Below are 71,919 nucleotides of genomic sequence, written 5' to 3'. Positions count from 1 at the left end.
CAGTATCATGCAATTGAAAGTTATATCACGAACTAAGGTCAAGAAAAAAGAGCGAACCTTCGCTGGCGTAGTGCAGAGGACCTTTTTCTGGCAGTCCAATTCAAATAGCAAGCGCGAATCCTCAGCCCCGTGGACAGTCACCTTCTCCTCCATGGCCATAAAGAACCTGTCTCCGGCCAAGTCATACCTCACTATACTTGCCTCCTTTCCAAGGCGGCAACAGAAGCTCCTTCGGCCACGTACAAGGTTGACCATGGCGAGGCATTCATCACGGCCAACAGAGAGTGCGAGCTTGCCGGAGGGGTGAAGTGCGAGGTCGTTGACGGCGCGGCGGTGGACGCGGGGGAGCGTCTTCAGGTGGACGAAGCCATCGGCGTCAAAGAGCGACAGTGAGCCTTCGGCGTCGGCGGAGAGGAGGTTGCGGGGAAAGGGAAGGGAGGGAGGGGCGTAGAAAGCAAGGGCGGTGACCGTGGCAGAGTGTTGGTGGAGGGAGCCGAGGGAGGCAGCGGTGGCGAGGTCGTAGAGGTGGATTGTGTCGTCAGCACCGCCGGAGGCCACGACGGAGCCGGAGACAGCGACGCACTTGATGAGAGAGAGGTGGGAAGGGTAAGAGAAGAGAGGGGTTAGGGTTAGGGTTTCGTTTTTGGGATTTAGGGAGAAGCCCCAAATGAACCTCTCGTACGATCCTGCTACCAGACTCATTCTTGGGTGCATATCGGTGGTGAAAGATATGCTGCTGCTAATGCTTAGTTTCTCGTATTACCACCTTCACTCTCCATAAACCCTACACTCTCAGCGCCACCAAGAAGGGGGTTTACGTTTTTGGTGTCCTTTTTTTAAAGAAAAAAATTAATAGATTCTTATTTTTGGTGGTAGACATTTAAATTTTTTATAATTTAACATTTATTTAAGTTTATTTTAAAAAAACTCGTACATGTTCCATCTTAAATTTTGGTAGTATTATTTGAATTATTCTGAGACTTTGTTGCTTTTATTTAGTAATTCATGGTTGATTGAAATGATATGCATCTGTGATGTGATTATATGGGGGTGAAAACTCAGCTGCAGTCGACTTTACATAAAGTTATTTTTGGATGGATGACACGTACTACCATTTAATTTTAAAAAAAATTGGTTTATTTTATACAAATTATTTAATTAAAAAATCAATTAATATAGTTATGATATTATATTTTTTACTGTATTTTATTTTAAAAATAAATTGACTAATTTAAATTGAGAAATTATAGTTAATTGTTTATTATATAATTTTGTTAACTAAAATTATAATTAAAAATTATTAAAAAAATAAAATTATCTAGTATATTAGACTAGTTTAATGTTAATCAAATTTTTTATTTTTATTATAAAATAGAAAAAAATTTAATTCTCAAAAAAAAATCATGTTATTTTTTAGAATTTAATTTTTTTTATTGTGTTTTCATAAAGTTTGCACAAAATTCACCTATCACATCCACTAAACTTTTTTATTTACGTAAAGTTTGTTTATGAACTCAGCAAACTTGTTTACGTTTTAATAGGATTCGAATTGTATTAATATATTTTTATTTTTTAATCAATTTAATTTTATTTAAATAATTAAAATTTTAAATTATAAAATTTGTATTAATTTGTAATTTAAAATTTAAATAAATATAATTTAAATTAATGATTTATAAAATTGTATATATTCGTATTATTGTACTCATATAATTAATTATATTTATTCAATTTAAAAAAAATAAACGGTGGTTAATTTTTAACTAACAAATAAATACACTTATATTATTTTTAAATTAAAATTTTTTAAATAAATGAACTCTTATTATTTTAATTTTTTAATTTAAATAAACATATTCGTATTATTTTAAATAAAATTTAAAATTAATATAAGTAGGTTTATTAAAAATTTTAAATTTAAATATTTTAAATAAACATACTCTTATTATTTTAAAATTTTTTAAATTTAAATAAATGTTCTCATATTATTTTAAATAAGTATATTCTTTTAATTTAAAAATAATATGAATGTATTTAAATAAAAAAATTAATAAACATTATTTTTTTATAAATCGAATAAATATAATTAATCATATGGATATAATAATACGAATACATATAATTTTATAAATTATTAATTTAAATTATATCTATTTAAATTTTAAATTACAAACTAATACAAATTTTATAATTTAAAATTCTAATTATTTAAATAAAATTAAATTGATTAAAAAATAAAAAATACTAATATAATTCAAATCGTATTAAAATGTAAACAAGTTTACTGTGTCCATAAACAAATTTTATGTAAATAAATAAGTTTAATCGATGTGATAGGTGAATTTTGTGCAAACTTTTTAAAAATAAATTAAAAAATTAAAAAATCCCAAAAAATAACATGATTTTTTTTAGAATTAAATTTTTTTGTATTTTATAATAAAAAAATCTAATTAACATTGAGCTGGTCCAATATATTAGATAATTTTTTTAATAATTTTTAATTATAATTTTAGTTAAAAAATTATATAATAAACAATTAACTACAATTTCTCAATTTAAATTAGTTAATTTATTTTTAAAATAAAATACGGTGAAAAATCTAATATCATATTTATAGTTATATCAATTGGTTTTTTAATTAAATCATTTATATAAAATAAATTGATTTTTTTTAAATCAAATGGTGACACGTGTCATCCATCCAAAAATAATTTTATGTGAAGTTGACTGCAGGTGAATTTCTGTCTTATATGTTATGAAAAATGTTATTTGTACAACAAAATTCAGCCTTTGATGAGCCTTTAATATTATTTAATTAATTTTTAATTAAAACATATTTCTATTTTTTAGGATACACATTTATAATTAAGATTAATTTAAATTTTAAAAACTAAAATTTCTATAACTTCCTACACACTTCATAGTTAGTTATTATTTCCTTCTTTTAAGTTTCTTTTCTCTCTATAACACGGTTTTCTTCTTTAATATTTCAATTTGTATCTGCAGAAAAAAATTTCAAAATCAGTGCATTTAGAAAAAAATTAATCCATTACTTATTGTACCTTTGATAAAATGCAGGATTTGTTTTACGAATGGTCGAATATAATTATATACACAAACTAAAATATTTTCAATTGTAGTTTTTTTTTCAATTGTAACACATCTAAAATTATTAAGTTATACAAAAAATATTTTTAAAATACATCTAAAATCATAAATCTAAAATTTAAATTTAAACATTAAAAAAAATTGCAATACATCTAAAATTATGAAGTTATACGGAAAATATTTTTAAAACACATCTAAAATCATAAATCTAAAATCTAAATTTAAACATTAAAAAATAATTGTAACACATCTAAAATTATGAAGTTATACAGAAAAATATTTTTAAAACACTTCCAAAATACAAAATTGCACGTGCAAAAATAATTTAACATTGCCATATATATGAAAATCTCTTCAGGCCATTTTATTCGATTTTTTATTTCAAAAAAATCAAAATTTATTGAGAATAATAAAAAAAGTAATGGTGTCAGAGACCCGTCCAAACCTTAGGTAAGTTTTCAGCGTGGACGAATGGCGACGTTGTTGCAAACAAACGTTTACGAGGAGGAGGAAGGCGGCGACGAAAATGAGTGTTGATAAAGAAAAATGTAGCGATGTGAATGAGCGTCGAAAAGAAGAAAGGCAGCGTTGAGGATGAGCGCGGGAGGTGGCGCGGATGAACGACGATGGAGGATGACTTCTCGATGTGCACTTCTGAGTTCTTCTTTGAGTGTTTTGTACGAGTTTAGTTAATAATTTAATGGTTTAAGGTTTATTTTATAATTTTAAAATCAAAATTTTAAATTTTGAATAATTTGATTTTTAGATGTGTATTTAAATTATAATATATTAATAATTAAATATATTAAATCTGAAACAGAAATTTAAAATTTAAATTTTAAATTTCAGTTTTTTTAGATTGTATTTTCAATGTGTATTTAATTTTAAAAAGACAATAAATCTATTCATAATTTTTAGATGTGTTTGTTTTAATTTTTTTTTAAATTATTGTAATAAAAAGTTGAATATTGTACTATTTTTAAAGAATACCTAGTTGAATTGATATGTTATATTGGTGTTGCATATAAAAGCTGTTAATGGAAATGTGTCAAATATAATTATGCATTCTTTGTTGTGAAATATATGGGATGGAATTTTTGGCATATGATTAGGTATCTTAACTCCCCTGTTAGTCTAAGAAGAGAGTAGTAGACATTCTTTAATTTTTTGGGGGAGGATGAATGAGATTGGAAACACCAGAGATGCTTTTAATATTGCATTTCACATTGTATTTGTGTTTGGGAGGGGGGAGGGGGGAGGTGGGATGTGTGTGAGGGAGAGAAGGTGGCTTGTTTGCATAAGAAAAGCATGACATCAAAAACGTTCCATTCCCAAACTTCTCAACCCCTTTCTTTTTCCCAGCAAAACAGCCATCCTTTCCTCGTTGCAATCGTGGTCCCCACATCCACGTGTCAAAATCTCATCCCTTTACCGCATGTGTTATATATATATATATATATATATATAAATAGATTCCTAAAAAATTTTGCATAAAAAAATTGATTTTCAACAAAATTTTATTGCATTAAGATTCTGAATTTTATAAAGTTAAAGTATATTATTTTTTAGTCAAATTTATTATTTTTATTTAAATAAATAAATTATTAAAAGTGTGACAAAAAAATATATATTTACTTTTATAAAATTAAAAAATCTCAATATAAATAAAAAATTATTTAGAGATTAAAACGTTCAACGTAAAATTCTTTTTAGACCTATTTAGATATATAATTAAAAAAAATTATATGCATAATTTTGTATTCTCTTTTGTATATGTCTTTTTATTTTTTTACTAAAATAATTGATAAGAAATATTTTGTTATACTATAAAAATATACAAACAAAAATTAGTACAAATATTATTTCTTGTTACAAAAACTCAGATTTCGTCTCCTAATATCAAAATCAGCAAATTAAATAAATAAAGTGTTCACATACTCACATAGGATATATTCATCTCCTTTAAAATTAGGTAACATATATATATATATATATAACACTAAAAATATTGTTTTTCTAATGTTTTTCATTTGTTTTAACGTTTTATAAAACATTTCAGTAAAATCTATTTATCAAAATATAATGAATAATACTAATTTAATTTAGTTTATTTTTATTCAATTTTTGTAATTGTAACTAAACTAAACTGCTCGATAATAATAAATAATAATAATAATAATTTTTTTTGTCACAACTTACAAAACAATAACAATGGCCAATTTAAAATAATTTTTTATTTGGACGATATTGATGAATTTTGAAATTTTGAGTGAATTTTTTTAATTGAATTTGAATTAATTTTTAACCTCCCTAATAATTCTCCCCGTTATCTACCTCGATGTCACTATCTGAGCGCTACTTTTTTCCCAAAATTCAGTGAAGAAATAAAATGAAATGGAAAAAAACAAAATAGCTATTAAAAAAGTTGTATTGTTGTATGTATATACTAAGGTGTATAAAGACTATATATGCATGAGATATAAATAGACAAGAGAATAATAATAATACTGAAAAATATTCATTCACTGATCCATGATCATGGTGGATAATAGCACAGATTCATCATCAGGAGCGGGTGAACAGCATCATCACCCTCAGCTTCCTCCAGGCTTTCGATTCCACCCCACAGACGAAGAACTCGTCGTTCACTACCTTAAAAAGAAAGCTTCTTCTTCACCACTCCCTGTCGCCATCATCGCCGACGTTGATCTCTATAAGTTCGATCCATGGGAGCTCCCAAGTACCCAACTTTTCCACACCCACATGCCCAATTCGTCTATCGGTTTCGTATTAGTAGCATGTGAATTAAAGTGATTATTTTTAATGTTGATTTTGTGAATATATAGGTAAGGCAGCGTTTGGGGATCAAGAGTGGTACTTTTTCAGTCCTCGGGATAGGAAGTACCCGAATGGAGCTCGGCCAAACAGGGCGGCTACTTCTGGGTATTGGAAAGCCACCGGAACGGATAAGCCTATTCTGTCTTCTGATGGGAACAAGCAGAAAGTTGGAGTCAAGAAAGCGCTTGTTTTTTATGGTGGCAAGCCTCCCAAAGGCGTCAAAACCAATTGGATTATGCATGAGTATAGGCTCACCGATAACAATAACAATGCTTCTTCTTCTAATTCATCTAAGCCTCCTTCTATCCCTCTTGATCCACTCAAGAAGACTTCTCTCAGGGTATCTATATTATTATTATTATTATTAGACAAAATGGATGTTAAATATTAAGATTCTATCAGAATTTATTGTTTTTAGTCGTCACTTAATTATCAATTTATTTTTTTTAGAGAAATGCTATGAGTCAGTAATTTTTGTGATTTGTAACCATTAAATAGCCATCAATGATGGTTTTAATGGTGTGAGATTGGTATAAGATTTCATCCAATGGCTCACTTTTCTTTGTTGGTTATATGCTGGCCAAAATTTAACAAAATTGCTAGTCCCTAAACTTTTCCTTTTTTTTAATCTGCTGCTTTTAGTTAATAATTCAACAACATACTTTATCTGTTAAATAAATAATTAAGGTTGTTATGGGGTGTGTGTGGTTTTGTAGCTTGATGATTGGGTTTTGTGCCGAATATACAAGAAGAGCAACAGCAGTAGTAGCAGCCTTCCAATTCCAAGGCCAGCGTTTTTAATGGATGAAGAGAAGGATCTAATTTCCATGGAGAGCAGCATGGTGCCAACTATGTCAATGTCAAAACCAAGAAGCACTTCAACAACAGGTTGTTATGGACCCATGGCACTTGAAAACGATGACAACTTCTTCGATGGTATATTGGCAGCATCAACCGATCATCACACCATGCAAAATGGTAATTAATTATTACCTTCCTTAATTACTTAATTCAAACAAATTAAACTTACTAGTTAATAATAATCCACAGGGTCTCCAGGGTCCTCATCTTCAAGCAAGAGATTCCATGGTGATCTTAATAATGGAGACAACACCTCCTTCGTTTCTCTTCTTAACCAGCTTCCTCACAACACACCCTTTCACCCAAACTCCATTCTTGGCTCCGTTGGAGACGCCGTCTTGAGGCAACAATTTCAACTTCCAGGCTTAAATTGGAACTAATTAATTAATTAATAATAATATTTTGCGTTGCTTTGGTGGGGGGTATTATAATTATATTATATTAATAGGTCTCTTGATCCATATTGTGTAGCTTAGTATATATATAGTTATTCACTTTTGAATGTAATAACCATAGCATACACAAATTAAAGAACAAGAGTTTTCATGATCATAACTATAGGCCTATATTTTGAAACTGAAGCAAGCTTACCCTAGATGAAATTTCATAAATGAATTCGGTTACACATGTTCATGGAGCATCTAATTTCTCTTCTGTGTTTTCTATATGTATATATAATCAAAGCCACACGTGAAAAACCTATGAATAGTATTATAATATATATATTATTGTTTTTGCCTTTAATTTGTTTCAATTATTGGGGATAGATGCAACAATGGTAATGGTGATTTACCACCATTCTTTAGGATGAAAATTCTGGTAAGGTCGTAACCACCTTCCTCTTTTTGGCATTTATGACTTGAAGAAAAAGTGTGTACTGGGAAACAAAAAATAACGAAACACCGCCGATAAAGTTAGGCAGAAAATTTTGGCCTTTTACTTATCTCACTAAAACTAAATGGTGTCATTTAAGCATAACCATAAGGGTGTGTTGACATAGCCATAGTCCATGGAGGTGTGTTTCTATTTAAAAATATTGTAGGTATATTAAAATTAGCTATTATATATTTGTGTATAAAAATATTATTTAAATTATTTTAAATATATATTTTATATTTTAATATGTATTTTATACTAATGACTGATTTTAATATTCATCAGTTACGTTTTAATAATATAAAATTTTGAATTTTATTATTAGAAAATATTTATTAAAAAATATATTTGACTATACTTAAAAAGAAACTAATTTTTTCAATATATAACAGAGAGAAAGAGAATGAAAAAAAAAAGGTTTTTCCCCCTTATATAAAAATTATACTTTTTTGGTAGTTTTTTTTTTTTTATAAAATCTAAAATGCATCCTTGATTATCATGAATTAATTTTTCTCTATTTCATGAACAGAAAAGATTGAAATAGTTTTGTTTCTAACTTTCAAAGTAGTGCTCTTAAAAAGTTTCGATGTAATGTTTTTTTTTTTTAATATAAATTAGCTAGCTTTATAAGAGCGCATAATTTTTTCTTTATTATTTCAACTCTACATATTCATACTTAATTATCATTGCATGGGAAAGCATGACATACCTTATTTTCTAAAGGTCATAGTCTTAAAGTTGTTGAAACTTTGAAAGTATAAATAAATTCCAATGGCTCCACGAACTGGAGATGATCGAGATTACAAGTCTTAAGGAGAAAAGTAGTAAGTTCTAATTTGGTATTGACGTGGATTACTAAGTGAAAGTTATAATAGTATTATCATTTAATTTACAATAAAACTTACTCAAAATGGAAAAACAAGAGCTCAACTACAAGTCACAATGTTTTGAAAACTAATTAAATTAATTAAGGATAAGTGTTTATTTTAAAAGTATTTGTTGAAACAAATAACATTTTTAAATATGTTTTATATATCAATTTTTTGGTTGTTAATAAAATTTTAATATATTAAAGATAAGTATTAATAATACACACCTAAACAAAGATAACTATTTCTTTAGTTATATTTTAAAAGAATAATAATATTTTTAGATAAAAATAAAAAAATATTTTTATATAAAAATAATTATAAAATTTTCAATATAATATCTACCTTAACAAAACAATAACTTTTCTAGAATATTATTTGCGGCAGACTTTTCTCTAATTAAGGAGGTGTAATTTTTAATGAGTGTCATAATGATGTATATATTTTGATTGTATGTAAAGATTAGATAGTAGGATAAGCAGGCGACTTTTCAATATGAAATTTTGTTGTATTATGATTTCAGCTTTAGTCGATATAATGTATCGCCATAGCATTGGCTCCTAAGAAAAGCACCAAACTAAGTTGTCATAATTTCATTTATTCTTTTCCTGAAGCCTTTGATCTCTTTCTAATGTATCGCCAAGTTATTGGTTATATACAAAAGAAACCACTCCAATTGCGCTATGTATAATGCTACGGATTGGATCATCGATATTACACCTTTAATTAAATAATACAATATAACGCAGTATATAAATTGTCATGTTTGATAAAATAATTAAAAAAAAAAAAAGTATATATCACTACTCAAATTTACACCCACATAATTTCTAATAAGCCGAACGTGATGGGGGCCAGCATATCTGTTGATGAAAGGGCAATGAGACATTAACATAATGAATGTCATTATCATTTTTTATCAACATGTTACATCCCCATTTTCTCATTGACCTAGTTAGCTATGTATTATGAAGATTGCCACCAGAGAACCCCATTAAAAAAAAATAAAATCTGAATTTTGATTTTAATATATAAGTTTTCTGATGAATACAGTTACCAATTATGTTATATATATATGCTATTCGATCAGCAAGATATAGTGTATATATGCACTATGCAGGTCATCCATTCATATAGAACTAAACATGCAAAATTGAATCTTTGTTAAAAAAAAATACATGTAAAATATTTTTGAAAAGTAAGAAGTTCATCATAGAAATAACAAAATATAGAGCATATTTAGGATTTTGTAATTTTTTTTTTCACAATATTTCTTAATGCAACAGGATAAAGAGTAATTTCTCGTGAATTCGAGCTCTATTTAAGAGTTTACGGCTAGTCAATAGATTGTTACTTGTACAAGGCGATTAGTGAGCTAATCACTAAACCAATCCGATTTGATTTTTGTAAAACATACTGAGCAGCTAAGTATATGTTTACATAAGCTTAAGATTAATTAAGAAACAACAATAATAATAGTAACTAGCTGGTGGATTTTTCTTTTATTTTTGCTGTGTAACGTCAAGGATGAAATAAAGCAAAGAGAAGAATTTATATATGTAATAGTCGGTGATTATTTAATTTGGTCTCTGGTATAAAAGTCGGTGATGGAAAGGGATTAGGCGATTAGTAATGCATAATCCATGTCCATGATTTAGGCAGAAGAAGAATGGTGATAGTGAGTGCTGCCTCAGAAAGAGGTTGTCATGCTGATTTATGTTACCATCACTTTTAATTTTTCTTTATCATAATACTTCACATTAACTTCCTTGGACCCCTTTAATTACTATCTGCTTTCCATTTTTGAGAACCATTACAATTTTGCTTTCCAAGTGTCCTTTTCATTTCTAACCAGTTTAGGAATTCTTTTTATTTTCAACAATGTGATCATGAATATCATCAATTTGTTATCCTCCTCTCCTGATATTGACCCACTTAATTGATTCCCTCATTTTCACATCAAAATAATATTAATATTTAAAATCAAATGGTGCACAAATTTATGTAAATTCTACTTTATTTAGTGTAATAACACATGCATCTCTTTTACATAAAAAGTGCATTGTTTGGTAACTAACTCTTTTGGACTAATTGGACTGTGAGAAATCATAAGGGAGCAGTGTTCATTGAGCCCAATTTTCAAAAGGCCCATCATACTCATTTTTTTATGACTTTAATTTAAAGAGTGTGATATTGCCAACATGAAATAATTTAATATGTCAAATAACGAGCAAATTAATGAGGGTGTTGTTTAAGGCAATAATAAGTGCGTCTAGTTTTTCAGCTCAATTAAGGGTACTTTTATTTCACGTAACCTTTTAATTATCCCTTCAAAAAAATCTCATGTTTTAAGCTGGTTCAAGCTACAATATCAAAGAAGAAAGAAGAAAGATGAAAAATAAAAGTTGAGAGAGAAATTTAGGTCTTCTTATCTCCGAAAATTAGAGAGTGGTTAATAAGTTAACTAATAATTAATCAACTACAAACTAAATAATTAACAAATTAATTAATTTTTATTTTAATTAATACATGCTGAAATGATTAATTAATTATAATTCAGCCTATACTACTAATAGAAAATAAGTTAGGTGACACCTCTTTCACATGAATTATTTTTCAAAAAATATAATCTTTTTTCATATATTTCTTTTTGTACACTTTAAATTTAAGGGTGTATATAAGTCAGGTTGGATTAGACCTAGTTTAATTAGGTTTAAATTCGACTCAAATATTTTAACAAATTTGTTTTGATTCGATCCTAAATTAATCCAAAATGAATTAAATTAAATCGAGTTGATCCAATATAAAATTAGTACGTATAAATTTATGAATTTTATATAATAAATTAATAAAATTTTATTTTTACTAATTAAATTTAATAAAAATTATATCGTATTTATACTAAAATAAATTATTTTAAATTAAAATATTATATAACATAAAAATATTAATTAAAATAAAAATATAATATTTTATTATTAATTTTACTATAAAATATATATTTTAATTACAAAAGATAATTTCGGACTGAGGCAGTATTATTCGAACCAATAATAATATTGAGTAAAAATGACAAATTTAAATCAGATTAAATAGATGTGCATATTTCGGGTTAGATCAAATCTTGAACATTCCTATTTATTTTGATGGTATAAAAAAGGTAATAACTTCAATAATAATATCTTCACGTGAAGATAATATTATGAATAATGGGATAATTTGACACGTTTTACAATATTAATTTCATATAAAGATATTATTATTAGGTGTTTGTTACGGTATGATGATAAATTCATACGTACCGATACGTTTAAAATATGGACAAATAATAACAATTCACGTGGAATTTATTTTCCACATCAAGATTTAATTTTTATTTTTTTAAATATATATTATATCACCCTTTTAATTAAATAAAAATTAAAAAAATATTTTTTATTTAATTTATAAAAAGTCTTAAACATTTTTTTTATTTGATTAGACAAAAATATCCTTTTAAATTAACAAAATTTTAAAATTCAATTAATCCTAATTTTATAGTTTCAAATAATTTAAACAACAAAATAAAAACATATTAAAAAAATAAAAAATCAAAATTTCTTCATCTTCTCCAATTTCTCTAATCATACGTGCCTCCTCTAAGCAAAACATATCAAAGAAACAAAAAATCAATCGTTCTTCATCTTCTCCAATTACCCCTCTCAAGCAAAGTAGTAAAAATCCCAAACCAAAACCCTAAGTTCTTTGCCGCTGCCTGAATCACAAGCTTTATCATCACCTAAAGTGTTTGATCTAACATAGCCCCTCACATCTTGCATGTTTGATTTAAGAGCTGGTGTGGAGCTCAAATGCGACATGTGCCCAATCTCTTTAGAGGTAGAACCTTTGCTTGTATGGCCAATGTTGAGGCTTAATCGACGAAAAGGTGAAAAATTTCTTGACTTTTCAGGCATTACTTTCGGGTCTGATTCTGGTGAGGCTCATTTGTAAATGAAGTGGTGCCTATGGACGACGGCGGCAAAGAACCTAGGGTTTTGGTTTGGGATTTTTACTGCTTTGTTTTAGATGAGTAATTAGAGAAGATGAAAAACGATCGATTTTTTGTTTTTTTAATATGTTTTGCTTAGAGGGGGCACGAATGATTAGAGAAATTGAAGAAGACGAAGAAATTTTGATTTTTTTTTTAATATGTTTTTGTTTTGTTGTTTAAATTGTTTGAAACTATAAAATTAGGATTAATTGAATTTTAAAATTTTGTTAATTTAAAAAGATATTTTTGTCTAATCAAATAAAAGAAAGATATTTAAGACTTTTTATAAAATTAAATAAAAAATATTTATTTTTATTTTTACTTAATTAAAGGGGTGTATTAGTAAAAGTGGTGATATAATATATATTTAAAAAAACAAAAATTAAATGTTGATGTGAAAAATAAATTTCACGTGGATTGTTATTATTTGTCCATATTTTAAACGTATCGGTACGTATGAATTTATCATCGTACCATAGCAAACACCTATTATTATTATTATTATTATTATTATTATTATTATTATTATTATTATTGAAGTAGTTAGTTCTGATTGATCACTGATAATACTAAAAATAAAAAGTGTGCACTAAAATTTGACATATAATATTTGTGTTATTTTGAACGGATGGAATGTTATTATGTGATATGAGGAGGTAATAGAGGATGAGCGAAACAATAATAAAAGGAAAATGAAGCAATAATAATTGATTTATTTAGTAGAAGGAGGGGATTGTCCACGAAGGAAGGAAGAGAAGAAGGCGAGAGAGCTACTTGGTTTGAAACATGGAACAGCGTGGCCAGCTCCTCTGAAAGTAGCAAATGTTAGCCCTTCGTATTCTTCTACCCACCCACTCACCTCATTCTCATGGTACCATGGTCTCCATGCCTTTCTCACTCTCAATTCAAGAGAACTTAAGCTATACCTTGTTGACAGCACTGGCACTCTTCCATCTGTGTCTCCACTGTAAATCCATATCCTAAGTCCTCCTCCTGATATTAGCTTCCTGTATATTGGCACTACACTTGCCTTTGAATCTCCCCATCCATTGAATATATCATTGCTGCAATGGAATTTTCCACGCATCAAATTATGAGTCTTTTAAGTTAAACAAGTCTCTCTTAATTATATATATTTTAGGCTTTGTTTACAATAACAGAATGAAATATAGGACATAAAATTATGTTTGACAGATGAGATATGGATAAAGACATTGTGTTCATTCTAATAAGAATGACATAGATAGAGACACTAATAAAGAACACAACTTATTTTTTATTTTTTATTTTATTATTCTTGTTAATTTTTTATTATTATATATATATTTTTAATTTTTTTAGATAAAAAATAAAATAATAAATTAGATTTTCATAATTTGCTCTGATTTATCACCAAACAAAATATAAAAACACAAAATTTTATATTTCTATATTTTGTATCTTATTCTTAACGTCTTATCTTATCTGTTTTCAAAAACAAACAAAGCCTTTACTTACTTGCAAATACTCCAATTCTTGAGATTGTGGCCATCACCAGCATGTAGGGCCTTCTGAACATCGGGTCTATTATAATAAGCTCTAGCATAGTCATCCAAGCATGGGTCATAACCACCCATCATTCTAGGCATCTATCCACATAACATAACATATGTGTTACCTAGATCATTTTTCATTAGCAATAGATATAGACTCAATTGTAATTAGTTAGTGATTTGAACATATTCCAATTATATATACCATTGTTGTAGATGATGATGAGCGCGCCATGGAAGAGCGCGCTGTAGAGGCAAAGCAAGTAGAGGTGTAGAGGCTGTATATATCAATTTCTCTGTATTGTTTGAGGACTTCATCTACTGCTTCACTGCAATCTTGGTTACGCCATGGATCGCTGCTGTTGAAGTCACAACTTGTTTTTATTGTTTTGTGAGTCTCGTCTGATATGATTGCATGACTCCAAGCATAGTCTACTAGCCCTATCCAATCCTCAGCATCAGATGTTTCTGGATTTCCTAACTACAATAATAATTCATCATTCAAAACATGATCCATGGATATTTGAAATTAATTAATTAATTATTTATTATACCATAATGCCCTTGAGATTAATATGAAGGGAGGGGTCCTTGTTCCTATCATGGATGAGTTCAGCCAGCTCCGGCACATACTTGCCTGAAATTAGTTTAATTAATTAGTGGAAATGATTAATTAAGATGCAGGAATGAATGAATATATAGAATAAATACCTGCATAACTCTCCCCTGCTATGTAAAAAGTCCTTGTTCTATAGGATGGGAACTTGAGGAACCAGTTGTGGAGAAAAGTGTAAGCATCATTAGCTGTTACAAACAAGTTACAAATCAAAGATATGCATGCATGTTTTTGCATGTAACAAATCAAATAATATTAATTATGTTAAGTTTAAAGTAATAATGGACCTGTCATTTGATCACCCAATTGTTCATAATCACTAGTTGTGTTTGAGTAGGAAAAGCCAACTCCAACAGGAGATTCCAGGAATAACATGTTGGCTTCTTGGTTCCAAGACAAGTTATTAAATTCGAGTCCCTGCCCATCAGAGTCCACTAAAAATGGACCAATCTCTTGTGTTGCTCCATATCCCACAGAAGAACATCCAGGTCCTGCATGCAACAAATTCAATTAATTAAACACATCATTCATGATTCTCAGGTGCAGTCAACTTCACGTGAAGTTGATAGTTGAGAACCATTAGATAAAAATTTAGTCAAATTAATCAAATCATTTAAGGGCTCTCAGTTATCAACTTCACGTGAAGTCGACTGCACATGAGTTTCCAGCTATGATTAATTACCTCCATTAAGCCATAGGACCAAAGGCTTATCATCTGGGTTGGTAATGGCCTCAAAGAACCAGTAAAAGAGTGCTCTTCCATTGGTTTCATTGACAGTAACATAGCCAGCATAGTGCTCAAAATCCACAGCAGGCTGGCCAGGTAAGCCTCTCACAACATCACCATTATTATTATTATTATTGTTATTCATAATCGTTGTCACTTTTCTCTCATTCTCATGATGTCTAGAGGACACAATAACACCCCTTAAGCACAACACATAAAGTAAGAACATTATACTATACAAGCTTCTCAGCTTTAACTTTAACAATAATGTAACAACATTATCCATATTATTGTGTTGTGGTATTTTTTACTTAATTGGAAATTGGGTTGATGTGCAAAGAGAACTCAACATGCCTATTTATAATAATGAGTAGAGGGGGGAGGGTCCTACCTATCATGTACTTCCTTGCTTGTGCTTTCCACTATGCTTCATCATGGGTGGAAATTTCACATAACCAAAAAAAAAAAAAAACAACAGCTACCTAGGGATGACACAGATATCATACAACCCCACCTTTTCTTTTTTTTCTTAAATTTAAATTATTGAACCACTAACGTTTAAACATAATTAGTAAAGTTGAGTAATTCGACTTAACATGACTGTAGTTTAGTTATTATTTATTTTTTACGGTAATTATTAAATAAGACAAATTTGAGTTGAGTTTTTATTATCTCTCTAGCATTATTGTTTTATTCTTGAATTTAAAATATCATTAAGATATCTATCGATCATCTTAATTAATTGAACTTCTCCTTTTCTTGCTTCTTATTGGATGAAGATGGTATGTGACGTTTGTCATGGATTTTTAGGCAGCTTGTTACTAGAGGGAGCATATTGATGCATGGAGGCGAAACATATATGGTGGATGATTATATGGGTGGTTGAACTTGCAACATCATTAAATATGTGTATTCACATCAATGTTAGTAGTTATTTGAATTTCATGATAAATATTCGTGTTGAAACTTTATATTACATTCCAGTTCATGCAAAAATAAAGGTTTTAGAAGGAACACAATGCTTGTCCTTGTCTATCCAAATAGATTCCATAGATGGGAATTATTTCATATTAATTAGACTTTAATATAAGGTTTTATTTTCATACACTAAAAGTGCTACTTAGTGTTTGAGAAAAAGAAAAATTTAAAAGTAAAATAACAAAAATATTGATACTTTATTATTATAATATATATTTTAATTTCTTATTTTAACAAGAAAATGTATAAAAGGTTTGAAGAAAATAAAGTGATGGAATAGAACTTATAATAAGAGAGAATAAAAGGGGAAGAGAATAATCTTGGAGAAAATTTGAAAATCGTACTTCATCAATTGGATAGCATATCCAATATCTTTCTTTCTAGTTAACTTTTTTTATTATTATTATTATTCTGTATACTTTTTAATTTGGCAAACGATTCCATGATGTAAGAACATCAAATTATAATGGACAATTTTGGCCGACATGACTGATGAAGGAATTTTTGACTTAAGAGTTCCTACTAATTTAAGAATAGATTATGTTACACTTATTAGACAGAGGGCAATATTAACGATTAATTTCAAGGGTATACAACAAAATCATGTTTTGAGAGTAGGCGGTTTATTTAGTTTGTTGTTTATGTTTATGTTGAGGTGTTACATGCGGCATAGACAAAAGTTGTACCATACAATTCTATTCGAATTGCATGAATATATCCTAGGAAATTAAAGTGAAGGCATGATGAACAATATCCATAGCAGCCAAAAAGAAGTCTTATTGATTTTAATGAAAAGGTAGTGTTGTGAAGGCTTTATTTTATTCGGTCATTTCGGGAAGTCATATCGAAAAGACTATGTGTCACTATAGAAGATCGATCACATAGATAGCATGCATGATAATCAAACTTTATCTAATTTTTCTAAATATTGACCATATTCTTGCTGGTTGATAAATATCATATCATATAAGAAAAAATGCATTATGGTATATGTTCCAAAATGGTTGTATATTTATATATCTAACAAAATTAAAAGCTTAAATCTCTCAGGAATCTCATCATGACAAAATAGAAAGGTATGCTTTTTGTGGCGAACCTTGTGCGTTATGACTCTTAATTGAAACTTGGCGAACTCTTAAGTAGTAGTGGTGAGTGAGAAATAATATCAACTTGGTTATTGAAGAATGACTTGGATTGCATCATTGTATTATTAAGTAGTGTGTTCAATAATATCTTTTATTTTATTATTCTCTTTATCTGTATTATTTTCACTTTTTTAACTTCAAATAATTGGAATTTTTTTGAGTATCAGAAAATAGTTTCTGAATGAAAAAGAAAGCGAAGTGACTGCAAGAGTGGAAGCTAAGCTACTTTGGTAGTGAGTTATCTGATTTGAGGTATTTAGAACAATCTTACGTCAAGGTATTGATTCTTACTTCCTTATGAAATCAAGTAAGTGGGCAACTTATGACTTTTAGGTCTTCAAATTTAGATATGAGTTATGTTATGTATACACTAAAATCAGCCTATAAAATATGAAAAAGTACAGGGGACTAATATATTATCTATCAATTTATTATCAATAATAATTAATTATTATATTTTAAATACATGTATAAAAAGATACATTCAGAAAATACATCTATAAAGATACTTCTATTAAACACATCTATAAAAAAATATTTTTATTAGACACATCTACAAAGACACTTCCATTAAATACCGTTATAAATTAAAGTTGGCAGAAGTTGGCAAAAATGCTGTTGGTAACATAGCGAATTTTTTTACCAAAGATAGGAGACTCAAACCCGCGACTTTTTAATTGAGTATGGGGAGAGTATGCCATTTGAGCTATACCTCATTCGCTAATATAAATACACATTGAAAATAAATTAAACCACATATATATTTATACATAATATATTAGTAACTGATTTTAGTGTATAAATAGCATTTTTGATAATATATAAACAATAATATATAATACGGTGAATATTAATACAATGCTCTTTGAACTTTAAATCTTAAATCTTATATTTTGAATCTTAAATATTAAACATTAAAATTTAAATTTTAAATTATAAATTTTAATCGAAATAATCGATATAAAATATAATAAATAAAGAGCCAAAATTTATTTAATTAACAAAAAATACAGTTTTTTATTATTTAATAAAGAGTATTTAAAGATGAACTCTCCTATATATAATGAGAGTTACATCAAAATTTAAAAGTGATAAAATAGAATTATATACAATTCAATAATTTAAATGCTAAAAAAATATATTTTTCTTCATATATAAACATGAAAAGGCACCATAAAATTAAAGAAAGGGCACTCAACTAAGCACGCATTTGTTGGCCAATAGATATCCACCTATAGCAACAGTAAATTCATTTATTTCTTTAATTTTAACATTATTTTATATTTTGATCCATTCAGCACCACGCAGGCTCTGAACCTCTCATCTATGTTCTTATTCTTCATTATATTATTATATTTATAGCTCAAAACTTATTTAATTATTATTTCAAATAAAAAAATGCAGTGTCACCATAATTGTGTGCGGGAATAGCCTTATGGCCATTTAATCTGATCTGTTCCAGAAGGTGACACGTCTCAGTGTACCTAATTAATTAGTCACAACTAGATTAGTGGTAATTAAGCAAGGGTGACATTTAAATTTAGTGACAGGATGAAAAAATTTCAAATGTACCAAGAATACTAGTGTTTCAATTATTTTAATTATTGATTTTAATTAATATATATTATATATATTTTTTATAATTCAAATCAGCACTAATACACTTGAAATTCTTCTTTAACATTTTTGTGTCTACTTGGTAAAATTTCAATTTTTTTCAAAAAGGTTAATTTCGTACAAAATGTTTCATCCATTCAATGATCATGATCATCATATATCATGGCTGCACTTTCAGACGTTGGAGTCAAATCAGTGTCATCAAATCAATCAGAAGTTCTTCTCATCACTATATATAGTTATTAACATGTGATGAAGAATGCCGCTTTTTATTTTTGTTATGGGGCTAGGAATGGTGTGAGACATTATTATGGAGTACATGGGTGCAATACTGGTGTATGGTGTCAGGGTAACTAAATCGGACGATCTGAAAATGGGGTGAGTAATCGGATGGTCCGATTTGTATTTGGATCGTTAAAATATTCATATTATACTAAATTCGGACAGTCCGATTTGCATTTTGCAAGATAAAAAAAATTAAAATTTCCTGAAATCGGACGGTCCGATTTCAATGTCCAAAATTCAAAAATTTTTTTTTACAAATCGGACCGTCCGATTTGTAACACCAAAAATTTTTTTCAAAGAAAACGGACGGTACGTTTTCTCTCTTCTAAGATTGAAGTAAAGCTGTCCCACATGGCTGTAATGCACCCCTAGTGTCCATAATAAAGCATAACACACACAGGTTTTCAATATCAAAAAAAATGAGCCGAAGAATGCAACAGCTAGTAATTTTAGAATATATCAAGACATATAAGTCAAACTGCTATCAGTTCAATCTGTCTAGCTTGTGTACTTTTTATATATATGCAAAAGAACTTTTATTTATCACATATTTTTTTGCGAAAAAAATCATTGTATCAACATCTATCTTATCATTCTTATTAAATTTTGATGCGGCTACACACCCCTATTTTTCCTCTTGAAATTGCAAATATCACTACTAAGTGGGGATGATGTTCTTACCTTTTGAAAGCACATAAATTGTGGAAATGGTGGATGTAATTAGAGAGAATATATAGTAGTACAAATTAAACTTATTTTATAGTGTCATTTATGATTGTAGAGTTCATTCTTGCCAATTTATATTATGTAGCTCATAAGTTATAGAGTTTGGTAATTTGTTTCAAATTAATGCAAGCTTCTTAAAAAGGTTACTTATTAGTTAGGAATGATTTTCCAAAATCTAGGTATGAGTCATCCTATGGAAAAAAGACAATATAACATAGTGGGTGCAATATGGAAAAATATATAAAATGAGGAGCTGCTTAAGATCCCACATTTGAAAAACAATAATTGTTAGCTTGTCTCTTTTTGAGTGGTTGTCACACCAATCTGAGACACACAATATATGTGGGAGTTACTGTGTGTGAGGAACACGATTATTGGCCAATACATAGTGGAAATTAAAATTTGATGACCCTCAAAACACTTTTAATTAACACACCCATCAATCTTTTTTCTAGTTAATTAATACTTCTCCTAAGTATATGTTGTAAATGTAGTAGTAGTTGACTAATTGATTGCACAGGAGAATAAGAATGGCAAATCGGAGCACAACACTTGTGACTTGCTCTTATCAATTCCCAGGTCCACTAATAAGAGTACTATATTTATCTGCTACAATTAATTAAAGCCCATATTAGGGTGTGCATGGGTCGGGTGAAACCGGATTTGATGTGACTCAGACTCAACCCGAAATATATACCTGGTCTATTTATTAGACTCGAATCCGGTCCTAGATCCGATGAAACCTATACACTTTCGGGATACGATTATAGCGGGTAAAGATCGGGTGAAAACCGGGCCGTTAACATTACATTACCTTGATACCTTCTTATAAGCTAACATGTGAAAATATTCAAATTTTCAAGACTCCAACCATTATTTGATATGGTAAAATTCACTTAGAAAAATATAACAAGAACCAACTATTCTCTAAAATTAAAGCATAACCATAATCAATACTAATATTGCCTAATAACAACAAATATTTAAATCAATATAAATAACACAATATTATGCATTAGTCTAAAATCTTATGCATTTTAAACATAAAACATTAATTTATAGTCTTATAATAACTAATAACACAAAATATTAAGGTTTACAATACTTAAATTCCACATAAGAATAGCTATCATCCATCACTAATAACACAAAATATTAATTGTGTATGATGACCGGGCCACCGGGCCGACTTCGGGTGACCCGAACCATGACCTGGATCCAACCCGAAATAATAACCGAGTCTATTTTTGAGACCCTTACCCTACCCTAAACCCAATAAAATTACACCAAAATAGCCCCTAAATTATTTGGGGTCAAACTGGGTCTTCGAGCCGGATTGGACCATGCACACCCTTACCCCATATATCTAAGTTATTCACATTGTTGTTCCTGGCAAAGAAACAGAATCAGTTAGAAACCTAACATTTAATCCGTCTTTATACCTGTCTAGACTCTTCCCCCCCACTCCACACAAATTAAAAAACTCCATTGCATTCTTTTTTGACTGCCATGGATGCATCTTTAATCACACTTAATGGATAAGCCTAATTAGTTAAACTAAAGATATAATTTTAAGTTTCTAACTAACCCTTAGTATCTTCTTTAATAGCTTTTAACCTGCATTAATCCGCAACTTTCCTGCCAAGTGTACTTATAGGATTGCACAAAGGAAGATAAGGTGTGATTTTAATTTGTTGGTAAAGCTTGGCAATAAAATAAAAAGTATTGACTATGGTCAAAGAAAGGTAACTTACACCACTATCTAGGTATACCATTTCAAAGTTGATTTATTATACTAATCAAATTTAAATCAAGTTATTAAGAAGTAGGTTTTAATCAGAGTTGTAATTTGTAAATGCCACGTATATCATAGTTCTTGACATTTCAATGGGTAATGGCCAAATAGATAACAATAAAGCACCCCACATAACAAGAAGAGACTTGGATTTAAAGGGTATGATTTATGCTAACTGTTTCCCTTTGCCATATGAATAACTGTTACATGCCATTCAAATTTTTAGCGATTTGTTAGCATCATCTGTATATAGTCATAAAAGAAGTGGCAATGGATAAAGGCTTGGTAAAAGGTAGTTGGGAACTATCAGCGGTTAATGCAAATGGAGCATATCATGGGTAACCATTTTTAGAAGGGTAGTTGGATAAATTGCTAAATCAGAACTATATTTGACAGTTAATTATATTTGACAGAGTTCTTACCTATTCTGCAAATCCCTGAAAAATTTCGGACTTGTTTGGGTGAGCTTATAAGAAAATATATTTTTTCGAGTTATTTTTTTTAAAAGATCTTATGAAAAAGTAAAAGTAATTTTATGTTTTGGTATCTCATGCAAAAAGATATTTTTATCTATTAATTATGTTTGGATATAACAATATAAAAGTACTTTTTTGTTTATTTATTATATGAAAAACATCTTTTTTTAAGAAAAAAAGATCTTTTAAAAAATATGTAAATTACAATTTCTCAAAAAAAATATTTTTCTAATTTTTTAGTGCTTTTATTTTTATTACTCAAAATTTGTCAAACACGCTAAAAAATAAAAAAATATATTTTTTTATTAAAATTTTTTTTATCAAAATAATGACGGTCAAACAAGCATTGATCCTACAAAATGAAAAGCAGAAAACTTTCCTAATTTATTCTATTGTTTCATATAATGATAAATTCGATAATTGGAAATATAAAAGCATAGTCAAACACATTCATGAACTCATGGCTTTGGAATTACATGTTTAAAAGTAAAAAGAGAACATATCTGAACATAAAAATAACATTGATCTTCAAAAATCAAAATTCATCTTAGACACAACAAAAATGGCACTCCTTGGTCTGTGAAAACTGCAGCCACATCATCTCTGATCTCTTTCAGCTTTTTCTTCATTTTTTTTTTCGAAATTCCTAGTAACATAAAACTATAGAATGATAAATTAGTATTCTTAAAATAAATGTAAGATAATTCTAAAATAACAATGAAATTATTAATAAGATATTACTACATATCATATTCTTTTCCCATTAACAAATGTATTTATGTGAGGCCCATTAACAAATATGATGCTACCTATAAAAACTAAAAAGAGAGGAGTAAACAAATGCAATGGAGAAAAAGGACAGCATATTACAATTGAAGGTCAAAATTAAAAGCTAAAGCAAAAAATAAAAACCTCTTTCTACTTTTGTAGGGGGTGTAACATCAATTAGAAGAAACTTGATATCAGGTTGTTCTCTAGCCTCAAACAGAACACACTTTGAAGAAGCAAGCTCAATAAACTTTGTAGCATCATAATTTGCATTGCCCTTTTAGCTAGGGATGATTCCATCATCTTCAATACATTTTCCCCTGTCATTAGGTGCTCTTCAACAGCAAAACCAATTTTACTGAAGAACTTCATACTTTAGAAATTAAATATACATCATCATGTGAAGGATAAAATTAATTAAATTAAATATTAAAAAAATTGGTATATTAAAAAAATATAATTTATATTTTATTGTATATATACTATGCTCTTTATCTACTAACTATTTTACAAGCATTTCATAAAGTCTCTCAAAGTAAATTAAAAAAATAAATTTACTTAGAATAAAAGTAATATGATTAAGAGTAATTTACTTAGATGTGACTAAAAAAATAATTGAATAATTATATATGGTAAAAAATTCGATATTATTGAAGGATAAAATTAAAATTTATTTTAAAGTTAAAAATAAAATTTAATTAAACTAAATATTAAAGAAATTCGATACATTAGAGATTAAAAAAAATCTATTTATACATGCTCTTTATTTTTTTGAAAATTTATCTACTAATCATTCTATAAACATTTTATAATGAATAAAAATCTTATATTTATGATGCCATTCATTTGGTTAAAATTCACTTTTATGTTACTTAATTTAGTAAATTTTCTAAAAATAATATATTATTTTTGTCTTTAATATTTTTATTTTATTTAAAATTTTAGTAATTCTTTGTCTGATATAAGATTCAATGTTGTCTTATAAATAATATTTCTGAGTGTAAAGTATATTTTTTGTCCCTAAAATTTGATAAAAATACCCCTAAATTTTATTGTTTTAAAAAAATTTAAAACCAATTCAACAACAATTTTATAAGAACAACCCTCAACACAAGTAGAGATGACAACACCACCCGAACTCGCGGGTACCCACCCCGCCCCTACCCGCTCGGGCGGGTTCTTGAGAGGGGCGTGACGGGGTCGGGTTTAGGTAATACCCGCTCCTACCCGCCCTACTATATATATAATATATATAATTTATGTAAAATAATTAATAAATGATTAATAATATTGTATCATATTTAAATTTTTACTTTAATTTATGTTATGTATGTGATGATAGTCATACAAATTTTGAAATTTAATTTTATTTATTAAGTTTTAATAATTATAGGAACGGGTAGGGGTGGGTTAGGGTTCAACGTTTTACTACCCGTGGGTAGAAGGGGGCGTGTTCTATGCAAGTTGTTGTACGGCGGGGCAGGGTCGGATAGAGCAAAAACACGCCCCCATTGCCACCCATAAACACAAGCAAATTAAACATAATTTTCATACATTATTGTTAGATTGGTCTTAAATTTTTTAAAAAATTAGCTGTCGAGAATATATTTAATACAAATCGAAAACTTTAGAACAAAATTAAAATAAAATAAAATTTAAAAATATTTTTAAAAAAACTTTAAAAAAAATTAAAATAAAATAAAATTTAAAGATATTTTTAAAACTTTTACTAACTTCGATACAAAAAAAATATTCTTTATCCTAATTTTAAAATCCAACTCGTACTCTTAGAAAATACAAACTCCTTGGTTAGAAAGGTAAGTGAGGTGAATAGTCAAAGCTCAAAGGTTGGAGTTGGGATCGAGCAAGAGTAGTGTGGTGTCGTCTTGTCTCCGCCACCCAATCGTTCAAGTGATTCGATGGAAGACGAGCAAACATCCCTTCTGAAACCCACATACCCTCACTATTGGGGCTACACTGAAGAACAAGACTACTACGTCCAACAAGGAATCTCAGCCGCCGCCTCACACTTCACAACGCCAAGGGGACTCACACTCTTCACACGTTCTTGGCTTCCGCACACTCCCTCCCACCCACGCGCCCTCGTCTTCATGGTCCACGGCTACGGCAACGACATCTCCTGGACCTTCCAAGCCACCCCTATCTTCCTCGCTCAGAACGGTTTCGCTTCCTTCGCAATCGACCTTGAGGGCCATGGCCGCTCCCAGGGACTCAAAGCTTTCGTTCCCAACGTTGACCTTGTTGTTCAGGATTGTCTCTCATTCTTCAATTCCATCAAACAAGATCCAAAGTTTAGAAATTTACCTTGCTTTCTCTATGGGGAGTCCATGGGTGGTGCTATTTGCCTTTTGATCCATTTTGCGGACCCGAAAGGGTTCAAAGGTGCGATCTTGGTGGCACCCATGTGCAGAATTTCTGATAAGGTGAGACCCAAATGGCCAATTCCTCAGATCCTCACTTTTCTCGCGAGATTCTTCCCCACATGGGCCATTGTTCCTGCTCCTGATCTATTGTACAAGTCTGTGAAGGTGGATCACAAGAAGGTGATTGCGGATATGAACCCTTTGAGGTACAGAGGGAAACCGAGGTTGGGGACAGTGGTTGAGCTTCTGAGGGTTACTGATTTTGTGGGGAAGAGGCTTGGTGATGTCGAGCTTCCTTTTGTTGTGTTGCATGGGAGTGCTGATGTTGTAACTGACCCTGCTGTAAGCAGGGAACTCTATGAGGAGGCTAAGAGTGAGGACAAGAGTATCAAGATCTATGATGGCATGATGCATTCTTTGCTCTTTGGCGAGACTGATGAAAATGTGGAGATTGTCAGGAATGATATATTGCAGTGGTTGAATGCTAGGTGTTGAATGGTAGGGGAACAGTAGATTTAGATCGAATCTGATGATAATAATGCTGTTGAAGGTTCCATACAATTGGCATTATCTTTCTATTTCATCATAATTGTAAACATACATGTTCATTTGATAATGGTATTCCTCAATAACAATCACTCGTTTGTAAATTGTTTATCCAAGACTAATTGTGAATGTCATTTTCATGCTTTATTCATGTGCAAACGTATGTGTATAAGTAGTAGTGGGATTGATTTCGTTTTGGGCGAGTGGTTCCCTTCGGATAATTATTTGGAAAATTATAGTACACGTGTGTAATATACACAATTATTTTTTTGTGCGTAGTCGTTACGTGCAAAGATGATAAGCTTTTAATTTAACTGTTGATCAAAAATCCGAAATTAATCTTTTGTACCACTACAGATGCGTATTGGGAATGGAACATTCGTTTACCATCTTACTCTAATGTAGTGATAATATGCAGAACTGTAACCTTTATCCATACTAATCACCATAAATAATTGTAATTGACATTCAATCAAATCAACGTTACAATTGAACAATGCTAAATCACAAGCACGTGCAACTACAACATGATAACGAATTAACGATAAGCCTTTAACCCTTCATGTATATATAGTTGTATAGAACGAAATAAATGTGAAAAAAAAAAAAAAAAAAGACGCAAAGCATCTATATTATTTACAATGATAAGAACAATCCATAAAATCTTCTATGTTGCTATCTTTGCTACTGCCATCTACACCCTATACAAATATGAGAGATTGCACCAAAATCTCCAAGCCGAAGAATGAAATATCTCAGTCTAACTATAAATGTACTATGCATAATCTTCATGTCAAGCATCGTTAGAGGCCTAGTACCTACTTCCAATCCATTGTCAGAAAAAGTCCTAGTCCTGTTGCTGCTGCCACCAAAAAGAATGCTATGACGGCACCTGCCCCCTCCCCAAAAACAAGGGCCAAAGGGGGGAATATCCCCATTCCAAAAATTCAAAATTCTATCCGTATGTATGTATATGTAATCACATCATGAACAGGTATTTTAAATCATCTACTGTAAGGCGACTCTGACGGCCACCAGTTCCATCCTCCCCAAATGCAGATGCAACCATCTTTCGCTTCTTTTGCTGCAGGTGATACATCAAAGATTCTATTGCATAAGCAACCACTACAGTTTATACTTTCTGAAAGCGCAAATTTAAATATTGCATGCAATGAAACTATCAGAAAGACCCTGAGCTAGTAAACAGCGTTTACAGGCTAATAGATACAAACAACACACCAAAATAGATGTAAGATAACACGTAAATTACACAATGTGTTTCCTCTAAAATTCTTCTTATGCATAAAACCCCACACATTATAGAAACCAGGATAGAAACCTTTCAAGATCAGTTACTGCAACTTTTGACAGCATTTCACCATGTTAAGTTCTAACTGGCTCAGTATAATTCATATCAGCTTGACAATATAAAAATCAACTATGTAGAACACAAAATTTACCTGCAAAGCCAAAATACGATCTTCTACGGTATCTTTCACGGTTAAACGCAAAACAGTCACAGGACGGGTCTGCCCAATTCGATGTGCTCTATCAATTGCTTGATCTTCAGTAGTAGGGTTCCACCATAAATCCAGCATAAGAACATGGCAGGCTGCCACCATGTTTAGACCAAGACTCGCAGCCTTCAAAGACATAATCATAACCGAAACCTGCACGACATGTTAAACGCAGTAGTCAAAAACTCAACCGTATTTTAGACCTAATATTGTTGAAAGCTAAATCTAGAAGTTCAATAACAATACCAAACAATCAGCGACTTTACAAACCTCTGGTAGAGTATTAAAATCTTTAACAGCTTTATCTCTTGCAATGACAGACATCGTTCCATCAAGTCTTCTATACTGAATCGAAGATTGCTTAAGACACACTTCAAGCAAATCTAGCATCCTCGTCCACTGAGAAAATACTATTGCTTTCTCTCCTGTGCCATTAGAACTGCTATTCCCAGAGAGATGTTGACTTTCAGGAATATCTTCCAAGCGTTTCCCATTGTTAACATCACAGGATACCCCAGGGCATTCAGTATTTTCTGCAGGAGTACCATGTGCAGATATAACTTTGGGTGTAATGCACTGTACCCTACTCAATGACTTTAAAACCTCAAGTGCAGCCTTAATTTTAGAAGAATCATAAGGCTGACTCCGAGACCAAGGCTCAGATTCATCCACTTCAGAACCAGACGAACCAGGTGAACTATCACAACCCTGGTTAGACATACAACCGTTGAGCATCGCTTTCGCAAAAACAGTAGACATGCTGAGTCGACTTTTGCAATTTGCAGCAGGACACTGATTGTCATCACCGGTAAGATGTTCCGAAATGCACTGGCTACAGAAGACATGACCGCAGACTGAAACAACGGCGTCTTCAGGAGGATCCTGACCATATGCCAATAATAGAGGACTAAGGAAATATATACTTTAGTAATAAACATGGGAAAGGAGAATGATATGTTATTAGAGAATGTGGTTAATAATCAGAACTAAACAAGAATGATAAAAATATTTCTCATTCAATCAACCTTTCCAGGCAGGGAACAAAATCCTTTCAAACTCCTTTCATTTGAACTACACTCGAGTTTACACCTTTGTCAACTCTAACTCCCTCCTCTCCATGATAACAGCAATCACTAAGATGTATTTTGCAAGCAAACAAATAACCATGCACAGACACTCAATATTACAATTATATTAAAAGATGATGAATGTACATACATTACAGATTCCACAGAGAGCCAGGGAAGCCTCCAAACACTTAAGAAGGGATACTTGTTTTTCCTGGGGAAGCTTTTTTGCCATCTCGACAGAAGATCTCCATAGAGTGTTGGAATTGTAACGCTTAACAAGCAAAGGGTGATCACAAGCTTGTCTAAGGCGCAAAAGCATAAGCAAAATGTTGACATAATTTTGTTTTACAGTTCCAGCATCAGCATATTCCTAGCATGACATAAATGACGTATATGTCATCACTGGACTTATGGTTACAACAAAAACATATCATCACGAGAAATATACTGTCAAAAGCCCCAACTTCATTTGGGAGAGAATAAAGAGCACAACTACAACCATACCTGAAACTGCGCACGAGAATCAGCCTCCAGTTTGGAATAGAAATCACGCTCCTCCATTGAAAACTCAACTTTTTTAAGCTCTACAAATTTAGGTGGCAAGGATATAATAGGCTCCCCATCAAGAAATGTTCCTACAAAAATTATCCAAATTGCTCAGTTGCATGAGCTCATGGATAATACAAACACTTGGCAAAACAAGAAAGAAAAAAGTGTACAAAAGAATTTTATCATGTCTAAATTTCTATCATAGTAATAGCCATAGAATACAAAATAGATGTGTTAAGCATGCTGGAAAATCAAATGAATTGTACTCTACATTTCTATAATTTTATTAAACTGAACTCAGGTATAAAATATTAACATAAAGAAAACAGATTAATTTTGATCCATTTTTCAGCTGAAACAATCAAATATAAATTAATACCTACTTAATCGATTTAAATGAAAAAAACAGTTACTAAAGTAAGTTTAATCTTTCAACATTCCAAAACAAGTACAGACAACTAATTTATTGGTGTGAATTCATGAATGCAAATCTTACCTTTGGTCCGACGTAGCATTATTGTCTTTAGGACGGCTTGTATCTTTTTATACCCTTTTGTAGGATTTCTGCTGACCTGATTCTTAATCATAGAACAGAATGATGTATAAATGTCATAAGGGGCATATCTCAGAAATCTAAAGTAACTGTAGAGATCATCAATTGCATTCTGGATTGGGGTCCCTGACAAACACCATCTGCGCTTAGCACGAAGACCCGAACAAGCCCTTGCAACTTGAGTTCTGTGATTCTTTATACTCTGAGCCTCATCCAGGACAACCCTAAACCATGATACCTTTGCAAGAGGGCGAGCAGCAGCCTCAAGCAATGCGTTGTCCAATCGCTTCTTGCCACTTTTACTAGAATTAGAAGGGTTTTTCCTCTTCCTATTTGGTACCCCAGAATCTTCAAATATTCCCTTCTCTTCATCTTCTTTGTCAGCTAGCGGCTGTTTAGGGACCTCCATGCTGACAATGGAATAAGTTGTTAGAACAACATCATACTTGGCCACCTCATGAGGGTCTTTCGTTCGATTGCTTCCATGGTATACTAGCACAGAGAGATTTGCTTGGCTAGTTACCTTATTGTGCAACTCCTCAGCCCATTGACGCAGGACGCTAGTGGGGCAGACAATAAGGGTTCCTGCAGATGGCCTTCCCTTTGTTTGCAAAGATAAACTCTTGCTCTTGATTGGATCTCTAATTGACATGTCTCCGCATGAATCAGATTCCTTCTTTAACAAACTGCTCTGAGGAAGACCATCATCCTCTCCATCCAGATTCAAAGTTTCCAATTCACCATTTTGGGCATTGGGGCATGCAGATAATTTTGGAGGCCTTTCCTTCAATATTAAAGCAATAGTTGACACCGTTTTCCCAAGTCCCTACAAGTGAAATGCTTTTAAATCACCTATGACATGGAAATAATATACTTGTCAACCAGTTATCATCACTCATCAAAATAGCAAGGAACTGACCTGATCATCTGCAAGTATTCCACCTGAGCAATATAAGCTTGATGTTTCCTTCTGAACCATCCACGATAAAGCAATTCTCTGACCAGGAAAACTACAATTAGTTAGAATGACCGATGACCCAATCAAAAAGAGAAAGGAAACACATTATTAGAACATGTCAGGAAAAACTGGGATGACTTCTCAAAGGACCACATCAGGATCAGAATTAGACAAATCAAACTGTAATTTAAAAGAACCCATCTATTTTATGCTTTTCTTTTTGCAAGATATAACTTTAAGTGTTTAACACCAAAGGAGGGAAGCCAGAGGTTACTCAAAATAAGGCATTGAATCAAAATACAATGTTGTCGGGGAAAATGCCACAACAGCACCTTTGAAGTTGCACATTTTGAAAGAAGGCTCCCATAGTTTAAGACAAACAAAGTATGAAACAGTACACTACATCATAATTAATGATGTGAAAGACCGTGTTAATTTAAAACATGCTGAATTAGAGACCAAAATACACATAATATTTTTGAATGAGATGCCAGATCAAAGAAATTAAAATATTGGAAATTAAAACTAACCTGATGTCTCAAAAGAGGAACCGCCAACAATCCAACTGGCAGACTAATTTCTGACTTTGGTTGAGATAGATCCTACAATGAACCAATGAAGAGTTAAGTAGAAAGGGATGTCAAAAATTCCACGAACTGTCAAGCGCTATGAAGGATAAAATCCCCTAATAAACACACCAACCTGCAATGCAACTTGTAATATATTTCGCTCATCACATGCCTTTACCCTTGTGCTTCCAACCGCGTAATGTTGGGAACCAACATATCCGGAAGATTGAAATATACTAAGGGAATTACGAACAGCTTCAGATTGACTTGTAGGCACAGGATGACTGTTGTCTTCAATGATACAAACATCAGTGTCCTCAACACGGAAATTCTCAGCAGTTCGTTTAGAATGATGAGAATCAATGCGGTTATGTTGAATCATTTCGGTCCCTCCTCTCTTAACACAACCAAACTGCTGCTCAACGGCAATGGAAGCATGGGCATGGGGCAAACATTGGTCTACAGTCAAATAGACCATGTTTCTTTGAAGTTTACTAGCAGTTCCATTAATAGTATCTTGATAATGATTGGCTCTATCAGAAGTTATTACTGTATAACTATCCTCACATGGGAAAGATCCATAACTCTTACATTTCACAGAAGGAAAAAGATCTGGTAACTGTTTCACCTCCTGGCCAATATTGAACTGAGCATCATTGTTCTGAAAATTATTTTGGTAACTTGTAACCAGTTTGTCCCCTTCAGCTTTCATACAAAGTGATTGATCTCCATGTGAAGCATAAGTTGAAAGTGCAACTGACACCCCATCTTCAAAAGCACTGTTACCAGAAAAATATGATGAATAGCCACTATCTGCTAGCGTAAATTGACTATCATGAATAGATGATCCCCCAGTATTAACTGAGTGCATGCCACCACTGATTTGGGCCATATCTGTACAGAACTCCATATTTTCAGCCTTCAGGTTAGTCATCATTTCTTTATTTGTCCATGACTTGGAACCGATACCATTAGGGATAAACCTTAAAGTTGGGTCATTGGCAAACGATCTATCATATGTTCCTCCCTGATGATAATTTGGATATGCATAGTCACCACACAAATCGCTAGGAAAATGGGAACCTTGATAAAGAGCAGAATCAATTGAAGTTGAAGCATGCAAAGAATCATCAGCTTCCATATCAGATATTTGAAAAGATGTGCACAAGTCACTTTCTTGTTGCCCATAAGCACCTCGAACAGCATCCTCAACACAATCTTCAAAATTTAAATCACCATTCTCAATGATAGAACTGTGAGAAGCATCTGAAAGTAGCACATAGAATCAGATCATTGCCAAAGTTTCAAAAGCGCAACTAGTCAACAATCTAAAAAATAAATATATAATTAAATAAAACATAGCTCAATAAAAATAACAATAACCTAGTCTAATGATAAATGAGTGAAGACTTTACATACGTTCAGATTCAACATCCTCTCCCACATGCTTGAATTGCCTCTCATTTCCACTCTTCCACATACTCTTATTCAAATAGTCCTGACAGACTGATACATTATTTGAATATGCCTCAGGGAAACTAGTTTCCATACCAAAACTAGATGTCTCAAATTTAGAAAGCCCTGTCTTTTCCGTGGAAGAGCAAGCCTGACTTGGAAGTCCCTGATTTTCATGTTCACGCTCAAGCACAGGATTCGCTGAAAAATGAACTGAATCTTTGGCCCCAGAATCCGACACATCTGAGCAGAAAGGAGAGCAGTCTGTGGCTGAATCCACCTCCAACCTAGAAACATGTGGTTCTTCTTCTAACATTTGACAAACTATAGAATAGGCAAGAGAAACAATCTAATGTAAGATATTGTCAATTAAACATAAGATACATGATTCAGAATGAACTAAACAATATGTCAATTTCTCACTACTCAAAAACCAATTACAACCAACAAGCACAAGAAACAATTATGGCAGAGAGTTGCAGAAGTTTACATACCATTCTGAAGCTGAAAAGAATCATGGACGCCAGATTCACCAGATGAACCATTTTGTAATGAAAAATCTTCAGGACTACTCTGCTATCACATCCAGAAAAATCAGAATGAAGTTAAGATCAACTCATCAAGCATACAAGTCTGTACACTGAAAAGGGGAATATTATCCAAAAATAAACAAACTAAATGCCAAAGAGCTAAAACAAAATAATTGGATATTTTGATTCAAAATTAAACCTAATCCAAACAACCCCTTAGGTTTGCTTTTAATATTTTGAAATACAACACTATTCTAAGGCTGTGTTTTGCATTCAGCATCAATTAGCCATATGGGTGATACAACCCTTGCAATAGTCTAGGGCAATCCCCCTCCCTTGAGCAGGATTTTGCTATGTAGTTAGATCGTGAAATCAAGCCCTTCACATTTACAGATAGAACTACCCGAACTAGTACTGAAACATCACTGACATTTTTGCAGACTCCAATGGGAGTAGAACATACTTAGAATTTTTAGATGAGCAAAAAAATGGACTATAAATTTCAAAAACAACTTAAAATCAACGTTCCTGATTTTTGTTTTCTATGATATACAATTTAGGCAGAGGAGAGGTTCTCTCATTCCAAAGTCGGGCATCACATGACACGTTTCTCAGTTTCGATGACCATTCAACAAAATCTAATTCTAATTACTTTCTTGGGGTCGACTTGTTTGATTGTACCAGCTAAATCAAGAAATAAATTTGCACTGTTCTTAAACTGGTGAAGAATTCCCAAACGATAATTAAAGAGATATAGTTGTAAATAGAACAATAGTTTTCCACTTCTATCATCTCCGTTGTCTAGGGAAAATAATTTACCAAGAGTAAAAATAAATAACTAAACAGGATCAACGAGGATTTACAGCTTTTACTCTGCATGAAATTTCATCAACAACCAACTTTAACAGGAATGATTCAGTCATGTAAACAATTATTTTACACGCATTATAGACGTGCAGTTATTAAAGCTACTTTTAATACAAGCCAGATGATGGGATAGATTATGCCTGGCAAAAAAGTGAAGAAAATCAATATTGACACAGCCAAATTAATGTTGAAACACCCACATGCTACATTCAATTACAAGACCAAAAGCAATCAAGTAAGAATTAAGCAAACTAAACTGAAAATTTACAGGGAACTTCACTTGGCACGGACAATTCGACTACGGAGATGCAGTAACCTCAACCACAAGTCACAGCATTACCGAAATTGAGGGGTTCAAAGGGTTCCAAATTCGAAGAGAGAAAAACCCTACCTGCAGAGGGTCGTCATCCTCATTGAGAACCTGCATCACCGTCGTTAAATCGATATAGCACATATTATCGTCATCGTCACCATCGAACAGTTCCGAAAAGTTCACGTCATCATCCGCCATCGCCACACCCTCAAATCACATCCAATCCGAAAATTCTCAAAAAGGGAGAAAACCACCGAAAACCCTAAAACGCGTTTTTTTCCAAACCTTAATGAACCACACTTGGCAAGAAGCAGAAGCGCAACTCCGCGATTCCCCGATTTCGAAACGCAATTGGTCGAATCGGAAGGGGAATTAGAAATTGAGCGGCGAGAACTGAGAAAGTATGTGTGAAGAAAAAGCAGGTTGAGAGAAATTTACTTGCGGAGGTTTCTGAGAAGGTTCAGTGGCTGACGGTGCGAAATATTTTCGTTGGAGAAAGACGAGGAGCGAGAAAGCGAAAGGAAGAGAGAGAAAGTAGTGGACCGTGAAGAATGCGGTGTGCGTTTAGGTTTAAATAGGGTTTGGGTTCATTCGGATAGGTGCGCATGTTAAGCCTCAGTGCGCCACGATTGAGCTATTACTCATTAGCATAAAATTTAAAAAGATAGGAAACTCGAACCCACAACCTCTTAATTGAGTATGAAGAATCTATGCCATTTGAGCTATTACTCGTCTTTGGTAAAAAAAAAAAAAAAAATCCTTATATGTCTGGTCCATCAAAGAATATAAAATAACAAAAAATAGTCAAAATTTATTTTATTTAACAATAAATCTTAAATAAAGTAAGTTTTGACTTTTTTTTTTCTAATACCGATCAATATACTTGTTTTAAAGGGGTCAAATTTTCTGTTTAATAGTTAAATTAATAAATATTTTTTCTTTTAACTAAGTAATTTTTAGTTCAAATTCTAAAAAAACAAAATAAATAAATAAATAAATTTTAACGTTATACACTGCAAAGTTAAACATAAATTCAGATATATAATAAAAATGGATATTTTCAGTTAATTGATGTGCAATATGTAAAATCAATCAAATTTAATATTTCACAGATAATCACTATAAATATGATGATGATATATAAGGGAGTTAGATAATATAATATATATGGAGAATGTCTTACTTTAAATTATACTAAATAAATTTAAAAGTTGCTTAATATAGTATGCTTAGGTGGAAGTTTATTTTTATCATTTAAGTTGATACTAAGGTAATTATTTCTTAAACGTCAATACATGTAAATTAAATTGATAATATGATCGTATGCTCAAATAGTTGTATGGTTTATTTAAATTAATAATATTGTATCAAAATAAATTCTACATAATATTGCCTATCCCATATTAAATTTAACTAAATAATATTTTCCCACCTTAATTAACCAATACCTTCGTAAATATTCAATTTGTGTATGTAAATATCTCATTTATTAAAACTAGAAGCATAATCAAAATCCTGATAATAACATGAAGGAAAGAAATGAGATTGTTAGATTGAGTACTTAAGTATTTTGGATGCTAAATCCAAGATATATATATATATATATATATATATATATATATATATATATATATATATATATATATATATATATATATATATATATATAACAGTACACAGTTGTTAACAAGAGAGTGTAAATGCCCAATTGGTTGCTATTCATCTTCACCAAAAACTATACAATTTTTAACAAAAATAAATGATAAATAGGTTCAAATTATTTATCTTTATTTCAAAATAAATTGATTATTTTTAACTCAAAACGATATTATTTTTTATAAAAAAACAAAAACTATCCCACTGCTCAAATAGTTAGAATGAGTATTTAAGTTTTTTTTTTCGTGAATTAAATATATATATAATTTTTAGATGAATAAATGAATTTTTTACCCTGCATATGATCTAAGTAGAATGATGTCAGAAACTGATTACGTTACTGTTTTTATCTGCCATTGCCATAAAATATTCCTTCATTCTATGTTCACACTGTTAGTTAGCTAATGTTGACCGCAGGTACCAGGATCCCTCACGCGACCCATCAGTGAATGTTTTTTTTTTTCATTTAAAAAAAAAAAATTTTGCCTACCCAACATTTTTTTTTTGTTTAATTGATACCATGTTTTCTAAGATAAAAATTCCCCTAAAATTATTTTAATGTGAAATTCATATTTAAAAATTATAAAATAATTTAATAAATTTAATTAAATTATCATTTAATATTTTTTAATTATTAATTTTACATAAAAAAAATTATATATAAATTTTCGTTATTTCTTAATTTTATATTTTATCACTTAATTATCTTTATTTAGAATGTTGTTTATTGTATTAAACCTACTTGTTATAAATTAACCGTTAAAAGTTTGTTATTAATCAATAAAATATTATATGTATAATACGAAAATTGAATTTTAACAATTATTTAAGCCGAATAATATTAAAAAGACAAAAAATAAACCGAATTTATTTTATTTAATATTTATTATTAATTATTTTTTGTTAATTTTTGTTGTTATTAAATATTTCTATATTTAAGCGAGTGAATTGAATAAGTTAATTACTCAATAAATTTAAATTTGGGTAAATTTTTTCCTCTATTATTAGTTAAAATATAGACACAGTAATATTAGAGAGAAAAAAATTAAAATTAAAATTTATTTTATTTAATATTTAATATTTATTATTTATTAATTAGTATATTATTATAAAAATTAATAAATATTAAATAGGATAAATTTTGATTATTTTTTAATAATTTTTTTATTATTAAATATTTCTTGTTTTCTGTTATCGAAAATGGTAGATTAATAGTATTTATACTAGTTTTAATAGAGGACGAATATATTTTGTTTGAATATTTTTCATATATATCAGAAAGGAAAAAGAAAAAAAAAAAGAAAGATAATGTGGATTATGGTTTCATTGTATTATTTAATTCGTGCGCCGTTTGAGGAGTATGACAAGTCATGATTAAGGAAAGGTTATATAAGGGGTTAATGAAATTAATTATAGTACGTGTATATTAAAAGTATTTATTAAAATTAATTATTAATATAAAATATATATTAAAAATAAGTTAAATCATATTTATATTTATATATAAATATATAATAACTTATTTTAGTAGATAAATAATATTTTTTAAATTAAATTTTATCACGGGCATGCACCTAAGTTTACGTGTAGTAGTTACCCATCAATAAAGTGATCGAAACTACCATACTAGTATACTACTACTATTACTAAACTACTATGAAAAAGCTTGCTTTGTGTTAAATAAGAGTAAATTTTGAAAAGTGGTCTTTGAGGTTGATGTGGTGTATTAAAATTATTTTTGAGATTTTAATTATACTAATTATATTTTTGAAATTGAAAAAATTGTATCATATTAGTTTTTTATCTATTTTCAATTATCGACGCGCTACCGTGACTTGACGATGTGGATCTTTGGTGACACGTGTTACTTCATGATTTGATCACATGTAACGGTATGATGACGTGTGTGTCAGTGACACGTGACATGCTGATGTAGATGGTTATGCCACGTGTCTTTCACTATGTCATCATTATATATGCATCAAATTGGTCCCTTAATTTACATCAAATGACTCATTTTAATTTCTGAAATTGAATATCGTACACCAAATTAGTCTCTTTATCAGTTTATTCTCATTTTTTTTTGTAAATTTAAAATCTCAATATTTTTTATACACTAATTTTAATTTTATTTTTTATTATACAATTTTTTATAATGATTTTTTAATTAATAATTTTTACTTGTATCATTAGAGCACATGTTAGCTAAATCCAAATTTTTATTGTTGCCTCTTGTATTTTTTTGTATCTGTTTTAATACTGTTCAAGTTATGGTTACAGTAAGTGCTTATATTAATTAATAGTGTAATATATGAAAAGGCCGCCTAACTAAGTTATAAATAAAATAAATTATTATAATCGACAATATAAATCTATCTTATTAACTTAATGAGAAGTCAATTATATGAGGAATCGAACATTCTTAAAACGGATGGAATAATGAATTTATATTAGTTAACAAGTGCCTTATCAAATATTTTTAAAATATTTATTAAGGTGTTAAATATTAAAAATTTATATTAAAAAATATTATTATACTCTTAACTTACACTCGGTACTAAATTAAAATCAATGTCTCATATAATTCTTTTAATAAAATATTGTAGAAAAAATTATATAATTAAAACAAAAATTTTTAAAATATTTTATAAAAGCACTTGTATTTAAATAACTTCTGAAAAGATAAAATTAAAATGAGTGTATTTAAAGATATTAAAAATGTTGAATTAAAAAAAAAAAGAGAACAAACTGATGAATGGACTAATTTGTTGCACGATATTCAATTTCAGGGACTAAAATGAGTCATTTGATATAAAGTAAGGGACCAATTTAGTACATATGTAATGATGATCATAAGGGATGACACGTGGACAAACAAAATTGTGACACGTGGCATAATCCGACACGTGACAAAATAACATTGTGACACGTGGCATAACCATCCACGTTAGCATGCCACATGTGACACGCCATCATACTGTTACACGTTGCCGAATCATGAGGTGACACGTGTCACTAAAGATCCACGTCATCAAGCCACGTCATTGCGTCGTTAACGGAAAACAGGTCAAAGACTAATATGGTGCTATTTGTTCAATCTCAAGGACGTAATTGGTGCAATTGAAATCTCAGGGATGATTTTGGTGCACGGCGTCAATCTCAGTGACCACTTTGGAAATTTAGTCGTTAAATAAATTAAGACGAGTGCTAGCAAGTTTTGTAATTTATAGTCATCAATTAGTGTTTTTAATAGTTTAAGATTGCTCATTTTTCTTTTACTCGTTAAGTGCTGGCCATATTTAAATAAAGAGAAAAACCCAAATCAGCCCCTAACAATTACCTCGAAAGACAACGAGGCCCCTGATAAAAAAAAACCCCAACCAGGCCCCTGACAAAAAAAATAAACCCAATCCGGCCCCTGACAATTACTTCGAAAGGACAACGAGGCCCCTGTGCCAAAAAAAATCAATGTTATTTTTTTTTGGCACAGGGGCTAATCAGTCCCAAAAAAAAATTATCAGGGGCCGGATTTGGTGTTTTTTTTTTTGAGCCTCGTTGTACTTTCGAGATAATTGTCAGGGGCCGGATGGGGTATTCACTCTTAAATAAAACTGTTGGTCCTGGACTTTCTCATAAATTAAATAACGTTTTGATTGTTTATTTTGGAAAAGGTAATGTTAGAGAAATTATAATTTAAAGTTATTTTATTTAATTTAATATCTATAATGTACATAATATTTAAAATTATTTATTTATTATATTTAATATTATATATTTATTTTAAAAATAATTAATGAATGTACTGTTTTTGGAAAATTTGTTGGAAGTGCATGGTCCTACCATTTGCAACTTTGCTATAATGATTGTTGAGCTTTCTTGTGATTTGCGTTTGCATTGTGTGGCTTCTTCTTTGTATTGGCACATTCAATTACCTTTCGCGAATCTCGCCCTGTCAATGTAACAAAAGGATGTTACATGCATAATATAATATGATATTGTCTAAAAACAATAACAAATAATTATTTAATTTTAAAGATACTTTATAAAGAGCAATTCATTCCATTACATATTAAATTAACATGGATTTATGTACTTTGTTACTGTGAACAGTCGTTGTAAATCACGGGTAACAGTTTTAAACTATTTAATAATGACAGGTATTTGAAGTTTGACCATGTGTATTTTTAAAGTGTAGGATCCGAATGGCATTTTATAATGTATGTATAAAAAATTGTTAATATATATTAAAAGTTGACTATTAAATTAATTATTATATATATAATTATTTGAGTTATTTCACATATTTTAAATGTAGCGTGTATTTTATATTTTAATAATACATGGCTAATTTTTTATATATACTTAATTAACAAGATGAATAATATATTATTTTAATATTTTATTATTATTTTTTTTTTGTCAAATAGATTGGACAATTCCAAATTTTAAATATCACAACACTTAAAGATTCATATTCAACACTTAGTGCATTTACTAAGATTTGAATCCAGATGCAGCATATTAGAGTAAAATATCGTTTTTGTCCCCAATGTTTGGGGTAAGTACTAAAATTGTCCCTAACGTTTCAATCGTCCTATTTAAGTCTCTAACGTTTTAAAATTGACTCAATGTTGTCCTACCGTTAGGGATCCGTTAACAAAATTGACAGTGGGACAAAATTGAGACGATTTTGAAACGTTAGGGACTTAAATAGGACTAAAACGTTAGGGACAAAAACGATACATAAAAATAAATTTTAATTTAATTTTATCTTTTAATAATATTAATTTTTTACTATACATAGTATTCAATTATTTTTTAATTATATCTAAATAAATTACACTTAATCACATTACTTTGATTTTAAATAAATTTAATTTTTTATAATTTTAAAGAAGTTTAATATATTAGAGACAAAAGGTATAATTTATATTTTATTGTATACATATTATTTTTTTCTTTTCTGTAAGTTTATATACTAGTCATTCTACAAACATTTCATGATAACTAAAAATCTTTATTATAAAAAAAAATTTATTTAAAATGAAAGTAATATGATTAAGTGTAATTTACTTAGATGTGATTAAAAAATAATTGAATACTATGTATAGTAAAAAAATGATATTATTGAAGGATAAAATTAAAATTTATTTCTATGTATCATTTTTGTCTCTAACGTTTTTGTCCTATTTAAGTCCCTAACGTTTCAAAATTGTCTCAATTTTGTCCCGCCTTCAATTCTGTTAACGGATCCCTAACGGCAGGACAACATTGAGTCAGTTTTGAAACGTTAGAGACTTAAATAGGACGATTGAAATGTTAGAGACAACTTTGGGACTTACCCCAAATATTAGAAACAAAAACGATACTTTACTCCAACATATTAAAAGACATATGGTTTAACCGATTGAGTTAGGTCTCAGTTGCATATTTTATTGCTCAAAATATACTTTTATGTTTTATTATTTAGGCCAATGAAATATGTTTATTGTTTTCAAATGCACACTTTTATTTGGAATATTTTTGCTTTTCACTAGTAAAATAGTTATGAACAAAATTTTAACAAGCAAATTTTAAAATTATAGTATCAAATCTCGCCCTATTTTTGTTAAATTTATAAATTTTATTATATCTGAATTTTAATATCTTTATTTAAAATAAGAATTTAATTTTTATATATTGTAGGTAAAATAATTTTACATATACATTTAATTACGTAATGTCATATTAACAAAAATAACTATTTTTTATATTAATTACGTAAATATTTATATAAAAAAATAAATATAATTATACAAATATGTAAAATATTTTAGATTGTCAGTACATTAAAATTAAACTCTAAAAGTAATTAAAGTTTTACTTTTTGGACTTTACTAATAATTAACCTTGTGTTACAAGTCAAGTACTAAAGTGGCCTCAAATTAAATATCATGGCATATTAGAAGTTTCCGTCCGTCCACAACTAGAAGACACACCGCAAGAAGGTACTGAGCACCTTCTCATTTCATATGAATCTCAATCTCATTTGTTTTCTCTTTCTACCTTATTAGCTACCCTCTACTTGGTCCTTGTGACTTCAAATATCAACAAAACATTTTTTTTTTCTTTTTACAAATTGAGACCATTCATGCATGATGCATGGAATATATATTTATAGATTCTGTATTAAGACACAAATAAAAATATATACACAAGAAAAACAGAAATAGAAAAATGTTTGGAAAGAAAGACAGAGACAAAAACCGATCCAATCCGAACAAAATCGATCAACCGAACCAAACAAACCGAAAACCGAACAAACCGAAAATCGAAAAAACCGAAAAAATAACATTTTGCAGTTTTTTCTGCGGTTCGGTTCGGTTTTCGGTTCTTTTAGTGAAAACCCTAACCGAACCGAACCGAACCGGTTCACTTAAAACCCTAATATATAAAGCCCCCTCCCCCAAGTAGATAACCTAGCCAGCCGCCACTCTCTCCACTCCACAGCGCCAAAACTCCTCCTCCTACCCTCCTCTGTCCTCTCTGCATCTGACTCGCCGGACAGCACCGTCACGGCGGCCCTTCCGCATCGCGCTCCCTCTTCTCGGCGCGGTCCTTTCTCTCCCTCCCTTCCTCGTCACGCTTCCTTCTCGTCGTCGCACACTAACCCTCAGTCAGAGTGCGAGCCTAGACCCCAGAGCTCCCCTCCCTTTCCCCTGCACAGTGCCGTCTCCGATGTTGCAGCGTCGTAATCGTCCTCCACTACTCTGCCATACGTCGCAATCCAGTCCAGGAGTGTCGTCGTCCTTCTCAATCTAGTCTCGTCCCCTCCGTAGCAGCCGCCGACCCACCGTGTCTCACTGTCCAGCATCTCCGTCTTCTATAGTAGGATTTTTTAATTCTGATGATTTTGAGTTTCAACTTATGTTTATGATTCTGAATTTTTATTTCTATTTTGATTTTGATGATTCTGGTATTCAAATTCTGTGTTTAGGGTTCTGATTTTTTATTGTATTTTTTATTGTATTTGTATTGTGTTCAGTGTATTTTGAAATTGCTAATTGTTGTGATTGTTGTATTTGTTTATGCAGTTTGTTGTATTTGGGGATTTTAGCTTATGAATGTGTATTATTTCTAATTGTTAGGGTTCTAGGTTCTGATTGTTAAAGAAGGTGTGTTTTTTATTGTTAGGGTTCTAGGTTCTAATTGTTGTATTTGGGGATTTTAGCTTATGAATGTGTATATTTATTTGATTAAGGAAATTGCTTCTGATTGTTCAATACTTCAATGTATCTGTTTAGGAAAATTGGTTCTGTGGTTCACTGTTCAATTTATTTGTTTAGGAAAATAATTTCTGATTGTTCATAATGTATTTATTCATTGTTGGTGAGCATGTTGAGAACTATCCCAATTGCTTGAAATGTTTGGATCTTTGTTTGCAGATTTTATGCATTCAGTGAAAGAGTTCATATGAACAACTTTGGAGAACCTATCAAACTGCATGTATTTTTAATGTTTAGTGAATCATGATGTTTATTGTTTATGTGCTAGAAATATCCTTTTTTACTTTCTTATTGTTTAAATCTGTAGAAATTTACAGGATACAAAAACAAAAAAGAGCATATAAATGGTCATGAAAGAGATTTTGTGTTATGATGATTGATTGGTGCTGCGCCAGTTCCTCTTCCAAATGAATGTACCTCTTCCAAATGAATCTACAAGCATTAGATCTCCGACTGCATTGCCTGCTGCGCCAGTCCTCGTAGAAATACTGAAAATTTATATTTATTTTATCTTGTGTTGACTACTAAACTTTTAAACTTCTTTAATTATTGTTTGTTAATTTCTTTTATCGTTGAATTTTATTGGATTAAGACTTTGTTAGTTATTGTGTATTGTGTTTGTTGATTTCAATGTGATGACTTTGTGAAATAGTTTGGTAGTATTTTTTTTGAATTGATTAAAAACCGAACAAACCGAACCAAACCAAACCGAATTTAATTGGTTTGGTTTGGTTCGGATGATCTCGGTAAAAAAACCGAACCAAACCGAACCGCATATTAATTATACGATTGGATCGGATGACTTTTCTCTAAAAAACCGAACCAAACCGCACCGCGAACACCCCTACTAGAAGACACACCGCAAGAAGGTACTGAGCACCTTCTCATTTCATATGAATCTCAATCTCATTTGTTTTCTCTTTCTACCTTATTAGCTACCCTCTACTTGGTCCTTGTGACTTCAAATATCAACAAAACATTTTTTTTTTCTTTTTACAAATTGAGACCATTCATGCATGATGCATGGAATATATATTTATAGATTCTGTATTAAGACACAAATAAAAATATATACACAAGAAAAACAGAAATAGAAAAATGTTTGGAAAGAAAGACAGAGACAAAACTTTGTTAGGTGACAACTTTTTTATACCTCTTTTTTTCTTTTTTTTTTCTTTTATTTTGTCTTCATAAAAATATCAATTTTAAATTTTAATCTCATTCTTCCTCTCTCTCTTCTCCTCTTCTTTTTTTTTTTTTTAAATCTTATTTGATTTTTTATTTAACTCGATGATTCTAATATTTGTGAATTTTGGTTTAGAGTTTAGTATCTAACATTTGCTAGCCACATATATCACATGATTTCATTCGCACTCGGTATAAGTTTTACTTACTTAAATCCAATAGTCGTATTTTTTTTATTTTTAAAATAAATTATAAGTGATATAATGACATATTAAATTTGATGAAAGTTAATTTTTATGAAAAAAAAAAATCAGAATTCAGTCCTATCTTTCTATTTTCATTATCAAAGAATTAAGATCATTAAAATTATATTAAGTTTTTACATATGGTACTAGAGCCAAGTTTTGATTTTGGGACCTGTGGGTTATGGGTCCACCATATATATATATAATGGATAATGTTTGTATGTATAAATGATCAAGGGATACTGTCCAAAAAAAAAAAAAAAATGATCAAGGAATTGTTATTATGCTGTGTATATATTGAAATTGGTTTGCATGCACTGCATTATGCTTGTATATTTATGAACACCAATTTTTTTTTAAATCCAAAATAAAGAAGAAACTCTTTCAATTTCTTTAATTTCCTACCCAATTGTGTAGCAAAGTACTCAACTTTTGACCAAAAATAAACAGTATCTTTTATTTTTGTAACGATAAAAAAAATTTTGTACTGAAATTTTGAGATTTGTTAATCACTAAAGTGGAGCAAATCTAAAATTTTAGTGAATTTCATGTTTATTATTTTGTATCAATTACATATGAAAAAAGATGCTAAAATGATAATTATTTATATGTTAATTGAAGTTCATTATTATGAGATATTTAAGAATCACCCAAAAGTTGATTAGTTAATCTTATAATTAATGAACATGATTGTTAGCATATATATGCACTGTTATTAGTATTTAAATATCCAGAGATATTAAATATTTTTAATTGGTGCATGTATCTTTAGTAAATAAAGTCAAATTTATTAGCATCATTGTGTTATTGCATATTTATATATCACCCAAAGGAGAATATTAATATACTTTGAATCTGAATAATGTGTTATCTTATGACTTAAAGTGTTAATATTAAGTATGTGATAATTGCAGCAATTTTTTCTATCGCATTACATTTGCATGCTACGTCTATTCCAATATTTGATGGGCTGAACTTTTCTGATTGGTCTGAACAAGTCCAATTTCACTTTAGTGTCTTGGATCTTGATTTGGCACTTCAAGTTCAGAAACTTGCTGCTATTACTGTTCTTAGTAGCAATGAAGAAAAAGCTCATTATAAAACTTGGGAAAGGTCAAACAGACTTAGTCTTATATTTATGCGTATGAGCATAGCAAACAGCACCAAATCAGCTCTTTCCAAGTCTGATAATGCTAAAGAATTTATAAAACTTGTGGAAGAGCGCTCCCAAACCGCTGATAAGTCTCTTGCTGGGACGTTAATGGATACTTTGACCACCATAAAATTTGATGATTCTCGTATTATGCATGAGCATGTCATTAAAATGACAAATATTGCAACAAAACTTAAGTCATTGGGAATGGAAGTGGATGAAAATTTTCTTGTGCAGTTTATTTTAAAGTCATTACCGTCTGAATATGGTCCTTTCCAAATGAACTATAATATTATGAAGGATAAATGGAATGTGCATGAGTTGCATAGTATGTTAGTTCAAGAGGAAACCAGACTTAAGAATCAAGAAAATCATTCCATTCATTACCTGAACCATCAAGGAGTTGGAAAGAAAATTGGAAAGAAGCATGGAAATGGAAATGGACCATCAAAGACTGTTGAGTCCTCTTCTAAAATCCATAAGAAAGATAAGTGTCATTTCTGTAAGAAACATGGACACTTCCAAAATGATTGTCCAAAGAGGAAGGCTTGGTTTAAAAATAAAGGTAATAAGCTTAATTATGCTTATGTATGTATTAAATCAAACTTATTCGAAGTTCCTCGTAATACATGGTAGATTGATTATAGAGGAACAACTCATGTTTCTAAATCGATGCAGGGATTCCTTAAAATCCGAACCATAAGGTCAAATGAAAGGTTTGTCTACATGGAAAATAAAGATAAAGATCCAGTAGAAGCTGTTGAGATTTATCGTTTGATTCTCGACACTGGACATCATTTAAATTTGCAAGATACTTTTTATGTACCAAGTATTTTTAGGAATTTAGTTTCTTTATCTAAACTTGATGTTGCTATATACTGTTTTAATTTCGGTAATAGTTGTTTCAGTTTGTTTAAGCACAACTATATGATTGGATCTAGTATACTTTCTGATAGTTTATATAAATTTAATCTTGACAATTTATATGCTAAATCGCTTATGACTTTACATCATAAAGTTGGCACTAAACGTAGTTTAGTGAATGAACGTTCTGCTTACTTGTGGCATAAATGTTTAGGTCACATTTTCAAAGAAAGAATTGACAGGTTGATTAAGAATGACATCTTTTCAAATTTGGATTTTATTGAAAGAGCCAGGGAGGCTTTTTTACCTAAAGAATATACACTAGATAAGGGTGGGAGTGATTAGTATTACCAGACAGAGCAGGTAAAAAGCAAAGTATTGATAACTCTTTACAGGATTGAGTTCAAGAAGTCTGGATTTACATCTCACTTTTTTTTTTCAATTGGATGAGATCGGTCGAATGTTCTCTGGTAGCAGGAAGCTAGAGAAGGTCTATCTAGTAGGAAATTACAGGGGACTTTGTTAGGAAAGCACGACCAGAGAATGAGAAGTTCGAAAGTCTGATTATTAGATTCTTACGATTTCTCTTTTGTTGATAGAAGCCCGACGTGATCTCAATATTTATGTTGATTGTATTAAAGAAAAACAAACAAAACACACAAAGAAAGGAACCACAAGAAGTACCCAACTTTTTGAAATTATACACACTGACATATGTGGATCCTTTGATGTAAACTCTTTCAATAAAAAAATATTTTATCACCTTTATTGATGATTATTCACGTTATGGTTATGCCTATGCACTTTATAATAAATCTCAAGCAGTTAATGCTTTAGAAATTTATATAAATGAAGTCGAAAGGCAGTTGGATAAAAAGGTGAAAATTGTTAGATCTGATAGAGGTGGTGAATATTATGGAAGATACAACGAAGGAGGACAAAATCCAGGTCCATTTGCTAAATTCCTTGAAAAACGTGGTATATGTGCTCAATACACTATGCCAGGTACACTTTAACAAAATGGTGTATCGAAAAGGCAAAACCGTACTTTAATAGAAATGGTTAGGACAATGATGAGTAATGCATCTTTACCTATATCATTGTGGATGTATGCTTTAAAAACTGCTATATATTTGTTAAATAGGGCTCCTAGTAAGGCAGTTCCTAAAAATCCTTTTGAGTTATGGACTGAGAGACCTAGTTTAAGACATCTACATGTTTAGGGATGTCAAGCAAAAATAAGAGCTTATAATCCGCAAGAAAAGAAACTGGGTACAAGAACAATCAGTGGATATTTCATTGGTTATCCAAAAAAATCAAAGGAGTATAGATTTTATTGCCCTACTCATAGTACAAGAATAATTGAAACTGAGAATGCACGGTTCATTGAGAATGGTGAGACCAGTGGGAGTACAACTTCACAAAATATGGAGATTAAGGAAGTAAGAATTCAAGTTCCTTCAACTTGTACTTCTACTTCTAGAGTTGTTGTCCAAATATTATTGAGCCTAATCACAATCAACAGGAACAACAAATTATTGATCCTATTGTTGTTGGACTAAATAACAATCAAGAGGAACAAGAACTTATTAATCTCATAGTTAATGAGGAGCCGATAATAGAACAACCACAAGAAATGGCATTAAGAAAGTCTTAAAGAGAAAGAATATCTGCTATTTCTGATGACTATGTGGTGTATTTACAAGAGTCAGAAAATGACTTGAGTATTGCTAATGATCCAGTTTCTTTCTCACAAGCCATTAATGATGATAATGCTGATAAGTGGTTAGACGCTATGAAAGATGAGCTTAAATCAATGGAACAAAATAAAGTATGAGACCTTGTGGAATTACCTAAAGAATGCAAGAGAATTGAGTGTAAATGGGTCTTTAAGACTAAGCGTGATTATCATGGCAACCTTGAATGTTACAAGGCTCGCCTTGTTGCCAAAGGTTTTACTAAAAAAGATGGTGTTAATTACAAAGAAACTTTCTCACCAGTTTCTAGAAAAGACTCTTTAAGAATTATCTTGGCTTTGGTGGCTCATTATGACTTAGAGTTACACCAAAAAGATGTAAAAACTGCCTTTCTTAATGGAGATTTAGAGAAATATGTTTACATGGATCAAATAACAGGATTTTTGGTTAAAGGGAAAGAACAAATGGTGTGTAAACTTAAGAAATAACTATATGGACTGTTGGGAATAAGTAGTATGACCACAATCCAATCAATCACGTGTCAAATAATTTGTTATTGTTATTATATTAAAATGTTAATATAATAAGGTCCTTGATTAAATTTAGAGATTTATCATTGTGATAGTGATCATAATATTGAGAGATAAATATTTTATAATTTAATCTAAATTGTTCTTGATCATAGAATTATTAAAAATGACATTAATAATCCGAAAAAATCAATATATATATAATGGTCTTCATTGGATGAAAATTAATAGATCTCATTTATTAAATTATATATATAGATGGTGCATATAGAGATATGACCATTGAAGTGACTCACTTTGAGAATTACTAATGGTTATAATTACCGCATATTTGTCAATAGGATATTCTCAAGATGAACATAGTAATAGAGTTTCCTTTGACCTGCGACTGTCATAGTAATTAACAATGTATTTATTATACTTTGATTCCAGACACCTAATACCCTAGGGTGCTAGTTGAATGGATATTGGGTATGATTTAAATACTTGTAGAATTAATGATTAGTCAACAAGGAATCCGTCAACTCTCGGTAAAGAGTTTGAGCTCTATGATTATAATGACTGAGATGAATAAAACCTTGACCAAGGAGATTGAATGAATGAAGAAATGAGTTTCTTAGGTCATTCACAGTTCATTATAATAATGGTAACAAGTTAGAGTTTGATAATTAAACCATACTCTAAGAGTTAACCAAGAGCTGGAAAGATGGAAGGAATTATACTTTGTTCTTCTGAAGGTTCTTAGTAAAAATAGATTACTTCAAACTATCGGGTCGTTGAGGAGTGTTGCTAGACGCTAACCTTGATTAGTAAATTTAGTAAGACTAATTTACTACCCATTTAGTATTGAACCTATGGGGTCACACAGTAACGAGTGTTCTAAACTTTGCTATAGAATTATTTAATTATTATTTTGATTTGATCAAATAAATAATTATATTAATTCAAATGGAATATTATTATATTCTTTGCTAACACCAAGAATATAATAATAATATGATAATTGAGAATATTAAATGAGATTTGAGAATAATTAGTTATTCTATTTCTAAACTTGAATTCTAAATTTGGATGAGATCCTAACTGATTCTGTTTTCAAATTGAGTTATGATATGATTCATAAATTTGAATGATTCAGATTTGGAATTTTAAGATATGATTTAAATTTGAATTGAGAATCAAATTTAAAATCAGTAACAAATCTCATACTATATACATGTACGTCAATAGTACCGAAAAGTTAAGACGAGAATAACAAGAGTTTTATTCCGTTATCTCTACACACATAAACGTATGTGGGCCTGATTCTTGGAGAAGAATTTTATGGCGTGCAAAGAGTTGCAAGAGGTTTCTCAATTTAGATCAGATGTCCATTGGTCAAGGAGTTGACAGTAAAGGTTGGTCTCGGTGTGGTATGCATAGCGCCTTCGTACCGTCGAAGGAGAAAGTGATTTTTACTAGCGTACACAGGTATTTAGATCTGATCTATATATTGTATATTATTGGAATAAAATTTAAGCACAAAATAGATCTTTAGGATTATCTTCTTTTCTTCCGCTGCGTGTTATGAACACATGGTAATCCTCCATGGACTTAAACAAGCATCTCGCCAATGGTTGATCAAATTTAATGATACCATTCTGTCCTTTGAATTTAAGAAAAATACCGTTAATCGGTGTATATACTTGAAGGTCAGTGGGAGTAAATTCATTGTTTTAGTTCTATATGCTTATGATATTTTGTTTGCATCTAATGATCTTGGTCTATTAAGCGAGACTAAGAAATATCTCTCTAATAACTTTGAAATGAAAGATATGGGTGAGGCAAGTTATGTGATTGGAATAGAAATATTCCGAGATAGATCATAAGGACCAATAGGATTGTCTCAAAAATTATATATTAATTAAGTATTAGAGAAATTTAGAATGACACAATACTTAGCATCACCCGTTCCAATTCAAAAAAGAGACAAGTTTAGTCTCATGCAATATCCAAAGAATAATTTGGAATGGAAACAGATGGAAGGAATTCTATATGCATTTATTGTTGGGAGTTTGATGTATGTTTAGACTTGCACAAGGCCAGATATCAGCTTTGCAGTTGGTATGCTTGACAGATACTAAAGTAACCCAGGATTGGATCATTAGAAAACTGTAAAGAAAGTTTTAAGGTATCTGCAAGGGACAAAGAAACATATGCTTACTTATAGGAGATCTAACCACCTTGAAGTGATTGGATATTCAGATTCAGATTTTTTCGGTTGCGCAGATACAAGAAAATCCACTTTTGGTTATTTGTATCTCTTAGCTGGAGGAGCAATATCATGGAAGAGTGCGAAGTAGTCAGTAATTGCTACTTCTACAATGGAAGCTGAATTTGTGGCGTGCTTTGAGGCCATGGTTCAGGCTAAGTGGTTCCGGAACTTCTTTTCAGGGCTTGAAATTATTGACAATATTGCTAGGCCGCTGAAAATTTATTGTTATAACTCTGCAGCAGTTTTCTTTTCAAAAAATGACAAGTATTCTAAAGGTGCTAAGCATATGAAATTGAAATACGTTGCCATTAAAAAAGAAGTTCAGAAACAAAGAGTGTCAATAGAGCACATTAACACCAATACTATGGTTGCTGATCTTTTGACCAAAGGATTACCGTCCAAAATATTTACTAGTTATGTTGAAAGGATGGGTACTATGAATTTATAGGATCAATGTATATTTAATGAAGTTTGTGTTATATGAATATTGACATTTTGAGCTCAGATGAATTAATGTTTCTGTATTACTTGATTTTTAATTTGTTGTATATATAATAGAATTAGAATAATCAGGTCTTGTCTTGCAATGAAGACATTATTGTTGGACTAATTATATTATATACTTCCTAATTATGGCTCATGTTAAAAATGTGACTAATTTTGTAGTACATAGAAGAGACTATGTTGATTAAGTGACGTACAACCGCTATGACTCATGTTAGTTTTATTCTTATCATGATAAATTAAGCTATGCAAGTAATTGCTTAGAAATGAGCATTATGATAAATATTTTCTTAAACCATCGATTAAAATAACGACACATAAGCCAAGTGGGAGAATGTAAGACATTATATTATCATATGATGTCTCATGTGTGTGATGTGTCTTATTTTATTGGTTTAATAAATATTTTATTAAAATAATAAAATAAAGAAAGTTGCATGATTATTTTGAAATGTAACCAACTTGATGGAAGTTGGTTTTCATGAAAAAGAAATCAGAATTCAGTCTTCTCTTCTTATCTATGAAGTCTTTTTTCTTCACTCACCAATAATAACTAAATTGAAGAAAGAATTAAGAAGGCAAAGGAATAGACAAAGTGAATTCTTTCTAACACCATTATCATCATAGATTAAGGTTAATAACTCTTCTCATTTCTATCTGTGATAATTATAAATTTCAAGATTTTTTCTGTGAATAATAATTTTATAATGTATATTAAAATTATATTAAGTTTTTACAATAAATAGATCAATAAAAAAGTGTGTGGCGTATGTTATTTTAAATATGGTTTAATTATTCTCTAAGTATTTATAATTTTATCAAATATTTATTTAGGTTCATATAATTTTAAAAATTGTAACTGATTTTTTATATTAGATATAAATTTAAAAGTTTGATGTAAGATGAGTTATAGAAAAATAAATCATACTTTTTATTTCGATGTGTTACTTAAATTCGAAGTGGATTTAGATTTGAACGTGATATCTAAACCTTTTTAGATAAAAATTATAGCTTGTGTCTTTATTTAGATGGTGGCAGATGTACTTATAAGAAATATTGATTTAACAAGAATTTTATACAAATTTAAATGAACTGAGATTGAAAATATTTGAATTTGATGTGATATTTATAGAAGTACATAATGATTTAACCATCATTTTTATATCTTTTCACTTGTAATAATAGATAGTTTCTATCTCAATATTTAAGATACCTTGTGCTAAAGGCTAAGATATAAATAATATCTAAAATAGTAGATGACAAGATTTTGTTTGTCATACAAGTTAAACCGACGCGCGATTTTCGACGCCCATATCCCAAATATATCTAGATTAATCTTATTGAATCTGGACTTATATAGGTGCTTTGAATAGTTAGATTAGCGCGATTTAAGACGCTCATGTTCCAAATATATCTAGATTAATCTTATTGAATCTGGACTTGTATAAATGCTTTGAATAGTTAGATTAGCTTTATTCGAATTATAACTTTATTTTCAGGCCATGGTACAAACACTTTTTATTTCTAAAATTTTGAGAGAAATTTTTAAAAATATATTTGACTTTTAATTTATTTTAATTTTATTCTTAATATTTTAAATATCTCTCGATTATACATTTAGAGTTTACATTGTTAATGAAAACGTTAACCTCTCATTTAGCACGTGAGATTTAACAATGATTTTTTTTTGTCTTATTTGAATTAATTTCATGACTGAATTTCTTTTAAAAAAATTTTTCTGGTTCAAAAAGTTAAAAATATTAACAAACATATAATGAGTAAATAGCTAAAATTGTCCCTGAAAGATACCCTGATCTCTATTTTGATATTCGAAAGATAAAGTTAATCGAAATCGTCCCCGAAAGATACACGATTAGTCAAGTTAGTCCTTCTGTTAGTTGGATGATGACGTGGGGGCTAATGCCACGTGTCACAAGATGATTGGTTGCGTGTCAGCTCAGTGACACGTGGCATGCCACTTGACATGTAAAAAAAGTTATTTATAATCAAAATAGTTCTTGAAAGTTCAGATGTAAGTCATTTTCATCCTTGAAATTTTAAAAATTAATCAAATTAGTCCTTATATAATTTTTTTTATTTTTTCTTGACAATATTAAATTTAAAATATTTTTTGATACTACTAATTTTAATAGAAATGTAATTGACAATAAAAAAATTAGTAATTGTATCTTTTCTTCTTAAAAATTTTTTCAATAAAATTATCTCTCTCCTTTAATTCTTGTCAAAATCTCTCTTATTATTTTCTATTCTAAAATATTTTTCTCACATTATTACATTTTGTTGGAATATATATATATATATATATATATTCAAAATTGAAATGTATGTATTTGTTAACCTAAACAAAGTTATATGTTCAAAATCAAAATTTATGTATGTTAACCTAAACAAAGTTAATAAAAATTTATACATTTTTTTTTCATTACAGTATTACCTTCATTTAGGTTAACATACATAAATTTTAATTTTGAGTATATATATATAATAGGAGAGAGATAATTTTATTAAAAAAAATTTTAAAAAGAAAAGATATAATTACTAATTTTTTGATTGTCAATTACATTTCTATTAAAATTAGTAGTAGCAAAAAATATTTTAAATTTAATATTATCAAGAAAAATAAAAAAAATTATATAAAGACTAATTTAATTAATTTTTAAAATTTCAGGGATGAAAATGACTTACGTAACTTTCAAGGACTATTTTGATTATAAATAATTTTTTTATATGTCAAATGCCACGTGGCATACCACGTGTCACTGACCTGACACGTGGCATACCACGTGTCACTGACCTGACACGTGGCATGCCAGGTGTCACTGAGCTGACACGTCAATCAATCATCTTGTGACACGTGGCATTAACCTCCCACGTCATCATCCAACTGACGGAAGGACTAACGTGACCAATCGTGTATCTTTCGGGAACGATTTCGATTAACTTTATCTTTCGAGAACAAAAATGGAGATCGGAATATCTTTCAGGGACGATTTTGGCTATTTACTCAACATATAATTGTTGTGTCAAAAGAATATTCCTTGATCCTTTTATTTATTTATTTTATTTAATTTAATCTTTTGGGTCGGGGTGAGTTCTTCAGGAATATTGCTTGATCAAATCCAACGGTTCAGTAGTGGGTTGGTCCCGATCTGATTTTAGATGAGACTCTAAAATGGGCCTAGCTAAACATAAAAGTGCGGCCCATTAAGATGAACCCGCTAAAAACAAACCGGGTTCGGACCGACCACAGCCATCGACCGAAAGTTCTTGCACCCTCCAGGCCCCCAGCTAGCTCTGCGTGTGCGAAGAGAGAGAAGGGTCGCCAGAACCTACATAGACACTCATTGCGGAATCGTCTTTTGTCGGCATTACTTTCCCGGAAAATAACAGTTCTACTATATTTTCCCTGAAAATACTTTTTGCGGTAAAATCACATTCTGCCGACCTTTATTTTCTTTTTTGTTGTTTGGTTTTGACCTGGATTTTAGTTCAGGAATATATAATTTAACGGTTTCGATAGTTTCTTGCAGTGCAGGGAGACCGTCGTCGTTTCGCTCCGCCTCGGACTTAATGGAGTTGAAGCTGGTGCACTGATGTCACTATTCTGGATTGTGATTCGTGAGCTCGCAGAAATCGAGGCAATGGTAATTTAATTACTTTTATTTGTTTATTTTTTAACAGTTTCTTTAGGTATTAGTTTTGAGCAAAGAATTCCCTATTTGTGTTTCCTTAATTAACAGCTGATGATGCTTTGTTTTACGTTTATTTGCATGATTCTGAATAGATTTAGAAAGATAGTTCGGATTTAATGTAATTTTGAGATTTCCTTTCACTGATTGTGAAATGCTTTATGCGATGCTTTGATTGTAATGATAGGGTAGTGGGAGGAGATTGGTTTAGTTTAGCGTGTGAGGTGTTTTCTTATGTTATACTATGTTAAAATTAAAAAGAGTAAAGTACTATTTTGGTACCCAATGCTTGGGCCAAATCCTAATTTGGTCTCCAACTTTTTAAACGTCCTATTTCTGTCCCAAAATGTTTTAAACAGGTTCAATGTTGTCTACAGTTAAATTTGACACTAATAGTTAAAAAAATAAGTGACATGGACGTGAATAACGTTGCTAATTAAGTCATGTCTTCTTTTATGCGAAAAAAATATAACCAAAACCTTCTTGTAACACTTATTCTCCTCATATTTTTAATACAAAACTCTAAATTCTAACATTTAATCATCAATGCTTCAAAATCAAAAGAAAACTTTTATATTAGTGATTGTTGGACGTTGGTAGATCGATTTTACTTATATACTAAAATCGAATGCTATTGGCACTTCAATATGCGAATTATTTGTGTCAAATTTAATGGTGCGACAGCATTGGACCCGCTTAAAACCTTTTTGGAATTGAAATAGGACGTTTGAAGGTTTTTGGGATTGAAATAGGACGTTTGAAACGTTAGGGACCAAATTAGGATTCGGCCCAAATGTTGGGAACCAAAATAATACTTTATCCGATTAAAAATGGTTGAAGAATTGCGATGTTCTATGTACTTATTGCTCAATTTATTCAATTGGTTGTTTCTTTTTTCTTCCGGAAGTTACTGTGTATCGAGAATGAAGTAATTGTGGACAGTGTTATGCGGACTTAATGGAATGTGTGAATTACAAATATCTCTGCAGTGGCATGCTAATGCATTTTTCTTTGAACTTGTTTGTGCTAAGGCTGCATCAAAGAAGGTGATAACAAGAGAAGAGTGGGAGAAGAAGCTTAATGATGTGAAGATCAGGAAAGAAGACATGAATAAATTGGTCATGAATTTCCTTGTGACTGAGGGTTATGTTGAAGCTGCTGAGAAATTCCAGATGGAGTCTGGAACTGAACGTATCCTTCATTAAACCATGTCTCGCTGCTTCTTTTAACTTATGTATTTCTTTTCATTATTTTATTGGAATCATGTCTTTGCTGTTTTCTGCTTTGGTTTTCCTTATAGACACACAGCAGACATAGATCTCGCAACAATCACTGATCGCATGGCTGTTAAGAAGGCAGTACAAAGTGGTAATGTTGAGGACGCAATTGAAAAAGTGAATGACCTAAATCCGGAGGTAGGTTGTCAATACCTTTAGTTTACCCTTGCAATTGTAATGCAGCGTTAACAATATAGTACGTTAATTACTTTTATATGAATAAACCTGTTCCCATCTACTATATACCACAATGCATGTAATACAATTTTTGGTGTAATCATCAGATTTTTGTTCATCTATTTATGAACTTAATATTTGTTTTGAAATGCTGTTTGCAGATACTAGATACAAATCCACAACTATTTTTCCATCTCCAACAACAGCGGCTGATAGAACTGATTCGGAATGGAAAAGTAGAAGAAGCTCTAGAGTTTGCCCAGGAGGAGCTTGCCCCAAGGGGGGAGGAAAATGTAAGTCTAAATTTGATTAGTTTTTTTTTTTTTTAATCTATATTTTCCTATGTGCTATCTTGATTAATGAAGTATTTTATTAGCTTATTTATCTTTTTTAGTGGTTGATTGCTTGCACCCTTAGTTTACTCTGGTTGAATGAAGCTTGGAAAGATGCAAAATGTGAAAATAATTTTTCATCACAGAAAAGTTTTTATATAGCGTTATTAGTTGCACTAGTGTTACCCACTAATGCTTAATTTAACTTTTTAATTACCTCCAGCAAAGCTTCTTAGAAGATTTGGAGAGGACTGTTGCACTTCTTGCCTTTGAAGATGTCTCTAACTGTCCTATTGGAGAGCTTCTTGATATATCACAGCGTCTAAAGACGGCAAGTGAGGTGAATGCTGCCATCCTTACAAGCCAGAGTCATGAAAAAGGTCTATATCTGCTGCACCATCTGTTTCCTAGTATTTATGACTTGAGCATGGACCCTGGTTTTTTTACTTTGTCATATTCCACATATATACATCTGAGGAATCTGTCTAACAAGCATGTATTCCTACTAGCTTTTCCTGATTGACTTGTACAGTTCGTTAGGTAGCATAGCAAATTAGCAGATGTTATAAAATTTCTGGGCATAATTTTCTGAGATTCTATGTCTGCACCGAAAGATGGATTTGAACTTGTTGTGCTTGTAACTTATTCATTACCTGAAATATATTATATATGCCCCCCTTTAACAAATATAAATTGCAAGAGGACAAGGAGTGCACATATGATACTATCATTTTGTAGTTTTTTTATTCCATGTTATGTCATTAGGGGACGTCAAAAGCATGTTTGGATGTGCTTTTAATTCATCATATATGTACTTGAATTAAAGACTTGGCTTGTTATGAGCTTTTCATATAGAAAGAGAGAATATGGAAGTAAACTGAAAGTATTGAATTGATATCAATGTGTTATGTTCTGATACAAAGAGATATGCTGCCAACGAGTTATAGCTCAAATGGCATAGTCTCTCCATACTCACTTGGAGGTCGCGAGTTTGAGTCTCAATCCTAACTTTGGAAAAAAAAAACAAGAGATATGCTATTTATAGTAGTGGTTGTTAGCTCTAACCACATTCTGTTATCCGTTATACTATATATAGCCTAATACTTGTAAAGCCAGGAATGAGTTGTCTATGTATGACTTATGGGCTTCAATTTGCTTCCACTTGAGAGATGAGCAATGAGAATTTTCTTCCATTTGGTGATTTAAAATTTCTTCTAAAACTTCGTTATTTTTATTTCTGCAAGTAGATTAAAAATATGTGGAACCAAGTCCAAAGGATACATGCCTAACAAGAGAATATATGCATAATAGCAAAGCATGGGGTAGTGGCTGTATATAATGTTTGAGTGACTGATATTAAATTTGTTTTTCTTTGGTTATAGAGATATAGTTGTCAGCTTTTGCTAACTGGGGGATTGCCAGTTTGAAATTTGCACCTGTTTTTTTGGTCTTGTTCCATTCCTCCACAATTGGATTAAATAACCTTGCCTGACTTTTGTTGTATCAGATCCTAAACTTCCAAGCTTGTTGAAGATGTTGATATGGGCCCAAAAAGAGTTGGATGAGAAAGCTGCTTATCCTCACATTAATGATCTATCCAAGGCTGTACTAGAAGACCCTGCTATTTGAATGCTTGTAAGTTTACTTGCAATTGCATCGTGCAAGTTTTAGATGAAGATATGGTCATCATTGGCATGAAATGCGACATTTAATCCGAACATGGCCAATCCAATGTCCAGATTCTCGAAGATAGTTCGTTTAAGTGGTGTTATACCGTTGTAAAAAGATAATTCAGTACATTTATCAATTCTTTCGTTAAACTTGGGGTTTGCATCATTTTCATATGCATGCTTTTCGTTACAATCTATAGAATTTGTCCTGAAATTGCTTCCAGAGTGTAGGCGATCTTTTCACTTTCGCTGTCTTAACTCCTAAATGTGTAATCTGTCCTGCACTATTGATTTTTCTTGTTCTGGACTCGTGATTAGTGATTACATTTACCTCCCAGGCATTTACTATTTTGACATTGTGTTCTAGCTGGATTTAGCTCGGATAGCTAGATAAATAATGTGCTATTAACAAACAGCTAAAAGTGAATTAAATTCGAAAGTTCACCTAAACGAATAAAGCTTAGGTAAACTTAATCGGAAAAGCTTAACTGGTAAACGCGATTAGTGAAATTAAGATCATGCGCTAACTATAAAAAATCGCACTTGATTCGTGGTAGCAAACCTATTTATAAAAAAATAACTGTATTTTCATTTTGCAAGCAAACCTATTTGTGGTATGATCCATGGACATGGAGCCAGTAAGAGCCAAGATAGTAGCTTTGAAGAAGTGGATTCTCAAGGTTTGCTATTTCAATTATAGCTGCATACCCCAAGTACATCACATCAGATTTACTAACTAAGATGGCACGTTACTCAAATAAAACACCATTCAATGGATCACTTTACAAAGTCTCAATGCCTTGTCCAACTTCAAAATCCACGCCTCTAAGGAGACACTAAACAATTTGCTTTTAATCCAATCAATTGATTACAAGTATTTAATACATGCTACAAAAACCTTGTAGAATCCGGAAAATTCATGTTTTACTTTATGTTTAAGAGATAAAAAGACAACAATGCATACAATGGGCAACAATATATCAAATGTGTTACAATGTCATCACCACAAGTTGATGTTAAGACGCAAACTCTGATCTATATGCATTTTGTTTTTGTTTTCTCCGCCAACCTTGCCTACAAATATCACTCTTCTTCATACTGTAACACTTCCCAGTGGCAACTTACACAAAACACACATAAGAGTGATCATTAACAGTATCCCAAAAAGAATGGGTTCCCTCTCTTGTTTGTCAAGGCCAATGGAGGATGATTTTCTTTCCAATTATGCAATAGTTGCTGTGTTTTGTCCTACAAAACCAACAACCGACAATAAAGGTATTGTTCCTAACTCAATGGAGCTCTTTAATCCATCCACCAACACATGGAGCCATGTGACCTCAATTCCAGGACTAATTGAAGGCCAAATCTTGAAAGCCTTTTCCATGGTCTCCTTAGGGGACTCTGTTTACATAATTGGTGGCCTAGTTTGCCACAAAGAAAGGGTTCATGTGTCTGATGACTCAGCTGAATTGGTTGATGTGGGTATCCATGTTTCACCAAATGTCCTGCGTTACAACATAACAACCAATCAATGGTTCCATTGCGCGCCACTTGGCATGCCAAGGTATGATTTTGCCTGCACCATTTGCAATAACAGAATCTACGTGGCAGGGGGCAAATCCAAGCTGGCGAGCGCACACGGGATCTCGTCGGCTGAGGTGTATGATCCTAGTCTTGACACATGGACACCTTTGCCTAGTATGCATATTTTGAGATATAAATGTGTAGGGGTGACATGGCAAGGAAAAGTATATATTATTGGAGGGTTCACAATGCCTAGCCTAGTGGAGCGTAGCTCTGCTGAGGTGTACGACACGCTGGCAAAAAAGTGGGACCTCGTGGCAGGGATGTGGCAGTTGGATGTGCCACCTAATCAAATCGTGGCGGTTAATGACTCCCTTTTTAGCTCAGGGGATTGCTTGAATGCATGGAAGGGACATGTTGAGGCCTATGATGGGAAGCTTTGGAATGAAGTTGAAGGGTCACAGAAACCAAGCCTTTCCACATTGGAGACCAACTATGAGGATTGGCCTCATAGCCAAAGATCATACCTAACTATGGCCCCAATAGGGACTCAATTATTTTTCTTGGCAGGGTACAAGACAGGTAATGATTATGATGAGACAGAAAGATCGATGTCCCTTGTCCACTTGTTTGATACAACAAGGGGTGCATGGAGGAGCCTTGAGCCTGTGGAATTGGAGGGTGAGAAAGAGCTCTGTAGTCATTGTTGTGTTGTGCAACTATCATAAACATTTATTTTTCTAAAAAGTATGTTTAGATCAATGGTAATCCAAATCCAATAAAGATATCATACAGAATAGTAGTGGCATTAATCAATGCATGCATGACTTTTCGATTAAGACACCCTGCATTTTCCAAGGCAGCTGTCTTTGTTTGGATTGATTATAATGATGGGGCAAATCAAAACAAGAAAAGATCTTGTACCATGTTTTTAGAATGTAGGAAGTAGGAACGTGATATTGTAGTATTTAGATATTAATGAATATTAAATCTTATTAGATGTTTGGATATATATAACTCTGATAACTCTCACCCTTTGGGTGATGGGAGGATTTAGAATAATTCTCTGAAATTAGAAAGAAACCAGTGATCCAAATCATGGTTACCTTTTGGTTAGCAATGTTTCAGAAAGTTAATTAATTTGTTCCACACTTTGCAAACAGACATGACAAACGGACTGAATTGAATAAATGATCAACATGTGTTATTTGCATAACTTTTTTTTGAACAGGTCAAGGACTAATCCATCGCAGATGTGAACTCTATTTAAGAGAATCCCCAACACTCGTTTAAGTGGACGAGTGAGTTGACCATTCGACCAACCCAAGTTAATTTACTTGCACAACTTTTTCTAACACCTTTCTATTCTCTGAGTTGGGCTAGGGAAGAGTTGTTGGTCTGTATCATAAAAACGGTGTAGAATATTACTATTTATGTGAGAATGTTTTTTATTAGCAGAAATATTGTGCGATTAATTTAAGAGTAACATACTATCTAGAAATTTTAAAGATAAACACACATTTTTTAAGAGTAACATAAGATATAAATTTTGACTTAATTAGATAAATTTTTTATGCTAAACGAAAAAATTCTTTAAAAATAAACACACAAAATTTTTAAGAGAAATATAAAATAAATATACAGAACATTTTTTTCTAATTACATAAATTTTTTATTTCAAACATAAAAATTTTATGATGTAAACTGTTCGGTAAGTCGGGTACCAGACTGATCGGGTGAATATCCTGATCAACAAAAAAGGGGAGGTCGTCTGGTCGTACGTCTCCGGGTTGGAATAGGCGAGGTTCCGAGCTCTTCGGATGTGAAGGTGGGGGTGTCACCTGCAAAGACACTCCGACGCGCAAGTCAATGAAGTGTGCAGGCGAAAAAGGGGTAGAGTTATGTAACGTACCTTGGGGGAAGGGTAAAAACCTTCCCCTTATATACTGTGTCAGAGGTGGGCCCTACAAGGACAGGCCCACTTTCTCTGAGGCGTTCTCCTCACAGCTGTAGGTGAGCTGTCGGGGACATGCGTCCGGGTCGGCTATGGAGCGCCTTACCCCTGACCGTTAGGGTCGGGTGGCGCTCGGGTCGGGTCAACCCGTAGAGGGTTTGGGCCGGGCCGCAACAGTGCCCCCCACGCGCCAGTAATAGTCGTGAGAGCTATCAGTGGCGTGTTATTTCTTGTTCCATGCGTCGTCGTCAGGTCGGCCGCCCGTGGGAAGGACGTGCCCCTTGCGCGCGTGTCTCTTGGTTGATGTGGCAACCGCTCATCGCTTCGTTTTTCGCGCTGAGTATTAAATGCTCATAATGGGTTGCAAAACCCTGTACGCAAAGACTATTTTGCCCCCAAGTCTTTCGCGCTTCCTGGGTGGCAGTTTTAAACAGTTTGTTTCAATTTTTCCTTTTTCCACTCTCGCTCCTACCATCTCATTCTTCTTCATCCAGAAATCTCAGAGCATCCCAGAGCATCCCAGAGCGTCCTAGAACTTCATCCTAGCACCTCCGTGCGTTTTTCCTTCTTCCTTCTTCGTTCTCACAACCGTTTCAGGTAACCTTTGGTCCTCTCTCTTTTCTGCTTCGTTGTTGTACGCTTGTTGTTTGTAATTGCTTTGCGTTCTTGCTGTTTTGTTTGATTTTTGTTGTTAGGTGACTTTTTAGTGCTAAGTAGATGTGTTAGGGGAGGCGTACCATTCCAGTGTAGGTTTTTAAGTGGCTTGCGTGATAGGTATAGCTTTAGCCATGCTTGATCTTAACTGTTTGAATAGGATGGACATAGTTTCTGGGTCATTCCCAGACTCCCGACCTCATAGACTAATGGAGTGGTACCCCCATTGTAGGTATACCTCGCGTCGTCTCCCGGGCTTCTGTTTCCGCCGCGAACTATGACCCCTACGCTTGGGTGACCTCAGATGTGAAGGACTCGCCAAATCAGATGGATTTAGAGGAGTTGATGGAATTTCGGCAGGCCGGGTATCTGTGCGGGGGGACAGACAAGGAGGCCAATTACGAGACCTTCGTTCCTGCCCCCAATGAGCGGTTATACGAGATCAATTTTCGCTCTCCCCGGGTTGCCGACTGGATTTGGTTTTACAAAGCCATGTTCACCCAGGTCGGTGTTCGCATTCCGTTTTCCAATTTCCAGATGTCGCTTCTTAATCGGATATCCGTGTCGCCGTCGCAGCTCCATCCGAACAGCTGGGCTTCTATCCGCTGTTTCGAGATGGTTTGTGAATATCTCGTGCTGCCGGTGTCGGTGGATGTCTTCCTCTTTTTCTTCAACCTTACCAACCCCTCCAGACAAGGGAAGGCGAGGAAAGGGTTCCTGTCCTTCCGGTCTGCCCAAGGTCGGAGGGTATTTGGCCTGTTCGAGGACTCCTATCATGGGTTCAAAGATAAATTCTTCAAAGTTCGCCCCGTTAAAGGTCGCCATCCCTTTTGGTTGTCGCTAGAGGGGGAACACCTCATCCCGACGTATTGGAGCTTCGGGGCGGGGTCTAATTCTTTCATTAAGGTGACCTACAAGGGAATGTCCCCTGTAAATAAGAGGATTGCTGATGTGTTGTTTGCTCTTTTTGGAAAGAACCCCGTGAACTCCCACCTCCTTATGGGTGAACGGGAGTCCGCTAGGAGTTATATTTGTGAGCTGTTTTGTCTTGTACTTTTGCATTGTTTATTATTTAATTTGCTCTTCCCGACTTCACGACTAACGTATTTGTTTCTCTGTTGCAGTGGAGATGTCTGCTTCGGTAACCGGCCTCGAGAATTTAGTCAAGACCTTCTTGGAGGATAGCGATGAGGAGAAGGCTGACGAGAAGGATGCCGGGAAGCCGAAAGGCACTTCCGGGGAGAAGGAGAATCAAGCTGTACCTTCCCCCCGGGACGTCGAGATGTATGACAAGAATTCTGCCGGGAGACAGGCTTCTCCCGTTCCCGATGAGACGGCCGGTATTGGTCAGTCGTCCTCTACTCATCGGGAGTACGACGATTTTAAGCTTGTCCATACTCCCAAGAGACAAAGGGCATCCTCCAGCCCAGAAGGGGCTCTCACCGTGATGGAGAGGAACTTCGATGATGGGGCCTTTATTGATAGTCAGCTGATTCCTGGTACGGAGGATCACTTCCTTAGTACCGAGCTCGCGGGGCAGGCAAGGTGGATGTACCGCACCCTTCTCCGCGGAGCGGTGATAGCCCGGAAGGCTGAATTCGAGTTGTCGGGCATGCAGGCGTTGCAAAAGAAGCTTGATACTGCTGCCCAGGCCAACAATGAATTCAAGGTCCAGGTTGAAAAGCTTCAGGAACAACTGGCCGCGGCGGAGAGGGGGCGCAAGGATGCCGAGGAGAAGGCTGCGTCCTTTGAGGAAAAAATGAATGCCTCCGACGCCACCGTCTCCCGTCTAACTGAGCGGGAGATGACTCTAGAGAGCCAGCTTAACGCTGCACAAGGCCGGGTGGTCACTGTGGAGAAGGAGCGTGACGCGGCCGTCTCGTCGGCTGAGGCTGCGCGAGATGAGGCAGAAGAGTTGAAAAGAAAATACAAGGCGGTCAGGGAGCAGGGAAAGAACGCGATCTTTATGACCGAAGAGGCTCTCAAGGCCCAGGTGAAGATCGTGGTCCCAGAATTCGATACGTCGGCTATTGGAGTCTTCAAAACAATCCAGGACGGCAAGATTGTCGACATGCCCCGGAAGTGAACTCTTGTAACTTGTGCCTTTTATGTTTCCTTGTAGAATACTTGTTGAAAACGCTAACTTTTATACTTTAGTGGTCGCCTGGTCGGCTTCTAATTATCGCCTTTATCTGTTTGTTTAGTAGCATTTTGTTTTGTTACCGTTTTTTTGGTGTGGACTTGTTGCTTGTGTCTGTTTTGCCATTATGTTGGTAACTCGGGCGAAACCGTCTTGGTCTTATTATCGCGGCCGTTTGTTATGGCTTTGACGTGTTTGGCTCCCGGGGTGATCAGTCCCGGGTTGCCGTATCGTAGTCCCGTTTGCATACGTTGGAAAACATGACGATGTGGGATACATATTGTGGAATAATGGATAGGAGGATATAGAAAAGTAAAAAGTAGTCGTTAGCTAGACAGTTCTATGAACACAGTAGGCGTTTAATGGAAGTAAATCATTGGAAATTAACATTTTAACAAATTAAACACCTATCTAACTCGCCGGGCCGCTTGGCTAGTGTGCTCAAGCTACGAGTAGAATCTTCTTAAGTTACCTGCTGATGAGCGGATATTTTATACGTTTTTTGGGGATAATTTCATATAGTTTTAAGTATGTTTTAGTTAGTTTTTAGTCTATTTTTATTAGTTTTTAGGAAAAATTCATATTTCTGGACTTTACTATGAGTTGTGTATTTTTCTGTAATTTCAGGTATTTTTCTGGCTGAAATTGAAGGAGCTGAGCAAAAATCTGATTCAGGCTGAAAAAGGACTGCTAATGCTGTTGGATTCTGACCTCCCTGCACTCAAAGTGGATTTTCTGGAGCTACAGAACTCGAAATGGCATGCTTCTAATTGTGTTGGAAAGTAGACATCCAGGGCTTTCCAGCAATATATAATAGTCCATACTTTGTACAAGGATAGACGACGTAAACTGGCGTTCAACGCCAGTTCTCTGCCCAATTCTAGCGTCCAGCGCCAGAAAAGGATCAAAAGCTGGAGTTGAACGCCCAAACTGGCATAAAAACTGGCGTTCAACTCCACAAATGGCCTCTGCACGTGAATTGCTTAAGTCTCAGCCCAGCACACACCAAGTGGGCCCCAGAAGTGGATCTCTGCATCATCCATCATAGTCTACTCATATTTTGTAACCCTAGGCTACTAGTTTAGTATACAAACAACTTTTAGAGACTTATTTTGGATCTCATGACATTTTTAGATCTAAACTTTGTATTCTCTGACGGCATGAGTCTCTAAACCCCATTGTTGGGGGTGAGGAGCTCTGCTGTGTCTCGATGAATTAATGCAAGTATTTCTGTTTTCCATTCAAACACGCTTGTTCCTATCTAAGATGTTCATTCGCGCTTAACTGTGATGAAGGTGATGATCTGTGACATTCATCACCTTCCTCAAACCACGAACGTGTGCCTGACAACCACCTCCGTTCTATATCCGATTGAATGAGTATCTCTTAGATTCCTTAATCAGAATCTCCGTGGTATAAGCTAGAACTGATGGCGGCATTCATGAGAATCCGGAAAGTCTAAACCTTGTCTGTGGTATTCCGAGTAGGATTCAAGGATTGAATGACTGTGACGAGCTTCAAACTCCTGAAGGCTGGGCGTTAGTGACAGACGCAAAAGGATAGTAAATCCTATTCCAACCGGATCGAGAACCAACCGGTGATTAGCCGTGCTGTGACAGAGCGCGTGAGCGTAGTTTTCACTGGAAGGATGGAAGGTAGCCATTGACAACGGTGATCCACCAACACACAGCTTGCCATAGGAGGACGTGCGTGCGTGAACAAGAAGACAGAGGAAAGTAGAGATTCAGAAGACAAAGCATCTCCAAAACTCCAACATATTCTCCATTACTGCATAACAAGTAACCTTTAATCCATGCTCTATTGTTTATTTGCAATTCAACTGATCAACATAATTGACTTCCTGACTAAGATTTACAAGATAACCATAGATTGCTTCAAACCAACAATCTCCGTGGGATTCGACCCTTACTCACGTGAGGTATTACTTGGACGACCCAGTGCACTTGCTGGTTAGTGGTACGCGTTGTGAAAAGTGTGATTCACAATTCGTGCACCAAGTTTTTGGCGCCGTTGCCGGGGATTGTTCGTGTTTGAACAACTGACGGATTATTTTGTTGCTTAGATTAGAAAAATTTTTCTTTTCGGTTTAGAGTCTCTTATTATTGTTCTTGGTTAAAAATATCCTTCTTTAAAACAAGTGTTACATTTACTGCCCAATTGGGTAGAGCGTTAGTCTAAGCCCGTGGCAGTTTGGTACACTCTTTTTAAAAACCTTTTTCATAGATAATATTTTCTCTATTAAATTTTATGCCAAACTTTAAGTTTGGTGTTTTCTTGTTGATTTTTCTGTGTTTTTCAAAAATTTATTTTGGTTTTCTAAAAATTTTAAGTTTAGTGTTCTTGAGTTTCCCTTGTGACTTGATCTTAAAATTTTTAAGTTTGGTGTTCCTTGGTGTTTTTCCCTCCAAAATTTTCGAAAATAAGGAGCATTAGATCTAAAAAAATTTTTAAATCTTGTGCCATCTTATTGTTTTTCTCTTTCCTCTTAAAAATAAAAAATATCCTTTCTCTCTATTTTGAAAACAATTTTTCGAAATATACCTTTAAAAATTCAGATTTTTATTTCAAAATTTAAAATCTTTTCCAAAAATCATCATATCTCTTTTTTAAAATCTAATAACCACTTTCTCTCTCCTCATTTTTTCGAAAATCTTTTACTCATTTTTATTTATTCTATTTTAATTTATTTCATTTTTGAAATAAATATATAAATAAATAAATAAAAATATTTTTTCCTATTTTATATCATCTCCCTTTCTCCATCATGGATCTAAGTGGAAATGAACAGTCCAGGAGGACTCTGGGGTCATATTCAAACCCCTCTACTGCTTCATATGGGAGTAGTATCTGCATACCCTCCATTGGAGTCAGTAGCTTTGAGTTGAACCCTCAGCTCATTATCATGGTGCAGCAAAGTTGCCAGTATTCCGGTCTTCCACAGGAAGAACCTACAGAGTTTCTGGCACAGTTTCTACAGATTGCTGACACAGTACATGATAAGAAAATAGATCAGGATGTCTACAGACTATTACTGTTTCCATTTGCTGTAAAAGATCAAGCTAAGAGGTGGTTAAATAACCAACCTAAGGCCAGCATAAGGACATGGAAACAGCTGACAGAAAAATTCCTGAATCAATATTTCCCTCCAAAAAGGATGACACAGCTAAGGCTGGACATCCAAGGCTTTAAATAAGGAGATAATGAATCTCTTTATGATGCTTGGGAGAGATACAGAGAGATGCTACGAAAATGCCCCTCTGAAATGTTTTCAGAGTGGGTTCAGTTAGACATCTTCTACTATGGGCTTGCAGAAGGAGCTCAGATGTCTCTAGATTACTCAGCTGGTGGATCTATCCATATGAGAAAGACAATTGAAGAGGCTCAAGAACTCATTGATACAGTTGCCAGGAATCAGCATCTGTACCTAAGCAGCAACCCTTCCATGAATGAAGAGGTTGAAACAGTAACTGCTGAATTCAGTACTGTAAAACAAGCTGCTGAATTCAATCAGCAATTGGATTTTCTAACAAAGCAGCTAGCTGAATTCAAGGACAGGCTACAAGAGACAAGGATAGCTAATATACATATGGACGAACAGTTTAAGCAAACAAAGCAGCAGCTATCAAGGCAAATAGCAGAAGAATGCCAAGCAGTTCAATTAAGAAGTGGGAAAACATTAAATACCCCACCTCAAGGCATCAAAAAGTCAAGAAATGAGCAACCCACCAAAGATTCACCTGAGGACAGTAAGAGCCCAGGGAAAAATAATTCTGGCGCTAAAATGCCAGAGAATTGGTGGAAGGCTGGCGCTGAACGCCCAGACCATGCCCAAAACTGGCGTTCAACGCCAGAACCAAGGCAGGATTGGCGTTCAACGCCAGAAATGGGCAAGAATCTGGCATTGAACGCCCAAATAGGGAAGAATCCAGTGTTGAACGCCCAAAATGGGCACATTTCTGGCGTTCAAGCGCCAGGAACAGACAGTGAGCTGGCGTCTAACGTCACTCCAGCTTCTAACTCTGGAACTCAATTGCCAGTGAGGGATCAGACACACACAGATGCTGATAACAAACCCTCTAAAAAGGCTTCTTCAACCACTTCTGTAGGCAATAAACCTGCAGCAACTAAGGTTGAAGAATATAAAGCCAAGATACCTTATCCTCAAAAACTCCGGAAAGAGGAGCAGGATAAGCAATTTGCTCGCTTTGCAGATTATCTCAGGACTCTTGAAATAAAGATTCCATTTGCAGAAGCACTTGAGCAAATACCTTCTTATGCCAAGTTCATGAAAGAGATCTTGAGTCATAAGAAGGATTGGAGAGAAACAGAAAGAGTTCTCCTCACTGAAGAATGCAGTGCAGTCATTCTAAAAAGCTTTCCTGAAAAGCTTAAAGACCCGGGGAGTTTTCTGATACCATGCATACTAGAAGGTAATTGCACCAAGACAGCTTTATGCGATCTTGGGGTAAGCATCAACCTAATACCTGCATCCACTATCAGGAAGCTTGGCTTAACTGAAGAAGTTAAACCAACCCGGATATGTCTCCAACTTGCTGATGGTTCCACTAAATACCCATCAGGCGTGATTGAAGACATGATTGTCAGAGTTGGGCCATTCGCCTTTCCCACTGACTTTGTTGTGCTAGAAATGGATGAGCACAAGAGTGCTACTCTCATTCTAGGAAGACCCTTCCTAGCAACTGGACGATCCCTCATTGACGTCCAATAGAGGGAAATAACCCTGAGAGTCAATGATGATGAGTTTAAGTTGAACGCTGTCAAAGCCATGCAGCATCCAGACACATCAACAGACTGCATGAAAGTTGATCTTATCGACTCTTTGGTAGAAGAGATCAACATGGCTGAGAGTCTCGAATCAGAGTTGGAAGACATCTTTAAAGATGTTCAGCCTGATTTGGAGGATTCAGAGGACATGAAAGAGCCTCTGAACTTTCTTCTGAAAGAGGAAAAACCTCCTAAACCCGAGCTCAAGCCACTACCACCATCCTTGAAATATGCATTTCTGGGAGAAGGTGACACTTTTCCAGTGATCATAAGCTCTGCCTTAAATTCACAGGAAGAGGAAGCACTTATTCGAGTGCTAAGGACACACAAGACAGCTCTTGGGTGGTCCATAGGTGACCTTAAGGGCATAAGCCCAGCTAGCTGCATGCACAAAATCCTATTGGAGGATAATGCCAAACCAGTGGTTCAGCCACAGAGGCGGTTAAATCCAGCCATGAAGGAAGTGGTGCAGAAAGAGGTCACCAAATTACTGGAGGCTGGGATTATTTATCCTATTTCTGATAGCCCCTGGGTGAGCCCTGTTCAAGTCGTCCCAAAAAAGGGAGGCATGACAGTGATTCATAATGAAAAAAATGAACTGGTTCCTACAAGAACAGTTACAGGGTGGCGCATGTGTATTGACTACAGAAGGCTCAATACAGCCACCAGAAAGGATAATTTTCCTTTACCATTCATAGACCAGATGCTAGAAAGACTAGCAGGTCATGATTATTACTGCTTCTTGGATGGCTACTCAGGCTATAACCAGATTGCAGTAGATCCCCAGGATCAAGAGAAAACAACATTCACATGTCCATCCGGAGTGTTTGCTTATAGAAGGATGCCATTTGGGCTATGTAATGCGCCTGCAACCTTCCAGAGATGCATGCTCTCTATTTTCTCTGATATGGTGGAAAAATTTCTGGAAGTCTTCATGGATGACTTCTCAGTATATGGAGACTCATTCAGCTCCTGTCTTGATCACCTGAAACTTGTTCTGAAAAGATGCCAAGAGACTAACCTAGTTTTAAACTGGGAAAAGTGTCACTTCATGGTGACTGAAGGAATTGTTCTTGGGCATAAAATCTCAAACAAGGGAATAGAGGTGGATCAAGCAAAAATAGAGATAATTGAAAAATTACCACCACCTGCCAATGTTAAGGCAATCAGAAGCTTTCTGGGGCATGCAGGATTCTATAGGAGGTTTATAAAGGATTTTTCTAAAATCGCAAAACCTCTAAGCAATCTGCTAGCTGCTGACACGCCATTTGTGTTTGACACAGAGTGCCTGCAGGCGTTTGAAACGTTGAAAGCTAAGCTGGTCACAGCACCAGTCATTTCTGCACCAGACTGGACGTTACCATTTGAGCTAATGTGTGATGCCAGTGATCATGCTATTGGTGCAGTATTGGGACAGAGGCATGACAAGCTTCTGCATGTCATTTATTATGCCAGTCGCGTTCTAAATGATGCTCAGAAAAATTACACAACCACAGAAAAAGAATTACTTGCAGTGGTTTACGCCATTGACAAGTTCAGATCATACTTAGTAGGATCAAAAGTGATTGTGTATACTGACCATGCTGCTCTTAAATATCTACTCACAAAGCATGATTCAAAACCCAGGCTCATCAGATGGGTATTGCTTCTGCAAGAGTTTGATATAGAAATAAGAGACAGAAAAGGGACAGAGAACCAAGTGGCTGATCATCTGTCCCGGATAGAGCCATTGGAAGGGACGTCCCCCGCTTCTCTGGAGATCTC

At 32.7% G+C, this 71,919-nt stretch overlaps 7 protein-coding genes and 2 long non-coding RNA genes across 15 annotated transcripts in view; 5 read left to right on the top strand and 4 right to left on the bottom strand.

Moving 5' to 3' along the window:
* The window catches only part of LOC112733438 (uncharacterized), a 2,060-nt gene extending 1,189 nt beyond the window's left edge, over positions 1-871 (bottom strand). Inside the window, exon 1 of the mRNA XM_025782384.3 lies at positions 58-871. Coding sequence (XP_025638169.1) covers positions 58-714 — 657 coding nt within the window. The 5' untranslated portion in view covers positions 715-871. The remainder of the gene's footprint in view (positions 1-57) is intronic.
* Positions 872-5,586: 4,715 nt separating this feature from the next.
* LOC112733437 (NAC transcription factor 25) lies at positions 5,587-7,440 on the top strand. Its single transcript, XM_025782383.2, has 4 exons — positions 5,587-5,848; positions 5,955-6,286; positions 6,663-6,924; positions 6,997-7,440. The coding sequence occupies exons 1-4, from the start codon at positions 5,641-5,643 to the stop codon at positions 7,185-7,187; spliced, it is 993 nt and encodes a 330-aa protein (XP_025638168.1). The 5' UTR covers positions 5,587-5,640; the 3' UTR covers positions 7,188-7,440.
* Positions 7,441-13,177: 5,737 nt separating this feature from the next.
* LOC112733436 (serine carboxypeptidase-like 31) lies at positions 13,178-15,797 on the bottom strand. The gene is made up of 7 exons (XM_025782382.3): positions 15,413-15,797; positions 15,018-15,221; positions 14,826-14,918; positions 14,669-14,751; positions 14,320-14,595; positions 14,080-14,210; positions 13,178-13,646 (listed from the first exon to the last, which is right to left on the bottom strand). Exons 1-7 carry the CDS (start codon positions 15,741-15,743, stop codon positions 13,295-13,297), a joined length of 1,470 nt encoding a protein of 489 aa, XP_025638167.1. The 5' UTR covers positions 15,744-15,797; the 3' UTR covers positions 13,178-13,294.
* Positions 15,798-22,928: 7,131 nt separating this feature from the next.
* LOC140178011 (uncharacterized) lies at positions 22,929-23,531 on the bottom strand. Its single transcript, XR_011869966.1, has 2 exons — positions 23,392-23,531; positions 22,929-23,139 (listed from the first exon to the last, which is right to left on the bottom strand). It is a non-coding gene; the product is annotated as an uncharacterized lncRNA (long non-coding RNA).
* A 1,315-nt stretch (positions 23,532-24,846) lies between these two features.
* LOC112733435 (caffeoylshikimate esterase) lies at positions 24,847-26,281 on the top strand. Its single transcript, XM_025782381.3, has one exon. It carries the CDS (start codon positions 25,167-25,169, stop codon positions 26,124-26,126), a length of 960 nt encoding a protein of 319 aa, XP_025638166.1. The 5' UTR covers positions 24,847-25,166; the 3' UTR covers positions 26,127-26,281.
* Positions 26,282-26,623: 342 nt separating this feature from the next.
* Positions 26,624-35,104, bottom strand: LOC112733434 (helicase-like transcription factor CHR28). 4 transcript variants are annotated; one of them, XM_072212511.1, is made up of 12 exons: positions 34,637-35,104; positions 33,343-33,424; positions 32,813-33,172; positions 31,527-32,659; positions 31,355-31,426; positions 30,786-30,876; positions 29,810-30,692; positions 29,269-29,399; positions 28,913-29,134; positions 27,965-28,576; positions 27,638-27,847; positions 26,624-27,261 (listed from the first exon to the last, which is right to left on the bottom strand). In XM_072212511.1, the coding sequence occupies exons 6-12, from the start codon at positions 30,843-30,845 to the stop codon at positions 27,157-27,159; spliced, it is 2,223 nt and encodes a 740-aa protein (XP_072068612.1). In that variant the 5' UTR covers positions 30,846-30,876; positions 31,355-31,426; positions 31,527-32,659; positions 32,813-33,172; positions 33,343-33,424; positions 34,637-35,104; the 3' UTR covers positions 26,624-27,156. The 4 variants fall into 4 exon arrangements, with proteins under 4 accessions (XP_072068612.1, XP_025638163.1, XP_025638165.1 ...); XM_025782378.3 differs by having other exon boundaries at positions 30,786-30,863; XM_025782380.3 differs by having other exon boundaries at positions 33,343-33,421.
* Positions 35,105-42,289: 7,185 nt separating this feature from the next.
* Positions 42,290-44,128, top strand: LOC112733433 (uncharacterized). Its single transcript, XR_003168227.3, has 2 exons — positions 42,290-43,081; positions 43,787-44,128. It is a non-coding gene; the product is annotated as an uncharacterized lncRNA (long non-coding RNA).
* Positions 44,129-55,012: 10,884 nt separating this feature from the next.
* On the top strand, positions 55,013-59,425 carry LOC112733432 (protein GID8 homolog). Of its 4 annotated transcripts, none has more exons than XM_072212508.1 (7): positions 55,013-55,356; positions 55,463-55,576; positions 56,653-56,812; positions 56,933-57,036; positions 57,237-57,368; positions 57,631-57,787; positions 58,915-59,425. In XM_072212508.1, exons 2-7 carry the CDS (start codon positions 55,526-55,528, stop codon positions 59,034-59,036), a joined length of 726 nt encoding a protein of 241 aa, XP_072068609.1. In that variant the 5' UTR covers positions 55,013-55,356; positions 55,463-55,525; the 3' UTR covers positions 59,037-59,425. The 4 variants fall into 4 exon arrangements, with proteins under 4 accessions (XP_072068609.1, XP_025638161.1, XP_072068610.1 ...); XM_025782376.2 differs by having other exon boundaries at positions 56,930-57,036; XM_072212509.1 differs by having other exon boundaries at positions 55,018-55,356; positions 55,453-55,576.
* An 821-nt stretch (positions 59,426-60,246) lies between these two features.
* Positions 60,247-61,404, top strand: LOC112736043 (F-box/kelch-repeat protein At1g16250-like). The gene has a single exon (XM_025785405.3). It carries the CDS (start codon positions 60,247-60,249, stop codon positions 61,327-61,329), a length of 1,083 nt encoding a protein of 360 aa, XP_025641190.1. The 3' UTR covers positions 61,330-61,404.
* Positions 61,405-71,919: the final 10,515 nt, after the last annotated feature.

This window comes from Arachis hypogaea, chromosome 13 (genome assembly GCF_003086295.3).
Source record: "Arachis hypogaea cultivar Tifrunner chromosome 13, arahy.Tifrunner.gnm2.J5K5, whole genome shotgun sequence".
Classification (NCBI taxonomy): Eukaryota; Viridiplantae; Streptophyta; class Magnoliopsida; order Fabales; family Fabaceae; genus Arachis; species Arachis hypogaea.
Note: the sequence above shows the minus strand (reverse complement) of the source record. Positions and strands in the feature narration are given on the sequence as shown.

Coding starts and splice junctions, on each gene's coding strand:
- LOC112733437 (XM_025782383.2), top strand. CDS start 5,641: ATGATCATGGTGGATAATAGCACAGATTCATCATCAGGAGCGGGTGAA. Junction 5,849..5,954: donor CGATCCATGGGAGCTCCCAA/GTACCCAACTTT, acceptor GTGAATATATAG/GTAAGGCAGCGTTTGGGGAT. Junction 6,925..6,996: donor TCATCACACCATGCAAAATG/GTAATTAATTAT, acceptor AATAATCCACAG/GGTCTCCAGGGTCCTCATCT.
- LOC112733436 (XM_025782382.3), bottom strand. CDS start 15,743: ATGGATAATGTTGTTACATTATTGTTAAAGTTAAAGCTGAGAAGCTTG. Junction 14,596..14,668: donor TTAATCTCAAGGGCATTATG/GTATAATAAATA, acceptor TTATTATTGTAG/TTAGGAAATCCAGAAACATC. Junction 13,647..14,079: donor AAGAATTGGAGTATTTGCAA/GTAAGTAAAGGC, acceptor ATTCCATTGCAG/CAATGATATATTCAATGGAT.
- LOC112733435 (XM_025782381.3), top strand. CDS start 25,167: ATGGAAGACGAGCAAACATCCCTTCTGAAACCCACATACCCTCACTAT.
- LOC112733434 (XM_025782378.3), bottom strand. CDS start 34,756: ATGGCGGATGATGACGTGAACTTTTCGGAACTGTTCGATGGTGACGAT. Junction 33,425..34,636: donor AGGATGACGACCCTCTGCAG/GTAGGGTTTTTC, acceptor TGGATGTGATAG/CAGAGTAGTCCTGAAGATTT. Junction 29,135..29,268: donor ATTCTCGTGCGCAGTTTCAG/GTATGGTTGTAG, acceptor ATGTCATGCTAG/GAATATGCTGATGCTGGAAC.
- LOC112733432 (XM_025782376.2), top strand. CDS start 55,526: ATGTCACTATTCTGGATTGTGATTCGTGAGCTCGCAGAAATCGAGGCA. Junction 56,813..56,929: donor GATGGAGTCTGGAACTGAAC/GTATCCTTCATT, acceptor ATAGACACACAG/CAGACATAGATCTCGCAACA. Junction 57,369..57,630: donor CCCCAAGGGGGGAGGAAAAT/GTAAGTCTAAAT, acceptor AATTACCTCCAG/CAAAGCTTCTTAGAAGATTT.
- LOC112736043 (XM_025785405.3), top strand. CDS start 60,247: ATGGGTTCCCTCTCTTGTTTGTCAAGGCCAATGGAGGATGATTTTCTT.